We start from the raw sequence: 72,089 nt of genomic DNA, 5'->3' as shown, positions 1-72,089 counted from the left end.
CTTCCTCCTCCGAGGCTCTGTTAGTGTTAGCATCAGCCTCTTCATAACGCTCTTCCTCCTCCTCTGATTCTTCATATTCTGGCTCTTCATCCTCAATCCTATTGTGAGCAGACCTCTCATCTTCCTCCCCTTCAGTTTCATACTCAGACTCCTCCCTTTCCCTTTCAGAGAAATTAACAGGCCGCCGAGATGATTTAACATCTGACATGGATGACTTGCGAGGGACATCCCTGTAACCCTGTGACTGGTAATCACAAATATAAATAAAAACGTAATAATAACAAATTGCAACAATAAGTTTTTCCTACGAATAAGAGTAAAGTACCTTCTTGGCATTCAAAATGCGTTTTTCTGCCCGAGCTTCTACTTCCAAGTCTTCCTCAAAGCGGTGACGAGAACGACGAGAATCATTATAATCCATTTCATCATCCTGAAAAAATATAGTTGAAAATCAAAATATGTTATTCAGTTTAAGTATGATTTGTGGATATGTAAAAGGAACAGTTACACATGCTAACATATTGAAGATTAGTCATTAGTGCAAGTCAAAAGAAAAAAAAAAGAGCAGCCAATCATACTAATAAGTAGAACTGTCAATTGTCAGGTTGGTTTCAAATCGTTCAATCTGGGTAGGGTGATTTTAGGTTTTAAAATTTTCATGTCATTTTGGGTTCGAGCCCTTTCGGGTACAGGTCATTCAGGTATGCCAGTTTATTTTTTCATGTTGGATCATTTCAATGTACTTGCTTGGTCATTTCTGGTTCATGTTCTTGTCTTTTTCATGGTTGAATCAGGTTGTGTTGGTATCTAGGTTCGGGTCAAATTGACAAGTCTACTAATAAGCCATAAAGGAACATAATTATCAATATATAAGGCATTCCAAATGTTTAGCAGGAAATGAAATTCTAGACCTCATCAAGAGCACCCTCCAGATACCCAGTTGAAAGTTGACGCTTTCTTTCTACAGGCGTATACTTCCGGTTCACCTTTTCTCTCTTACGATTCAGAAGTACATTAGCTCGGATTGTTTGATTCTCAGCCTGAAAAATCACCCCAAAAAATTAAAATAAAATAAAATTCACGTCACCAAGAAACTGTCAGAACATAGATAAGCAATTAGTCACCTTCTCTTTTTCCTCCTTTTCCCTTTCAGGATCAACATCGGTAATGCAGTTCTTAACCTTATAGACCTTTTTATGATGTGAATCAACAAGAGCTGTCAACAGCCGATGAGAATTTGACGACAATGATGAGGGCATAAATCTCATCTTACTTAAAATCCTTCCTTGGGATTGAAGAATTCCCTGTAATTACCACAATTAAAGCAGTTTCCAAGTCCAGAACTTATTCATGCATTGTTACAAAAAACATTAATAATAGAAACAGCAACAACCTCAAAAATGAGAATATTACATTGATTTCATGATAAACCCAGTCTTAGAAGTAAAACTCAAAACCAAATAACAACACCGTAGATTGCATGGAATGAGCAGATAATAGCCCAAAATCAAGGTTCTGAGGCCAAAATCTATTACTACCCTACCAAATCAATTCCAAATCAAACTTCCATATCCCCTTTCCCCAGTGAAGTATTGACAAAAAATCAGATGCATATATCATGCTCAAACAATGTAACTAAAAAAATATGCATTTCAACCTCAATACAGAAGCTCCTATTGAGCTATTAGCAATATATATAATAGAAGTCTATATAAACATAACAGGACATTGTCAAAAACAAAGATACCAGGAGCCATAGATTTCACGTTTAAGACAATGTACAGATATAAATAACCGTGGAATTCCAATATGCCACATTCTTTTACTTCTTCATTTTTAAATCATTCCTTACGATCAGTGAACCTTTGATCCCAAAATCTAGGAGGCTTTTCAAATAATTTAGTATAATAGGTCAGCAGCTTTAATGAGAAGCCAAGTCAATTTAAAAATTATGATATTACGGATCACTAGATGCAAAGAAATGACATTCAGATTACTCTCGATCAGCCATGAGGAACTTCCATTTTTCTTCTTTAATTTCATCCAAGTTTATGACAGAAAAACAGGCGATATAAACAGCAGCAAATGAAGTGACTAAAAATAATATATGACTTTGAAGCTTTAGTTGATCCAGTCCACATCTAGAAAGAATTGGCCAGGAAAAAAGGAGCTAAAAGCTGAAGATATTCTATACTTTAGTAAACCATGTCACAGAGGAGGTAGTAGTCACCTTTCCGTGTCTGAGAAAGAGATGTGATTGATCATGTTGTGCCTCTTGTACAGATATGTCAAGAACTTCATTGCCAATTAACAATTGTAAACTGCCATCTGACCACCTCACAAAGCGTGCATTGCTTTCATACTACTACAATAAGAGGAAATATAAGAAGCCCTGCTTGCTTAAGAAAATAACAGATTGATAAACACACCATAAAATTAATTTTCACAATGAAATATAAACAGAAACATAGTTAAGAATAAAGAATATAACTATAGTGGTGGCTAACGATCACCCTAATGACAAGGTCTTCAATTAAATTTGTAACCATCCCAAACTTACAGCACATACATGCAATAAATAGATCTGCATCCTTTTCTAGCATGCTAAAATCAAATCATTGAAAAGAAGGTGCAGGTGGAGGAAGTTCACTCACTGATGTTGAACCATCTTTCTTTCTGACAGTCCTCCAACGTACAATATTGTTCTCCAATCGTATACGTTTTTCGAGCCAGACTCATCTGTCACAAATGTATCTTCTTCAACATACGTCTTGGGATCAAATGGTTTTCGGTCAATGCCCATTATATTAGAAACTTTGATCATGTTCATCTGCAAAGAATGACTGCAGTAAAAGTCTGGCGGCCTCAAGCGCTTAAAGTAACAAATGACTCTCAGAACCTCAACACACTTCAACTCCTACTTCCATTTTAAATAAAAATAGCATAACTATAAGCCTAATGAATAGTCAATAGTGAAACAGTTTTTAAAATATCACTAACTACATAATGGCATCCTTTACATGAGTCTAAGTTAGATTCTTTTCAAGAGACGGGAAAATGCATCAGAGGAAGAGTAACCTTGGTTGGATGAGCAGGAGCTGGGCGAAATGGAACCTCTAGTTCCAACGGGGGACCAACTGGCTTCTCTTTTTGTTTCACCTCGACATCCTCATCATCTGACTCATAACGAGCATCTTCATCATGCACCATATCTTCAAGTCTTGAACTCTTCCCATAGCTCCCTTCCTCCTCCATTGGTGATCTCTAGTGGACAAAGAATTTACATCATCCTTCTAACATGACTACAGGCAGCCGGAAAGTTCTCAAAAGGAAACAAAAAAGAAGCATATTGCTTTTGACATTTGATACTCACAACTTCCTCTTGTCCATTTCATTTCGAACTGCATATTCTGCTTCTTCTTCTTCTTCAGAAGCACCAAATACATCACGAATTTCTGCAGCTGAATGTGAAAGGTGAGCTGGGTCCTTCTCTTCCCCTGGTGATTTGCTGTCATTAAGCCAAGTTTGGCACAACATTAAGAACAAGAATGCATCCAAGGAATCATTACTATATAAGGCTGAGCACCAATTTTTTTCTCTTTCAGTTTGGGCAAAAAGAAACATATTGTTTTCATTTTAGAAAAGTTGTAACACAATGCAAAAGCAACAAGAATTGAACACAAGACAAATAAAATATAGGAGAGCAGCAATAAAGGGAAAATATGAGAAAGGAGACTGATTTGGGATAGAGCAAGTTACCTCAGACTTCTAGCTTGATCAACCTCTCATCTTCATTATCAGGATAACGGTTTTCCTCAGACCTCTCTGACCCACTCTCAATCACTTCCCTTCTCCGGCTAGTCTACCCTCTGCCCATAATCTTCTTTTTCATCACTATCTGTATCTTTTGCTTCACTCTCTTCCCTTTGATCACAATATCTACTTCTTGGGAACTCTGTACTCTTTCACCTTCACTTTCTCCAGGATCAGGTTCTAAATCATGTAGGTCACCATCACTCTCCAGTTCTGCCTCACCGTGTCCCTCCTCATCAACTTTCAGCTCTCCTTCGCCCTCGGGCTCCATTGCAACCTCAGCTTCATCCTATATACAAAATCATATCAACAGAATGCTTCAAACAATTCTTCTTCTAATCACAACTAGAAATCATTGAGAACTCCATAATAGCAGAAAATATCAACCCAAACTTACCAAATGCCCTAAGGTTATTTAGGTCATTCTAGATTGAGAGAATTTAGAAACCCACAACTAGTAGCGGTAAGCACAAATTTTATCCCTTTCTGACCTTTGATATATATAGGTGTATTTGTATATTTAATTCCGAGTAACTCGCAATAACAACAAACATCTAGGAAAACTAGTATCAACTATAGTGAAACTCGCATTTCTTTAGCATCAAAATCCCCCATCGAAGTTAATTGTATTAACCGTACTTGGCCCATATTAAGATGATATCAGAATCACATCATAAACAACCATTAAAATAATCAGGTCAAGCTTCGGACCCAAGAGTCGGAAGAAGAATAAGATCAACTGCCATACACAAATTTCTAACATTAATCGGCAATTTAAATGAACACGAATCGACCACACAACAATCATCAACTTGTTCAATCCTGAGCTTGGAATATACAAACAAAATCAATCTAAAAGAGGTTGCATTAAAAATTAGGCTAAAATTCATCTCTAGATCAAAAAGTCATAGAAACAAATTAACAATTGAAAAGGAAAACAAATAACCATAAAAGATACGATAGCACAAATAAACCTAACGAAAAAGAAAATAAAAAGACCAAAAAAGAAATTACAGAAGCGTAATTGGGATGAGGATTTGATTCATGCTCGGAATCGATCTCTTCGTCCTCCTCGACTGATCGCCGAAGAGGTTTTGCATCATCTCGTGCCGCTTCTCCTCCCCCATCGCTCTTCGTTTCTCCTCTCTCTCTGTCTCTCCCGTCGATTGGATGAATTCCTTAGCTCTTCACGCTCGAGAAAGAACTAAAGAGTACTATTTTTATCTTTGATTTGATTTTATTTTTGCGTAAAAGTTATTTTTGTAGTAAATTACATCTGCGGCCTTTTTTTTGCCCCTTGATTTCGGCTTCCGTTTACGCCCAGCATCTTTGCCACGTCATTCATTTGCTTAGGTAGCCATCCGATCAGGCCCATTTGGTAAGTAAAAATCTTGGCCTTAAAAGGTCGATTTTTGTTTTCTTTCTCAAAATTATAATAATTAAGCTTCTTTATATTTTAATGTTAAAATATTTTAAAATTAAAAACTAATATATTTGAGTGTAAAAGGAATCGAATATGATTCCTTCCGTTATTGTATTGTAGTTGTAGTATGATTCTATTTTTTTATTAGTACAAGGGATTATAATATAATATTTATTTATAATTTATTTTAATTATTAATGATGTATATATATACGTAGTAATTGTTTAAATCTAAAATGTAATGAATGATAATATTTTTAATCACTTCAATGAATTCCGTATGATATTTATAAAAATCTAATATGATTTAAATAAAATTATTTTATAGATATTTGAATTTGTTAAATATATGAAATTAATAATTCAATAAACAAAAAATAAAAGACAATCCAAATAATATATTTAATCAGAATATTCAAATCCATAGTTTAATAAATCTAATTTTAAGACACGTTCTATTAAAATATGAACTAATAAAAAAATATCTATGAATTCTCAAAAAGAGGAAGAGAAAAAAAATATTAAATAAATTTAAAAAATAAATGACTGTCCCTTTTCCCATATGTATGGAGTAAGGGGGAGGTAAGATAGTAGGCTACTCCCAACACCAGGTTGAGAGCAGCTTCCGTAAGAGACCTCCGAATTAAATAAATTTATATTTGATAATTTATATGATATTAATCTTTTATTTATACTCTTCAAATAATATATATTAATTATGTTTAACTTTTTATAACAACTGGTATTCAAATATTGATCGATTAATCTAGATAGGGTGCTACAGAGTAAGGACGACCCTCTCAACCTAATTTATCTCATTCACAATCGTCAGAATTCAATCATGTAACCGGCTCCTCCAAATCAAAGTAACGAATGGACGTTCAACAGATTTGATCCCCTGGTCTATGGGTTTAGAGTGTCGCATGGACTAATTAGTAGAAGTGTGGTTCCGTGACACTAGTCTTGAAGTTGAAGAAAGTTAAGTCACTTCAAACTATATAATCATCGACTAAGAAATTTATCGAAAGATTTGATCATGAGTTGAATAATTTAATTTAAATTAAAATTATTTTACTTATACTCATTTAATTTGTTATTCATTAAACTCAATAAAATTTATTCGATGTACTTATTAAAAATATTATTAATCGACTTGTACTCGTTAACTTATCAAAATGTTACCCTTATTTCTTTCCCTCTCTCTATTTATAGTCTATAATGCTATGAAGAGCTTAATATAATTAACAAACATAAAATAAATTATCAAATATTGTATAAAATAATTTCAAAGTCTAAAAACTCTAAAGTAAAAATCTACAATACATCAAAAATAACATATCACAATCAATGTGACAATCCATAGTACATTAAAACTAACATATTACAATCACGAGTTATACTGTAGGGTCACTCGCTTAGGTCAAACTCTCTCTATTTTATAGCCCTATCTTGTGTCCTTTTTCATGTCTTTAACAGACAGTTTTAGGGTTGGTTTTAGCCGTTGAATTTCTTTACTTCTTTATCATTTAGTTTTTAATAAGTCTATCTTTATGAAATGTATTTCTCTATTTTTATATCATTTTTATCTATCTTTGGTACATTTTTTATTATTTTCTATCGATCCTTTGGTTGTTTTTTGGTTTAATTTTCTCAGGTTGAATTTGACATCATCTCGAGTGATCAAGATGACGATTATTTATTATGTCGCTGATTTGTCCTTCTTTAAACCCTCGAATTGAATTTGAATATGTAGTTTGTGTTCGAGATAGTAATTTCAGGCTCGATTATGAATGTGATTGGCGGTTGTCTTCAATAGTTCCATCTCCTTGTTGTGGTTCGTTTGTCGATACAGTCAAATATGTTCTTTACGATGACTTGTTCAATTTTTTGGATGAGTTTTTAACATTTTCCATGTACGGTCCTTGTATTATCCAAGTGGCTAGTTTATGTGTAATTGTTATATAAAAACATCTAATTTTAATAATGTATCATCTTGAAAAAATAATTTTAACAATGTATAATCAATCTTAAAAATAAGACAAGTAATATCTTGAAGAATTAAGTGACTTTCTCAAATTATCGACTCGAGTTAAGTCTTATAAACTCAAATCGTTAAGGTGTCGACTCTAAACTCAAATTTAAATTAAATTAATTAAAATATTTATTAAATTTTAATAAATTGAACTCAAATTACTCAACTCAGTTAACACCATACCCCTAATGTGATAATCCAGACCAATAAATCATGCAACTATTCCACTTAAAATTTTAAAAGTTAGAAATCAATCATTAACGTTATCGATTGGTTACAAAATGGTCACTCACCGTTAACCGCCGTTAACAGGCGTGACAAAAAACATAGCTAGCACATTAATTACTTACATGGACTCGGTTGACTAGATTGATCGCCACACTGGAGATCCGAATATCTCCGACAGTTATCTCATATTCTCCTTTAAACAAAAACCTAATCCCTAAAATTAAAATTTAGGTTTTTTTCATATATTTTCTTCCTCTATTTGGTTGTATCTCTTCTAATTTTTTTTCTGGAAAGTAGTATTCACAAGATCAAATGATATCCTAGTTGCATCTTCGTTCATTTATTAACTACATCAATAATAGAGAAAATTAAGAAGACGAGATGATAATAAGAAGAGTTTGAAGAAAGACCCAACTGAGAAAGATGAAGAAGATCAGACATCGAAAGAATGTTATTTGATGTGAAAGGGAAGGAGTGTATTCGAAGCATGTGTGTTTTGGTTCATCATGGAAAGAAAAGAACATAACCAGTAAAGAAAGATGTTGCTCAATCAAAGTCCATGGTAGAGCGTTATTTAATGTGGGTAAACCCAAAGAAGGGAAAATTACTGATCTTTGAGACTTTGTGGCAACACCATCGACTACCAAAACTTTCAAGAAACTGATCAAATCCATGGGAAAAAAAGACAAACCATAATTAATAAGATAATAGAGAATAAAGGCTAAGATTAATACATGTAAATCGAATTTTTTTTAAGTTGGGTGAGAAATTGAACAAAGCAGCAAGCAAAAAAAAGCTTCATGAAATGAAACAAATAAAGAGATGATTGTATCAAACAAAAAGAAAAACTCAAATCTAAAACTTACAAGTATAACAAATCCCATGAAGGAAATCTAGTATTTAAGCTCACATACTAGAATCCCCTTCTTGTTAACCTTAGTTGGGCATCCACAGTTGCAAAGCATAACATCCATGGAGTTTTTCATCTTCACGGGATTGGGTTTAGGGATTTCTTACATTTTTTGAACAAAAAATTTAAATATGAATGAAAAAGCCTTATTTTTAATTTTAGGGATTGTGTTTTTATTTAAAGAAGAAGTGGGGGTAACTGTTGGATATATTTGGGTCTCTAGCGTGGCGGTCAACCTAGTCAACTAATTCTATGTAAGCAGTTAACACACCAGTTATGTTTTTCGTCACGCTTGTTAATGGCGGTTAACGATGGGTGACCATTTTCTAACAAATCAATAACGTTAGTGACCAATTTGTAACTTTTGAAACTTTAGTGGGGAAAACAAAAATTTACTCAAACATTAGTGACCAATGGTGGAGTTTACTCTATTCTTTAAAACAATTTAGGATAAATATTTATTTATAATTTTTAATCTATTAATAATAGAAAATTTCTACAATGTTCGACGAGCAACGCTAAGGACAATTAATTTAATTTATAAAAGTTTAAAATTCTAAAGGATTCATTGTATAATTATAAATTAGTTAAAAAATTTAAGATAAATTATTTAAAATAAAATATTAAATAATTTTTTCTCATAATTTTTTTTTTGCAATAGTTTAAAGGTAAATTAATATTTTATTTACCTTTAAGTTATAAAATATTTAATTTTTATTTAATCCAATTGTTGTTAAAAATTATAGAAAATAATGTAATTATTATGAAATAATATAAACGAAGCAATAAGATAGAACGAGAAGAACAAAATATATAGGAACAATGGGAGAAAACAGTATTATTATCTCAATCTGAGTTGTGTATAATGTTTTCTATGAACTCCATATTTATAAGCATAAGGAGTAGATATCATATAAAACTCTAACTTTAATTGATATTAAAGTTCTAATGATAAAGTATATCAAAAATATATCTTAAGATAGAGTTAGACATCCACGTAAATAAATATTCAAAACACTCTCCCTTGGATGTATTTGAAGATAATGTGCCTCGTTAAAAAAAATTATTAAAATAAAAACCCTATGGGAAAAAAATCTTAATGAAGGAAAAGAGTACACATATCTTTAATATATATAACATGTTGCCTCATTAAAAACCTTACCAGGAAAACCCAATGAGACAAAACCTTGGTTAAGGGGGAAAAGTACAACGTGTAATTACTCCCCTCATGATAATATCACATTTTCAATTAATCTAATTTAAGTACTCAATCTACAAGTCGAGAAAAAACTTGATTTCAAGATTCTTTAAACAATCAAGATATTTTTAAAACTCTTCAAAAATTCTATTTAGAAGCTCTTCAAGAGTTTCAATTCAAAGTATACAATAATTATCATAACTTGATCTTGATGTCTTAATAAAGACATATGAGCAAATAGACTCTCATTGATTCGGATATACCATACACAATTAAATCGATTCATTCTATCAAAATATTTATGCAAATATATTTGTACAAATTTACTAGGAATTTTTAAATGCTTCTAGCATTTTTATCTTTCAAGGATAAATATCATTATATATTGATTCACAAACTATTAGATGTGCTATAAAATTTTCATAAATACCAGAGTAATAAAATAATTGCATCCACCACAAATTTAAAGTCATATTGTATATTTTACGACTACTCGTTTATACCTTACTTGCATTACACCTTTAGGTGTTTGAATTTATTGTCCATGTTTCGGAAGTTGATTTAACTTCACTTGAATAGCGTCTTTCCATGTATCTCAAATTATTTTCACATCTATACTTCTGGATAGATTTCAATTCAAGATCCTCATTTTATTTCTTTACTTATATAAAAATAGTATTTGTAAAATCGTTATCGACAACTTTTCTATTTTGGTTCCATCATTTTCTCATAATGATATAACTTATCGAGATCTCTTCATTATTTCCACTTTCAGTTTTTAGGTACATGAAACTCTTCTAGAGTTATATTATTAGTTATGTCTTGGGTTTCTTCAGGAATACTCGCCTCTGCTATATGATCATCTTATTCTAGTTTTCATTTACTAGAATTTTAATCGTCGGAACTATCATGCTTCGGTCATGGTTTACATTCTTTTGCTCTAACATGTTATCCTTCTAGGTTTTCAATTCAAATTTAGAACATTTTTAGTTGGTATATGAGACTTGATTACTCTCATTAGGTCAGTAAATATTTATGGCAGTTAACTTGTAATGAATTATCTTATGAACTTGTAATGATAATTCATTTATATTTTCATCCATCCGATTCTTCTTTCCCCTGATAAAAAATAATTAAATCCAAAACATTCAATAAATTGAGACTTATACTCAACAATATTCTTAATCTACTTCAAATGTCAATTATGTGTATTTTGTGGGGATCAATATATAATACACAAACCAAAAATTTTATAATGGCTTTTGACCATAAGCCAATCATAAGGAGAATTATAACTTATTGGCTTAATGCGTAGTAGTTCTATATGTGAATTACTATATAGATACTAGAAGTTTTGTTCTCATAGTTTAGCTATTAAAAGGAGGCAATGAAAAATTTTGCTAAACTGTTTGTTCATAAATTATGGGCTTTGTAACATTTATTTCAACTGATATACAATATAATCTTTGAAAGCCAGAAATATAAACTCACTAAGTTTAGCAAGACGAATAGTCTTAATTGCATAATCTGAAACTTTTCATTTTTTTCTCACAAACTACAAGTTGTGAGTTCGTAATATTGTGATTTGTCTCGCAGATACATCTACTGAAATCATATCAAAGTTTTCTAGTTTGTTGATAAATGGGCTCATAAGTCAATCAGATATGCAAGACATTCGATCTTAACTTTAACTAGTGATGTTCTGAACTCCTTTTGAAAACAAATAACACAATAAGTTCAGGTTCTTTTAAATTATTTAAATCTTAATAATCTTCCCATCATTATTGATTGGGATGGTCTATCCAATCATAACAAATAATTAATATTTTCAAACTTGTAAACTTCTAGTCTACCATAACATATGATTCAATTTCATTCAAAATTTATGAACTTCTAGTTTACTAATATACAGTACAACCAAAAAATGCTAGACAATTTTAAGATACAAGTTTCCTCAAAACTTGAAAATACACTATTGGTCATAAAATTGTTTATTCTAGTAGGAATATATTTAACTCTTCTAGAGTTTTCAATAAATTTTGTACTACAAATATTAATAACAATTTACTATGAGAAACATGATAAATAAAAATAAACCATGATAAGTGTACCTCGAGGTTGTTAATAATGCCATCATCATGATTGTTTTCGTATAGACTATCATAAACATCAAAACAACATTCTTTTTTATGATAAAATCAAAACTACAAATAAAAATATCGAATTATAAGTAATTATTATAATAAAATAACATAATAGTCAACCTTTGTGTTTTTAACATTCATTATCAATCTCTAAAACTATCATAAAAGATAACAATAATGTCCAACCATTATCATTCAATGACAAAGTCGTCCGCTTAAGAAGATTGATATATTTTTCTTTTAAACTCCCTTTTTTCCTTAACTACAATAAAATGTTATTGGGACGATACAGCTCAATGTCATGGGAATCGCTAGAAAAGAATTATTATTGTCATTCATCACATCAATTATTAGCACTAAATTTAATGATAACATCAAATAGAACCTACACAAAGAGAAACAGACGATGATGAATTGAATTGAACAAGAAACACATTTTTTATAATCCATCCGACGTAAAAAAAATTCAAACATGATTAAACCAGTTCACCATATCCCTCCTCAAAGCTATAGCACAAGTCTTCTGTCTTTGCATTTAAGATATTCAAAACATATGCGATCATAAGCATTTATGACATAAATAAATACCAATTTATATTCCATCATTTTGTTCTCCTGTAATTTCAAAGGAATACTTACCGGCAAAATATCTTAAAATTTGGGGCATTCGATATATATATATCTTTATTTTTATTTTTCAGTTATGTAATCACACCCAAAATATGGTCAAAATCATTAGGGAAACCAACTCATATGAGAAGACTAATATATAAGATTTCAAACAAAATATAACATGTAATCAAATTAAACTGAATATATATATAATATGAATTTATCGTGGTGTCCCATTAACAAACTTGCACATTACTAACAGTTTACAAAATAAATAAATTCATATATCATTATCTAATCTAACATTAGCAAATGAAGTCAGGGAAAGGCAAAATTTATTGTCATCCATTTAATGCGCATAAGAGAGAGAGAACCACCTGCTTCTCATTAACTTAGATTGAGGCTCGTTATGCCTATACCTTGCCAGAATTCAACAAAGATAACAGTAAAACCCAAATGAAATTTAATTGAAAATCGAAAACAGAAAAAAAAATCCAAAGAAAAATAAGAAGAAAATGTCTTGATGGCAGTAACGCAAGTGTTTTCAGTAACAGTGTTAGTGGGTAGCCCAAGGAAGGGATCTTAATTACTATATGCTCAATTCAAATAATCTGTTTTCAGTAACACTGTTAATCGCATATGTCGAGACGTTTATTGCCCGGCGACGAAAAAACAAATAGTACACTTAAGTGTAGTTGTCTCGAAAAAGTAAGTGTTTTTCTTTTTTGAATCAGATAAAACACTATTTTGAAGAGTCGACACCAATTATTTATTTAGGTGTGATTGGTCACCAAATATTATGTTATTTTAATAAAATTCCTAAGAATAATATTAAAATAACACAACAGGGGTATGCTTACCAGAGAATGAGTTCGGGAGCCGGTTACGTGCGGGGAAGGATTAACACCCCCACAACGTCCAAAATTGATACCATTGTTTATTAATTAATGTCTTTGTAATCAATTGACAAATTTGTATTTAATTTTAATTTAAATCATATATTTAATTTTAATTTAAATCATATAAATAAAAATATTACTTAATATATTATTTATTATAAATATAAATAATCCTATATTTATTTAAAATATTAATATATTTAGGGAATAAATTATAAAATATCTAAATTAATGATCCTAATTCTACATATTATGAAATACAAGGATTAATAGTGTAATTTAACCATAAATATTAATACAAGATTAAAATATCAGTTCTTTAAATATAAGGGACTAAACATGTTATTTACTCAAAAATATATGAACATAATGATATGGGCTAAAATATAATAAAATAAAACTTAAAACCCAAATTAAGATACGTATAAACATGCTTTTAATGACTAAATCGGAAAATTACAAAGTTGCAGGGACCCCGGGCATAATTTACCCATGCTCGTATTTACGCACAAGTCATTCCCCAAAACGACACCGTTCGGGGAGGCCATCATGCGCTGTCGTCGATAGCCGCCGTCGGCCACTACACACGGTGGTCGAAAATCGCCCGATTACACTAAATTAACCCCCTTTTATCCTAAAGCCAAATCCGACAACCTTTACCCCTAAAAAGCCCTCAATCAAAGTAGATCTAAGATTTATACCTTCAAAGTTCGACTTCTTCAGCGACGCTTGGGCTCTCCTATGACGGTACGGCTTTCCTCACTCTCTCTTTTTATACTTTACTGGTTTTGATTGTTGGGTAATTGCTTGGTTGTTCCTTTGCTTGCTCTTTTTCCTTTTTTCTTTGCAGGTTTGACCCTATTTATAGGGTTCTTAGAGTCCCTCTTCAGACCGGTTAATGGAGTGCACCTCAGTGATTCATCGGAGCTACGGTGATGACTCACCCTAAGGGCAGTGATCTATGCAGTGGATAGACTGGGTACATTAAATGCACCCAGATCTTTTTGATCCGGTGATGAGGTGGTGACGTCGTGGTAACTGCTGGTTAGAGTGTTTAGAGGCAACGGCAGCGGGGGCATCATCACTATATGGCGGCGGCCGGAATAGCCCTAGGGTTGTAATGAAAACCCTAGGGTTCCTGCTGGTCATGTTTAGAGCCAATGGATCTCTCCATATCCAACGGTTGAGATCTGTTGCGGTGCTGGAACATGGGTGAAACCCTAACCAAACTTGGATTTGCTTCTCGTGCCTGTTAGGCTACTTGAGTCGGATTTGGGTCGGAACCGGGTCTGGATCTGCTGGGATTGGTTGTAACATGGGCTTCGGGTTGTAATTTGTTTTGTATTTGGGTCTTTGGGTTATAATTGGGCCTGTAAAATTATAATTATTAATTATAATAATATAATACAATATAATTATAACGAAACCAAATTCGGACGAAAACGACTATCGACAGCTGCCCCTCTTTGCTTATTTTTTTTGTTAACAAGAATAGAGCAAAGACAAAAAGACTAGAAGTTTTCGTCCAATTGGCTTCATATTTTGATAAAAATTTGTTCCACTACTCTTTCGTAGAGATCGAACTTTTGATCTGATCTTGCTTCACTACTCTTTTGTGAAGGCTGGATTTGTTTGAGAAGAATCTGTTTAACTACTCTTTCATGAAGATCATATTCAAGATTGATTTTCTTCCACTACTCTTCCGTGGAGATCGAACTTTTGGTATGTTCCTGCTTCATTACTCTTTTGTGAAGGCTGGATTTACTTGGAAAGAATCTGCTTCACTACTTCCATGAAGATAAAATTCGAGGTTGATTTGCTTCCACTACTCTTCCATGGAGACCAAATCTTCGACGTTGGAATATCTTAAACCTTCAGCTTTCTTTGAGAAATCTGTAACATGATATTATATTTGCTATCATGCATTTATGAATGTCATGATCCTACTTATGCCTAAAATGTGTGAAATGACAAAATTTTAGGGTATTTTCTTTTTCGAATAAGGACCCTCTTTATTATCCATTCTTGACTCAGTTTCATTATAGGTACAACAAACATAACCATTTTATCCTTTTTAGTCAAACCCGAACCTATTTTCATTTTTCTTGAATTCCACCAGTAACAAACCACTTAATTAGTGACAAAATTTTGGATTGTCTTCAAATGTTTAAAACTTTCCATGTACTTCAATGCTTCTTGTATCATATCATGATGTGTTAAAATCATTGTATGCCTCAAAATATCTACATTCTTCAAAAACTTTTTGTACAATAATACATCCTAATTTCATGTACTTAAAGTTAAACTACATGTTTTAAATTTTCAAAGCAATATGCTTGCAAAAAGAATAACAAGAAAATGTCCCTTTTTATTCATATAAAGAGTTTTTTAGTTAAATACATGGCAAACCTTTACTGAAAATTTGACAAAGTAGGCATCTTCAAACATCAATAACACAAATGCTTTTGAACTGACATGCTGCAAAGTAATTCAAGTGTAGCTTTTGTCAAAAGGATCTCGAGGTTGTGATAAAGGTGTGAAATTCCATCTTATACCACCAAATTTCTAGTACTAAAACAAGATCTTAATCCTTCTTTTCTTTCATGCAAAATACCTTTTAACCGCTTCAAAATTTACTGGGTAAGGTAATTCAGGTCCATCCATTTTAGCAAGGACTAAAGCTCTCCAGAAAAAAACCTTTTTTACAACATAAGGTCCTTCCCAATTTAGTATCCACTTTCCCCGAAATCCTTTTGAAAAGGTAAAATCCTTCTGAGTACGAGATCTACTTCATAAAATTCTCAGAGGTGAACTTTCTTATCATATGTTTGTATCATCCTCTTTTGGTACATCTAACCATGACAAATAGCTTTCATTCTCTTTTATTCAATCAAATTCAACTGGTCATATCTGGTTTGTACCCAATCTGCCTCATTTAGTTTTATTTCTGATAAAACTCGTAATGAATGAATTTCGACCTCAATAGGTAGGACTGCTTCCATCCCATAAGCTAACGAAAACGGAGTTGCCCCAGTCGATGTTCGTACTGAAGTTCGATAAGCTAATAGAGCAAATGGTAGTTTCTCATGCCAATCCTTATAAGTTTCAGTCATCTTCTCTATAAGCCTCTTGATATTCTTATTAGATTCCTCAACCACTCCATTCATCTTTGGACATAAGTGGTGGAATTATGATACTTTATCTGGAACTGTTCACAGACTGATTTCATCATTTTGTTTTTTAAATTCAAAGCATTGTCAGTAATAATCATTTCTGGCAAACCATATCGACAAATGATTTCTTTTTTAAGAATTTACAAACTGTGGAATGAGTGATGTTTGTATAAGAAGATGCTTCTACCCATTTGGTAAAATAATCTATTGTTACCAAAATGAAGCGATGGCCATTTGAAGTTTTGGCAAAATTTTCCCAATAACATCTATGCCCCACATAGAGAATGGCCAAGGAACTGTCATTACATGCAATGGATGAGGAGGAATGTGCTTCCTCTCTCAATAAATTTGACACTTGTGACATTTTCGGGCATAATTGATACATTCAGTTTCCATAGTTGACCAATAGTATCCAAATCTCATAATTTGTCTAGCCATTGTATGCCCATTAGTATGAGTACCACATACTCCTTCATGTACTTCTTTGAGAATTGTTTTAGCTTCTTTGGTGTTTACACATCTCAGTAGGACTTGATCCAGGCTTTTTTGTACAAGATTTCACCATCGAGTACATATCCTGATGCCATTCTTCTGATAGCTCTTTTATCATTCTCAGTTGCTTGTTCAGGATAACTCTGATATCTGATGTATTGAAAAATATCATAGTACCAGGGTTTCTCCTCTTCTCCTTCTTCAATATTAAAATAATGAGCTGGATATTCATAGGACTGCATTTCAAGGGGTATCATGCTTGAATACTCATCTACCATAAATGCGGCTGCCAAAGTTGCCAAGGCATCTGCCATTTGGTTTTCTTCTCTGGGGAGATAATTGAAAATGACTTCTTTAAATTCTTTGATGAGCTCCATAACCAATTTATGATATTCTATAAGCTTGAAATCTTTTGTCTCCCATTCTCCTCTAATTTGGTAAATTACTAGAGTTAAATCCCCATATACCTTGAGCATTTTTACTTTACGTTCAATGGAAACTCTAAGACCCAAAATGCATACCTCATACTCAGCCATATTGTTTGTGCAATCAAAATTAAGTCGGCTGGTAAAAGGATAATGTTCTCCATTTGGTGATACCAAGATTGCCCCAATTCTATACCCCAAAGCATTCGAAGCGCCATCAAAAGTCAACTTCCAATATGCATTGTGGATGTAACTGATTCTTCCACTGAAATTGCCATTAAATCTTCGTCTGGGAAATCAAAATTTATCGGCTCATACTCTTGAGAAGTTCTACTCGCAATAAATTCAACTATTGCACTCCTTTTACTACTTTTTGACTGACATATTGGATGTCGAATTTTGACAACAGAATCTGTCAACAAGCTAACCTTTCAGATAATACGGGTACATCAATTAGATACTTCAAATGATCAAATATAGATATAATCCATGTGGTGTGATATAACATGTACTGCTTAAGGCTTCGAGTGGTCCATGTCAGAGCGTAACACAATTTATTAATTAGAGAGTATCTAGTTTCATATTCAGTGAACTTTTTGCTGAGATAGTAAATAGCTCTCTTTTTTTTCTCAGTTTGATCATGTTGTCCTAATACACACCCCATTAATTTTCCCAGACTGATAAATAAAGAATTAAGGGTTTTTTCTGAGATGGGTTGTAACAAGATTAGGGAACTTGAAAATACTTCTTAAATGTTTCAAAAGCTTCTTGACATTCTTCATTCTATGCCCCAGAATTACTCTTTCTAAGGAGGTGAAAAATAGGATCACATTTCTCTGTTAGTTGCAAAATAAATCGAGCTATATAATTTAGTCTTCCTAAAAATCGTCGAATCTCCTTTTGTGTTTGTGGTGGTGGTAAATTCTGAATAGCTTTAACTTTATCTGGATCTATTTCAATTCCTTTTTGGCTTACAACAAATCCTAAGAGTTTGCCAGATGTCACCCCAAATGTGCACTTATTTGGGTTGAGCTTTAGCTGACATTTCCTTAATCTTTGGAAAAGCTTCCTCAAATTCTTGGCATGTTCATCTTATGACTTGGCTTTGATAATCATATCATCGATATAAACTTCTATTCCTTTATGCTTCATGTCATGAAATAATGTTACCATAGCCCTTTGACATATTGCCCCTGCATTCTTTAGTCCAAATGGCATCACTCTATAATAAAACGTTCCTCATAAGGTGAAAACGTTGTTTTTTCCATATCATCAGGGTACATTCTGATTTGATTATATCCAGAGAAATCATCCATAAATGAGAATAAGGAATTCTTAGCAATATTGTCCACCAATGTGTCTATGTGTGGTAAAGGAAAATTATCCTTCTTACTAGCTCTATTGAGATCTCTGTAGTCAACACACATTCAGACCTTACCATCTTTCTTTGATACAGGGACAAAATTTGCTACCCATTTAGGGTACTCAACCACTTTAAGAAACCCGGCGTCGAATTGCTTTTTAACTTCTTCTTTGATCTTGTGTAGAATTTCAGGTTTTATTCTTCTCAACTTTTGTTGCACAGGCCTACATTATGGTCTTATTGGTAACTTGTGTACTACTAATTTTGTATCTAATCCTGGAATGTCTTCATATGACCAAGCAAATACATCATTGTATTCTTGTAGCAACTCAATCAAACTCTGTCGTCCTTTATTAGATAAAGTAGTGTCAATTTTCACCTATTTCGTGTCTATATCGAACCCTAAATTTAAAGTCTTAATAGATTCTTTATGAGGCAGAATTTGCTTATCCTTTTTCCACAATTTTTAACAGCTCGAAGTCAATTCCCAGTTCAATATCACTAGCATTCATGTTATTGATATTTGAGTTCTTGAAAAGAAAATGAACAGTAGTATATACATATAATCATAAAAATGTGCTTAAAATGATCACCATTAGGAACTAATGCATCTTTTATTGAAAAAGAAAAACACATAGTTTAACCCTTTACACAAAATCAAACTATTTCCCCAGGGTATAAGCAACAGCGAAAGTTTGGTGTATTACTCTGAAAAAGACTTGAAAACTACAGGTAATTCTTCGTAAACCAATTATTTAACTCAAAGTCTGATGATGCAGGGTAAATGACCATAGCCTTCTTTCTACAGATTTACCGTCTGTTATGACATTGATATTTATTTCTTTCAAAGCATTCTCAACAATCAACTTTTTGTTTTGCTGATTCTCTTGAAAAATGTGTCCTCCAGACATAAAGGTATTACTCAGTGGTGGAAAAGTCATTGGTTCCCATATGAGATCTTCTCCGGCTAACTTTACCTTCCTCAATTCTTGATTCTTTCTAATACCCCTTTGTTTCTTCTTACAGTCGGTTGATATCCCAAACCAAATCGATTTTTCTTAGAGATTAACTGGTACTTACAAATAACTTCCTAACCCTTTTCCAGTTTTTTCTCCCTTTCCTAGGGTCAATCTAGTGCAATTCAAAATTTTGGGTTTGGGCATCTTTTTACCTTCGGCCACAAATGTGGCATTAACAAATTCCAACGATCTGAAGGAGCACTCAATAGCTTCTTCCTCCAATTCAACATATGGAGCAGTGGTAGAGATTAAAGCAATGATTTCTTCTTCAGCATTAAGACATATCAACCTGCCATCTATTACAAACTTTAACTTCTGGTGTAGTGTGGATGGAACTGCCCCTACTTGGTGAAACCAAGGCCTCCCTAGTAAGTAATTATAAGTGGTTATAATATACATTACAAGGAATTCAACTTCATATGTAACTGGACCAATGGTCAAAGGAATGTCGATTTTTCCCAATACCTCTCTGTTGGTTCCATCAAAAGCTCGAAAATACTTTGACTATTTCTCATGAGTTACTATCAACTGGTAGTTTCTTCAAAGTCACTAATGGCGTTACGTTCAGTGTTGAGCCATTATCAACTAACACTCGGGATATAATATGTCCTTTGTACTTAACCGTGATATACAAGGCTTTAGGGCTACCACTCATCTCAGAAGGGATTTCATCTTCAGAAAAAGAAAGGAAATTGTCAACCTGTATGTTTGCAATAAACCTATCTAATTTGTTTACAGGCAATTTCTTTGGCACAAAAGGTTGATTTAACACTTTTAGTAAGGTATTCTGATGTGCTTCAGAGCTTAAAAAAGTGCTAAGACTGATATACGAGCTGGTAATTTATGCAGCTATTCAATAATATGTATTCATTGTGTTTAAGAAACTTCAAAAATTTCTACAGCTTCATTTTCAGTTACAGGTTCATTGCTGACAATTTCATCTTATTTCAATCGTAATTCAACCTTCTTCCCTTTATCAATAGCAGCTTGCTTTTCAGGCTCTTAGAATAACACCTTCCATTTCTGGTAAAATGTCCAACCTCATCTACATCTTCATTTCCTCCCATTATTTCCTTCATTTTGCAATCATAATTCCATGGCACTTGCTTATCATCTTTATACAAGAACGAGGATGGAGCAGTGGTAACCACCTTTATAGCTACTTTATCTGATACACAAGTCCTTGGTGTAATAATTAGAGGATAATTAGAGTTGTAGACCTCTTTAGATGATCCCTCAGAGGCACAAATATCCATTTCCTCTTCTTCTGGTATTTCCTTGAAAAATTCCATTTCTTTTTCATTCATCATCTTTTGTACTAAAGCCCGAAAATCTGGACATTGTTGTATAACGTCCTTCACAACAATGATAATGGCATATATTTCCATAGTTTAATCGTTCTGCTGACAGATTAGATTTCAATAGACCAACTTTGGTCATTTGAGTCCACACCCAAAACATAGGTGATTTCACCTCACTGACTTGCCTTATGACCTGTTTTCCTTTTTCCTCTACAACGGCATTAATTCCTGCTCCTGCGTGGTTTGGCAATGGATTTTGAGCCAAATTTGGTTGCTCTTTATCACCAAAATTTATGATATCTTTATTCTAAGGCTTTGAACGATTCTTTTGAATGCGATGCAATTTTCAATAGAATGTCCACGAGCCCCTGTATGATATTCGCATAGCAAATTATTATCGTACCACTTAGGATATGGAGGTTGTACAGGTGATACATGATAGGGTGACACTAGATGTTTGTCATATAATATATGGTACAACTCTTTGTACATCATAGGAATTGGGTCAAACTGGAGTTTTTCTCTTTCATGTCTTGGTTTTCTTGCACCTTGCTTGGTAGAGTTTTGTGTAGAGGATCCAATATCTTGAGGTCGAGACACCGTGATATTTTTTTATTCATATTTCCTTACGTAATATACCTCACTCTCTTTCTTTTTCATTAATGGCTTCTTGCTAGATTCACCACTTTCAAGTTTCCCATTTTTAACTGCCATTTCAATCATTTCACCTGTTGTGACTATGTTAGCAAAGCTCTTAAAAGAATTCCCTATGAGGTGAGTAAAGAAAAGAGCTTTTAAAGTGTTTACAAAGAGTACATTTGTTTCTTATTCTTCCATGGGTGGATGTACCTATACAACTATGTCCCTCCATCTCTGGGCATAATGCCTGAAACTTTCATTGAATTTCTTTTCCATGTTCTGTAAGCTTTCTTGAAAACAATGAATCAGTAATTGATCATTTCCTATATAACCCGTCATTTTTCTGTAAAACATTGTGATATGGGTAGAATGACGTTTCATGCCATCAAATTTTTCAAAATCTGAAATCTTGAACTTAGGTGGTAATACCAAATCAGGTACTAAACTCAACTCATTTGCTTCAATTCCATATATTCTAGAGCCCTCTTTCATGACCCTAACTTATCCATTAGTTATTCCAATTGTTTGTTTGATTCTTTCTTTTCTTCTTGATCAAAATTGGAATATTTTCAACTTTTTGTTGGCATATTTAAGCACCATGAAAGTTTATGTTTACTCTTCCTGACTGAGTAATTTCTCCTGATTGGGCCTTAACATGAGATGTTGCAAGGTCTAGGGGTATAAAGGTTCATCAATTACTTTAGCTTTTTGACGATCTGTTCTTGGTGTAAAGCCTGGAGGGTACAAAAACTCTTCAGTGATAATATCAACAACTGGGGTATTTACCTGGTCCATACTTCTCCTTTGTAACATACTTGCAAATCTTTCCATCATATCATTATGGGATTTCAGCATTTTCTCATACATTTCTTCCTGGGCCTTTTTAAAATTTTCTTGCATATCAAGCTGAGTCTTTTAAATTTGAGCGATTTTATCGTTCATTACCCTTTTTCTGGTATTGTATGGATGCTTAGAGGTGTCCAGTATTCTTCGAAAAAGAAAAAAAACCCTTTAATAAAAATGGATGTTTTATTAATGAATATACCAAATGTAACTTCATAAAAACAAAAATGATTATGCAAAAAATATGCAAGATGCAATGTGTTGATATTGAAATGATTTCTTTAGAACAACTTTTATATTAAAACAACGTTTTATTATAAAGCTTTTAAACATAGTATAGATATAACATCACAGATACATCTGAGCAATTTCGCCTAAATGTTGTATATGCTCAAGTAACTCAAAGACCTTATGAGCTTCTTCGGTTTCTGGCTCTAATCCTTCACTTAAAGTGGTGGCACCATATGCCAAATTAACCAAGTATTGCGCCACTCCCTGAGCTTGCTCCAAATATTTTGCGATAAGATCATCTCTTTGTTTGACTTTCCATTGGGCATGTTCCCAACAATAACGCCATTGCAAAATTCCTTCATAAGGGATAATAGGGAGTTGATTTTCCTTCCTCTTAAGATCTTGGACCTTGGTCTCCAGTTCATTTACTAGCTTTCTTAGGCTTCTAAATTCCGAGTTGTTTTCTTGACTTTGCAATGTCGTTTCCAACCTTAAGATCTTGCTTCTGAGTCTCTGATTCTGAGTTTGATTTTCCAGTAATCATTGCTCTAAGGCTTCCTTTTCTTTGGAAAGTATATTGGCATGATGTTTACTTCGTTTAAGCTCATCTTTGCTTTCTTTAGCCTTTCTTTTCAAACCTGTAGATTCTTGTTTGCTTGAACCTTCTACAATCTGAGTCTTTACCATCTGCTGATAAGATGACTAGAGATCATTAAAATCTAATCTGAGCTACTTTTCAACTTTGCTAACTTGATCTGCTCGTCCTTTATGGATTCCTATTTCAATTCCTTTATGGTATACTTCCTCTTCTAATTTTTGAAGAGTTCTCCATTGCTTTCTTTAAATCCCAAAGTCATGTTTTGCCAACTCTAATGGAGATGGTATAACTTTTAAATGTTCTTTAAAAGGTGGAACATTCTCAAGGTTAATCATTGGGAGGTTGTCGTTGACTCGACTGATTCTCCATTGTTCGTATTCTTGTGAAGGCCTTTAATAGAAAATAAACAAATTTACTCGATGAATGACTTTCCAGGCATCAGCGATTCTTCTGACTTTATCCTTGTACTGATAACTTCTAAATGCAAACTCTAATTCAGACAATCCAAATATTGCATGAATAAACTATCTCGATCCATATTATCTAAAAACCATCAAAGTTGCATATCCTACGAAACCACAAATGCCAGGCAAAGAAACCCAATTGTATTCTCTACATTTATACAATGTATTTGAAGAAGTATTCCAGGAGGCTCGCTAGAATATGTCACTGTCTTTGAGATTTTTGAAGATATTCATCCATTTTTCTTCATCGTAACTTTCGGGCTATTATCGAGAAAGAAAATCATGCAGGGGTGAACAATCTTCTAGATATACTCGACAAGGTTCTCTTTCTTCGTGCTTAAGATGATTAATCATCCATACCAACAATAAAGGTGCACATCCTATAAAACTTCCCTCTCCTTCACGTCTTCAGGAATTTAAGGAACGAAATGTTTCAGCTAAAATTGCTGGTACTAGATCTATATTCTTATCCAATCTTTCAAACATGTCTACAGCTGATATATCCACATGTCCCAGAATCTTTGGAAAAAATAATTAGTCCATAAATGCCTAAAACCAACATATTAATCTTCTTTCTTTTGTCTGGATGGCGGTAGATCATTTCTCTCAAAGCAGTCCAAGTGATACATTCACTAACGCCCTTTTTTATATTTCTTCTGGCCCACTCTTCACTTATTCCGGTCATTAAGAGTATTTTATACTTAAAATGAGTAGTATTAGGTGGCTTGATATATATCATGTCTTCATGGGATCTCGAAACACGAATAAGAGCTTGATATTCTTCCATAGTAGGTGTTAAATCTACTTTGCCAAAGGTGAAGCAACTGTAGAAAGAATTCCAAAATTGTGATAAAACTTTGAATAAATGTCAGTCAATAGGGATGTCTAAGAGATAAGCAATGTCACCATATAACTGATAGAATAGTTGTTTGTCAGTTATTTCCCACTTCCCCAGATTTCTTTCAACTCATTCAGATTGTTTTGGCGGACATTGATATGGGTATAACAGAAAAGGTCTGACACGTATCCTAGTGATAAGCTATTTCCCTTGATAAGTTGAGACTACTCAGACCATCTTAGAACAATTGCATTGTATTCTACTTCATGTTGGACTATTTGTTCCATATTTCCAGTTTTCTATATGAAATCAATCATGAATCAATACCATGGTATGAAAAATGCAAAATGAAAAACATAAAATTATTCAAGAATATTCAGTCAGAAAATCCTATCCTCATGCAAGCTAGTTCACATGCTTGGAAAAAAAACCTAACCGCGTGATTTCTAGTTCACATGCCTTTATTTGAAAAAAATAAAAAAACTCAACAAGCTTTTCCTTGTGTGCTAATATTACGAGACTTAATCGGGTTGGGCTTTGACTAGATTTGAGTCCTAGGTTTATTATATGTTGAGTTCAAGCTCTAAGGTAAAAAGGGGCAATAAATTGTCCTTTGTTAATGCCCCCTTGGGCTGCCAAGCCCTTAATCCTAGTCCATTACAGACTTTCGGATCGAGTTCAATTCGAAGGAACACACTTCCTTATATCCATACGGAGGTGAAAACCATACGAGGAACATAAGGTGTGAGCTCAAGGAATAGTCCCCTATCCCATACGGAGGTGAAAACCACACGAGGGAGTAGTTTCTCATTCAAGCTAAATAGGATAAGAGCGAGGTTTTAGCTCATGTCATGAAATGTAGTGCTCAGTGGGTGAGGAAAAGTATAAAAGGAAAAACAATGTACAACCTCTTATTCTATTCTAAAGACTTTAATTAAATATATAAACATAAAAAAACAAGTTAGTATAATTATTAAAATAATTAAAAGATTAAAACAAAATTAACACAAATTTATAATTTTATTGTAAATACAATTAATTAATAAAATGGTGGCTTGACTTTCTTTAAAAATGTCCCCAGTGGAGTCGCCAAGCTGTCGAGATGTTTATTGTCCAGCGACGAAAAAAACAACTGGTACACCTAAGTGTAACTGTCTAGAAAAAGTAGGTGTTTTTCTTCCTTGAATCATATAAAACACAATTTTGAAGAGTCGTCACCAATCATTTATTTAGGTGTGATTGGTCACCAAATATTATGTTATTTTAATAAAATTCCTAAGAATAATATTAAAATAACACAACAGGGGTCTGCTTACCAGAGAATGAGTTCGGGAGTCGGTTACGTGCGGGGAAGGATTAGCACCCCCACAACGCCCAAAATTGGTACCATTGTTTATTAATTAATGTCTTTGTAATAAATTGACAAATTTGTATTTAATTTTAATTTAAATAATATAAATACAAATATCACTTATTATATTATTTATTATAAATATAAATAATCCTATATTTATTTAAAATATTAATATATTTAGGGAATAAATTATAAAATATCTAAATTAATGATCATAATTCTACATATTATGAAATATAAGGATTAATAGTGTAATTTAACCATAAATATTAATACAAGATTAAAATATAAGTTCTTTAAATATAAGGGACTAAACATGTTATTTACTCAAAAATATATAAACATAATGATATGGGCTAAAATATAATAAAATAAAACTTAAAACCCAAATTAAGATATGTATAAACATGTTTTTAATGACTAAATTAGAAAATTACAAAGTTACAGGGACCCCGGGCATAATTTACCCATGCTCGTATTTACACACAAGTCTCTCTCCAAAACGACACCGTTCATAGAGGGTATAAATAGACCCTAAACTGGCCTAAAGCCTCATTTTCCCTCTTTGCTTCTCTCTCTTAGAGAGAAAAGCTCTCGCATCTCTCTAGATTTCCCTCGTCGGAGAGAAATCGATCACCGGCTGGCCACCATGCACCGTCGTCGATAGCCGTCGTCGGCCACCACCCACGGTGGCAAAAAATTACCCTAATACACCAAATTAACCCCATTTTATCCTAAAGCCAAATCTGATAACCTTTACCCCTAAAAAGCCCTAAATCGAAGTAGATATAAGATTTATACCTTCGAAGTTCGACTTCTCCGGCGACGCTTGGGCTCTCCGACGACAGTAAGGCTTTCCTCACTCTCTCTTTTTATACTTTACTGGTTTTGGTTCTTGGGTATTTGCTTGGTTGTTCATTTGCTTGCTCTTTTTCCTTTTTCTTTGTAGGTTTGACCCTATTTATAGGGTTCTTCGAATCCCTCTTTGGATCGGTTAATAGAGTGCACCCCGGTGAGTCACCGGAGCTACGGTGGTGACCCACCCTAGGGATAGTGATCTGTGTGGTGGATAGACTGGGTGCATTAAATGCACCCAGATCTCTTTGATCCGGTGATGAGGTGGTGGTGCCGTGGTAACTGCTGGTTGGAGTGTTTGGAGGCGGTGGGGGGCATCATCACTCTATGGCGACGGCCGGAATAGCCCTAGAGTTGTAATGAAAACCCTAGAGTTTCTGTGGTCACGTTTAGGGTCATTGGATCTCTCTAGATCTAACAGTTGAGATCTGTTGCGGTGCTCGAACATGTGTGAAACCCTAACCAAGCTTGGATTTGCTTCTCGGGCCTGTTGGGCTGCTCGGGTCGGATTTGCGTCGGAACCGGGTCCGGATCTGCTGGGATTGGTTGTAACATGGGCTTCGGTTGTAATTTGTTTTGTATTTGGGCCTTCGAGTTGTAATTGGGCCTGTAAATTATAATTATTAATTATAATAATATAATATAATATAATTATAACGAAACCAAATTCAGACGAAAACGACTGTCGACAACATAATATTTTTTCCCAATATCATAATATACGATTGATATTTAAAAATAATAAAAATATATAGAATATACTGATACATACAAAATTTACTTTTCTGGGATTGTAGTATATTGATATGACCGGAAATTCGATCTTCATCATCTAAGATCTTGAATAAAGAGTCGTGGATAATAAATCAATTCTTCAATCTAAATAGATTATTGCTTTTGAGCAAGTCGCACTGATAACATGTTATGAAATAATCTAAACGAAGCAATAAGATAGAACAAGAAACAAAATATATAGGAACAAGGGGAGAGAACAATATTATTATCTCAATCTGAATTGTGTATAATGTTTTCTCTAAACTCCATATTTATAAGTACAAGGAATAGATATCATATAGAATTCTAACTCTAATTGATAAATAATAAAATATATCAAAACCACATCTTATAGATAGAGATAAAAGATAGAGATATACATCGATATAAATAAATATTGATAACAATAATTAATATTTTATTTTAAATAATTTATCTTTAAATTTTTAATTAATTTATAATTTTATGTTGAGTCTTTCAAAAATTTAAACTTTTATAAATTAAATTAATAATGCTCATCAATACTCATTGTTAGTGATGCTCAACGATACTCGTCGAAAGTAACAAACTTATCATTAATAATATAGATGTATTTTATATATATAATTATTCAAATTTAAATTTTTTTACCATTAAAATTATTTGACGAATTCATTGCCCGCTATTGTTAAATGACTGATGACGAGATTCTCGGAATCCAGACAAAAAATTCAGTGTCTCGACCGATCTGCCTAAATTATTTAAGGATTTTAGTGGAATGTTAACAAAATCTCAATGATATTAAAAATCATAAATAAATGAATTAGCTGTAATAATATAAATACATATTTTGCTTCGTAAGGATTTTTAACAAAAAGAAATATAAAATTATTCATATTTGAAAATCATAAAAATCACTTTGACAAAAAGCAGGGCGGACCCAGGACAAAAATTCAGGGGTTGCACAAAAAAATTCTTATAAATTTTTTTAAGGGTTGTGCAATATTAAAGGTGACACTTGTATTAATTAAAAAAAATTAGAAAAAATTAACACTAAGTAGACAATTTTGTTGTATAAATTTTTTTTCTATAAGAATTTATCTGAAATATAGGGATTCTACCTAAAAATCACAAAATATATATATAAAAATACTAAAATAATATCATTTGATTAATGTTCCTCACAATTTGAGGGGTTACCCGGGCTACCCCTGACAACCCCCTGGGTCCGCCCCTGACAAAAAGGCACCCCAAGCCTCTTTACTTTAAAATAAAATAATAGGTTCTATTACTATTTTTCTATCAACGTGGTCCTCCATCTAAGTAAAAAAATTTAATGTAGTTTTTTGACAAATATTTTCTATTTTTGATCATTATAGTGTTGACGTGGCGGTCCATGATATTGATGTGACATTCCACTGTAGCGGATGATGTAACATATAGACTAAATTGATTTTTTAACTTTGTTCGAAGGTCAAATTGATTTTTTTAAAGTTCAAGAACTTATTTAATTTGTTTTAAATATAAAAAAATATTTTAAATTATGAATATAAAATTATTCAAATATTTAAAAAATTAAATATCAAAATATCAAAAATAAAAATTAAATTATTAAAAAATAAATATTCATATTAAAAATACTAAACTTATTATAAAAATTTTAAAAAATTGAATATATATTATAGGTTATAAAATGGTAACTTATAAATTATCAAAAAATTTAAAAATATTTTTAAAAAGATATATTATACATAACATATACATGTAACATGAATACATATTATCAACACTTATATAAAGTATTATTACTGAATTAATCGAGAATTATAAAATTTAAATTAGTCGAGACTTACAATTTTTTTATTATTCGAAACTTATTATGTTTTCTAATTATTTTTTTAAGTCTCCACTAATTTAGAAGATAATTATATAATAAGTTTCAAAATAAAATATAATTAGAATACGTAGTAAATTTTGATTAATCCAAAATTTATAAATCTTAATTAATTCAGTAAAAATATTTTGTATAAGTGTTGATGATATGCATATACATTACATGCATATATTATGTATAATATATCTTTTTAAAAATATTTTTAATTTTTTTATAATTTATTTTTTTGATAGAAAGCCGCTAGTTTTATTAAAAATAAAAATATCCAGAATTACAATGAAGATTTAAGTGTATAAACGTAAACGTAAACTAAATTATAATTAGAACATTTTCCTATAACCATTAATACAAAAACTAGCCACCTAAATCACACATGGACCATAAAAGGAAAATGTTAAAAAACCTAACCAATGCTCGAATAAATAATGATACGAACAAATCTGATTGCATCGGTAAACGAATCACAAAAGGGGATAAAACTACTGAAAGATCACTGGCAAATTGAAAATCAGATTCAAGCGACGCGAGAAAACTATCCACGAACGCAAAATGTGTATCCAAATCAATCTAAGGCCCAAAGCAGGGAATATCATCAAGATAACAAATAAGCGCCATTTTAAGCAGTTGTGGAAGTGTCAAATGCAACCCTGTGAAAAAAGATAAATGAAAAAAAGGAAAAAATCGTAAGCTACCAAAAGGCAGAGAAAACGTGCCAAAAAGACAGAGATAAACGTGCCATGAAGGCAGAGAACATGTCACAAAGACATAATTATTCTTATTAAAAAAACTAAAAGAAAAAAGATAACTGACGGGAGGCAACCAGCATCAAAACTGGTGCCATTGGCGGTTAAACAAAATTAAAGAAGAAAAAAAAGTTGGATTGATCAATAAAATTAACACAAGTTATAAAAAAAAGGAGAGAGGAGGAGGAAGAAAGAGGCTAGAATTTTTTTTTGATAATTTATAAGTTATCATTTTATAACCTAGGCTATATATTAATTTTTTTATAATAATTTTAGTATTTTTATATGAATATTTACCTTTTTTAATAATTCAATTTTTATTTTCATTATTTTTATATTTAATATTTTGAATATTTAATAATTTTAAATATTTTTATTTAAAAAAAATAAACCCTTAATTTTTTAAAAATCAATTTAACTCTTTTGTCATGTCATTTGTAATAAACTACCACATCAGTACCGTAGATCGTCATATCATTACTATAACAGTTAATGAAGGAAAACGTTCGTCAAATAATCATATTGAATTTGATTTTAAAGTTGAAGGTTATATTAAAAGAAAAATAATATGAGGATCTTATTAAATTTTTTTAAAATACAGAGGCATGAGATACTCCACGTGTACGATTATCCTTGCTCGATCACCAATTTCATCTCTACCTTCACTCATCCTTTTACTGCCCATGATCCCAAAATAACACGCCTCGCCATTTATCCTTCTTCAAGGTCAAACTATGATTTCAGTCCCTATACTCTGTTTTAGATTAAGGTTGAATTTTATACTATATTTTGATATAATTTGATTTAGCCACTTTTAAAATGTTATTAGCAGTCCAAATTATTAACCCTATGTTCTATTTTACAGTTTTATTACTTATTCCGTTCAAAATTAGTTTGACATTTATTATTTAGATTAAGTTATTTAGTTAGATTTTTTAAAAATATCCTTATATATTTATTTGACATATTTTTTGGAAAAAAATCTAATTAATTAATTTAAATAATTATTTTTAACTAACTGATAATATTATAAAATTAAAGGAATGAATTATGTAAAAAATTAGATTATAGGGATGAAATTTTAAATTTTAACATAGTAAAGAGATGAAAAACCTTATTTTCGCCTTTGTTCAACCTCTCTTTCAGCTTCGACTCCAAACCTCAGATTCGTTCCGCCATAGCTAACCTTCGGTTCCGAACGCCAATTTTGATCCTCCGGTAGTTGAAAATTTTACATTATCTCTATCACTTTAACTATTTTGATATTTTTTTAAAAAAAAGGATAAACCAAAAAGAATTTTCTCTTTTTTTTATAAAAAAACAGTTCTCTGTTTAAAAGTTTATTTCGCATTCAAACCCTAACTCCATAGTTTTGGTGTTCTTCAAGGATCGGTTGTTTGAACTCCATTTTAAAGGCTTATCTGCTTAACTGTAAGTTCATTTCTCATGTTTCTCTCCCTAGAAACCCTAATACTTTAATAACACTGAGAGGCTGAATATTCGCAAAGGTATTCTAGAGTTGTGCAGTTGTGTTACTTATATTGTCTTTTTTGTTTTCCGATGACATTTACTTGTTTACCCTTCGATCTTTTGTGGTCTTGGTTAGAAATGCGAGCTACCTGACATGTTTTTATAGTTTTAGAGGCTCTTTAGTTGCTAAGGGAATGGAGGTTGCAGGGCACTTTTTACGGAGGAAGTAAAAATTTTAATTCGAGGAGAAGTTAAAGTAGTTATTCTCTTCTTTCTTTTCAAAAGGTTATATAAGTTTTCCTATGAAGATATGATAATTTCTTTTTTTGCTCTTATCTTTAATTTAGTTTCTTACATTTCTCATTAGTAGTGGATTTGTGTTTTTACTTAGCATGTAGAATTTGCTTAGGCTACTTTTTAAGCTTCTCTCTTCATTCTATGATATTTGTTGTTCAGTGAGCTTGAAATGACAGCATTTGATTCTTGTTTTTCTTAATGGAGGTATCATTCTCTTTTTCTTTTGACTACTGTTGTTCCTATTTATATTTTTTTCTACCAGACTTCCAGCTTCTTAGTGATTTAGTGAAGGGAATGTCTAAGGGACAACAACCTAATTTAAGGCTAAGGAACTGCAGGGAAGGGGTGCAACCTGATATGTTATAAAAAGCATAACAATTTCGGTTAGGCACGAACTAAAATGTTAACTTTTTCTTAACATTTTTCAGTTGCCAACCGAAAATGTTATGCCCTGCCGCTCCTTAGGCTTAAACTAGGTTGCCGTACAGCAGAACTTCCCTTTAATGAATCTAACTTTAATTTAGTCAAAAAAATTGAGCCTTGTACTGTTTCATATTGATTAATGAGGATGCTACCTGAATTGATAAGAAAGAAAGGAAAAATAATGCCATTAATAATAATAAAAAAAAGACTTTATATATTATGTTGTGATACATCAACTTCCCTTATGATGAATTCATGGTGAACTTGTAAGTCAATGGATTTATTTCAGCACACTGAGCACTATTGTAAAGGTGCGTAATGTGTCCAAGAACAATTTATATCTGCAATATATTTTTTTATTCTGCTTTCTTAGTTGGTTTGAGATATAGTATAATAAGCAATGCAAATCCATTGACTTTTGGTGATATAGAAGTTTCATACAAGAAAATCCAATTTATTGCATATCTGTAGCACATCATGGTTATTAACTACTACATGAGGGAAGGAGATGTACATCTAGAATTTCTGTTTATGGTGATGGGAAAAAAAGAATGTGAATTAACTTTTTTTTTTTCTTGAAACTAAAAATAATTCAAACATGACACTTTTGGTGCATGCCAAACTGATTAACATTTGATATAACAATGACTTTGACACATGATGTCTTTGAAGTACAAAGCATGATTTTGTTGCCCAAGAATCAAATAGGTATAGTTTGATAAAAGTAAGCCCCTAAGCTTCTCTTCAAGATTAAAACATACTTGAATTTTAAAATAATTTTTAAAATTTTTAAGATCGTAAGGATCACGATTTTCCGTATCAATATCATGTTGTCTGCAATTTGATACGTTTGTTGGATGGCCTTTTTTTTTGACATTTTTATACTTGTTTCGTGCACCTTCCCTTCAAAATGAAAAAAAAGGTGGAACAATTTTCATTCTGGGATAGTTGCACTTTTGATTCCACGAAGAGATGATATATTGGTTTTATGCATGCAGGATAAGGTTGAGTTTTGAAACAGGGCAACTGGGGTGTATTTTTGATGTGTACGAGAGGTTTGTTTCTATCACAGTTGGAATAAAGAAGGATTCATAACGGTGTCTGCCCTGCAATGGTACTGCAGGCATGTGAAAAGTTTAACTAGATTCTTGTTTCTGTAGGTAGTACTTTTCTTGTCATGAAATTTTATCTTCTGAATATTTTTGGCTTGGTTTATCTATGCCTGGCAACGGATTCGGTGACAGTATTCATAATTTCCTTGGCCAAGAGAGCTTGTCCCTGGGCCAGCATCACTCAGAGCTGGTTGACAGTACCTGGCATGGTTTAAGTAACAATCACTTTGTTGGAAGCCAGATACACCCTGTTTCAAATGTGAAGAATTTCAGTGTAAATCAATTTGGTAAGGCATTTTGTTTGTTTTGTTTCTACTTCTGTTACAACAATTATAGTAATGCAAGTTTAGTTCATTGTTGTGACATGCTTCTAAACCATTTTTGGCATGATTATATTTTCTTTTGGGATTAGCTGAGTTTGACAGAGGGCATAGTGGTCAGAATTCAAGCCTGCAGCATGGGCTGAACTTCGCACAATCTGGTATGAGACCTGAAATTGCCAGAAATCAATCGCAAGATCAATCATCAATTGCAAATGGCTATATGCAAGGACATCGGGCTTTCGGGGCAAGGCTGAATGAAATGAACCTTTTGGGAGTGGCAGTATCTAGAGGCTTGTCAGTTCTTGATTCACCTATGAAATATGGCCCCGATCTTCATGAAAAGAATTCGTTTAGGTTGGAATATACTGAATCTCCCATTAATTATAACTTTCATGGAGGGCAACATCAAGTTAATGGACAACATCCTGGCATGATCCAGCCTTTACCAGAGCAGCAATCTGGGATGACGGACATGCAACTGTTACAGCAACAGTCCATTCTAAAGAACATACAGGAATTCCAGAGACAACAACTTCCAAATCCACAATTTCCGCTACCTGAAGTAAGGCAGTTGAGCTCTGTGAATCAGGTTTCCTCTTTTGTGAAACAGGGATCAGATAATTTCCCCCCAGCTCCTATCAATGGTGTTCCTGTCCTTGATGCTTCAAATTATTCGTGGCAGCCTGAGATCATGACACAAATGCAAATTGGCTGCAACATGATGCCTTTTCTGCCATGCCAGAATGCTCTGGTGGATTTATGTCTTCCCCTGAGCAAGGGCAGGCGCGTTTGGTGGGTTTGGTTCCACCTCAGGATAATCAATCATTTAATGGGGTCTTTAACAGTGGTGCATGGGGAAATCCATATCAACATTTATATGTCCAAATAGATAAGCCTTTATCACAGCTGATGCCAGCTAGCAGTAATTCATTTCCAGGTAGTCAGTTTGCTATGTTTCCAGACCAATTTGGGTTGCAAGATGGAGCTTTGGTTTCCAGACAGGGTGATCAGTTTAAAAATGTATTTGGTGATGCAGCTCTTCAAGGTTCAAATATTGTATTCAATTCAGAAAACTTGCAGCAAATGACTATCCAGCTAAAAGATATAGGAATGGTCTCTCATGGGAGGCAAGAACATCTTCGTCAATCAGAAACATCCCTGGAAAAGTCAGAAATTCAGGCTCTGCACTCTCAGAATGTGGCTTCGCTAGATCCAACCGAAGAAAAGATTTTGTTTGGTTCAGATGACAGTGCATGGGATATCTTTGGAAAGAACACCAACATGGGTGCAGTTTTGGATGGTACAGATTCTTTTGTGGAATTTCCTTCTCTGCAAAGTGGAAGTTGGAGTGCACTCATGCAGTCTGCTGTAGCAGAAACATCTAGTAACGACATAGGGGTACAGGAAGAGTGGAGTGGTTTGGCTGTGCATAGTAGTGAACCTCCTAGTGGAAACATGCCACCTTCAATTGCCAATGATGGCAGAAAACGTCAATTGCCTGGAATTGATAACAACTTGCAGAATGCCGTCACACTGAATTCTAAATTGTTAGGTCACAGTGCTCTACAAAAGCCTGTAGCTGAAAGTGCTCACTCCCCTGATGTGCAAGCAACTGCAAAGAGTGTTTCAGGCCACCAAACCATGTCCATATTTAATGCTAGTGTTCAACCTTATACTAAGGCAAATGGTGGGAACTTCATTGAGTCTGCATCACGTAGTGGTGGGGCCATATCAAAAAGTCAGGATATCAAAAGTTCATCACAACCTTCTCATAGGGATCACAAGGGTGTCATGTCTGAGAAGAGAGGCCATGGGTCTGGCCTTGATCTTTCTGTTCAAGAAAATATTGAACCCTGGAATGTGATTACTGGCTTGGGAAGCCCACAAGTGAACATAGAAGGTTCTGATCTGGGTAATGTTGCTGCATTAACAGACACGAGAATGATAAGGGTTAACAAGGAAAGCTGTCAGCAACTTCCAAATGGTCATAGCCTTAATCTCTGGAAAAATATTGATTCTAAAGTAAACTTTGGACTAACCAGGGGGTCATCACAGTATCAGCAAAATCTGGATAAGAGCCCTCAATCTTTTGATTCATCCAGAAATAACTGCTTGGACAAAGGACTGTATAAAGCAAATATGGAGGAGAACATCACTGTCAAGGACACTTCAAATGACAGTTTTCACTCCAACATATCTCACCATACATCCATGGTGGCATTATGGACAATGGCTGGCTAGATGCAAACAATCCACGGGCAGTAGAACAGAAGTCATCTGTTCCTGTTAATTCGCATAATTTTTCCATTCGGGATCTGGATGGTGAAGTTCAACCTTCTTATGGAACTAAAAATCTTTCACATATGCAGGCTATAGCCCAACGTGTTTCTCAAGGAATGAAAGATTCTAACCAAGGATATTTTCTGCAGTCAAATTATACTGTTCATGCTGCTGGGAGTCTTCAGAAACTAAGAAGGTTATTTTCTGTTTTTTGGCCATATATGTGAAAAGTGTGAAATTTCCAACTATTTCTCTGGAAGATACTTTAATTTTAGAATACAAGTGGAAAATTACTTTAATTTTAGAATATAAGTCTCTTGATGACTAAACATTCTCTGCCCTCTGTATATTAGGGTTGTTTTCCTGGCATTCAAGTAGATGAGGTGCCCTGAAAAGCTCAAATTCTGGTTCTGCACCCGACAGATCTTTTGGAAATTTTGTGCCAAACAAGACAACTTCAATCAGGTAGTTGAATATTTGCAGTGCTCAACTTTTAGCTTGACTTTAATTTATTTCTTTTCTCAATTTTAATCGTCGATGAAACTTGGCTGTAGCAAACATTCATTTCAGTTGTTAAAACAATTAGAGTGAAAACTTGATCATATTGATATTTGAAATCTGATTTTCATTTGGTAATGGTGACTCTTCTGCTTCCCTAATCATTAGTGGTGTTCTGTTTCCTTTTTTACCTTTTTTTGGTCTTCTGAATACCTCAATTTGGTAGTCAAAACATGCTGGAGCGTCTTCAAAAGGTTGACCAACAAAGGGAACCTGGTACTGCGACACACTTAAGCTCTTCTGAACACAATCAATCATCTGAAATGCCAGATGCAGAATCTTCTGATGGATCAGTAGGCCAATTTCAACATTATAGGCATTCTGCTGCTCAAAGTTTTGGTTTACAGCTAGGTCCCCCATCTCAAAGGTTTACCATTCCAGACCGTCCAGTTCTATCTCAAAGTTCTCCACAAGGAGTTAATTCTATAAAGTCAGTTCACACGTCTCCTGAGGTAGGTAGGAAGGGTCATGCCTTGTTGGGTGCAACAGCTTCTGTTCAGTTCTCAACTCATGGAGCATCACGGGGAGATATCAGGAATAATATTCCAAGTGTCTCTGGTCATACCAACCATAAAACCTCACAAAACAACTCGGGAAATGTTTCTGCGGGTTTTACCTCTGGTTATCCTTATTTAGAAAGTCATCTGCAGCGCCAACTTGCTACGGATGTGGGTAATCAGGTATTACCAAATAAACATGTTAATGCATATTTTAGTGGGTTGGCATCTCAATCGAAGTGGATTAATGACTCTTTTGAGAGAGCCCAAATTAGTCCATTGGGAAGGATATCACCTTGTACACCTGAAACTGCTATAGATAATGACCTTGCTTCTTCAGACACTTCTTGGCCAAGATGTGGCAGCCAAAACCATGAAAGGGATCCAGACCAGCAGTTTCCGGTGTTGGAGGCTATGCCAGCTTTCCAACCCTCTGCTATGGCCGAATCATCATGGCAAGGTGATTTGTACAAAATGCCTAATGTATGGCCCAGTGTATCAGCTGCACATCTATTAGGAACTCAGTCTTCTCATGCCTCACAGAATTTGTTGAAGAGCCATCAACAGTCCAATGGTAACTCAGAAACAGCTCTTCCTGGAGCAAAGAAACTAGATGAAAAAATTGCAGGAGGAAGTTGGCTAACCATGTTCCCTGCAGGATCTGCTAAACCACAGAATTCTGTTGTAGGAGAACAGCCAGCCAAAGGTCTGCAGTTATTGCCAGAGACTGATGCCAGCCAAAATCCTGCAAGCGTGCAGAGAGACATTGAAGCTCTTGGCCGTTCTTTAAGACCAAATAATATTGTTCATCAGGAGTATTCATTGTTGCATCAGATGCAGGCCATGAAAAATATAGACGCTGATCCAAGTAATAGGAGTGCGAAAAGATTTAAAGGTCCAACTCCAGGGTCTAGTTTGGATGCTCAACAGGTATTTCAAGGTGCAGATGAGTCGCCTTATGGATCCAGTAATATGATGAGAGATGCCCAAGTGAATTGTCCTATAGTACCTTCTAGGGATTCTAAGATGCTAAGCTTGTCATCAAATGCTGTAGATTACCATGAGACACAGTTATCTGCTATTGAGCAGATGCCATTTACTCACAATGGTTCCCTGCATGTCAGCAATGCTAATAATTTAGCTGGTAGTCTGAGGGGTGAACACTCTCAGATCAGACCCCAGATGACTCCATCCTGGTTTGATCAGCGTGGGGCATTTAAAAATGGTATTTACAACGCTCAGAAAATTGCCATGATGAAGGCTACGGACAAAGCATTCATCTTTAGTAGGCCTCCTGATGGTTTACATGTTCTTGATTCTAATGAGCAAGTTAATGCTGCTGATGCTAGTCAGCTGGGTGATGCACAGCAAAACTCAAACCTCTTGCCAATAGCAAGCAAACATATCTCCCGTCACTTGCTTCATCCTGATCTTCCAAACCAGAACCTGATTGTCGTGAGTGCAAAGAAGCGTAAAAGTATGACATTTGAGCTTGTACCATGGCATAGAGAAGTGACACAAGGTTGTAGAAGACCTCAGAACATCAGGTGATTAGATAAATATTCATTTTGCTGAATTTTTATCATATATATAATGTCTCTGTTTGTATTACATCGAATGACCTAAAACACTGAAATATTTGCCAAAAGCAATTTGCTAAATTAAGAAATTAGATGCTTTCTTCTCTGACCATCTTTATGCATTTTCCTCTTTATTGGAATTATATTGAAGTTTTCTGTTATCACAGTGCGGCTGAGGTGGAATGGGCACATTCAGCAAATCGATTGATTGAGAAGGTGTGTTCAGTGTCAACTGTCATACTATTATTTTATATTAGTCCTTATTCGAACTATGGCAGTTCTTAAAGATATTTGTCTTGATCACAGGTTGAATACGAACCTGAAATGATTGAAGATGGGTCACCGGTGCTTAGATCAAGAAGAAGGCTTATCTTGACAACAAAGCTTATGCAGCAACTACATTGTGCTCCTCCAAGGGTAGTTCTTTCTGCAGATGCTAGCCAAAATTACGAGACTGTGGTCTATTTTGTTGCCAGATTAGGCTTAGGAGAAGCATGCAGTACATCATATATACCCGAAAGTGATGCAGCTGTTACTTCTGAGAATGGAAGCACGTAAGAACATGCTACTTATGTTTGTAATCCCTGAATCCTGTGTTTTACTGGCTTCCATCTGGAGTCGCTGTTAGTCTACTTTTATACTAATGGTTCTTGTTTCTGTTAAATTGTTTTTAGCCTCTCTGAAATGCTTAAGGAGAGAATGCAGTCCATCTTAAAGGCTGCAGAAGAGTTTGTTGTCAGAACGAAGAAACTGGAAAATGATTTACACAGGTAACTCAGTTCAAGTTCTTACCAATATGTTTTACGCATAATATCTTGGTTTAGGTTTTTTAATAAAATTAAAAGGTTTATATATATATTGGAAATGTTTTGCTCGCAAGTAGACTATGCATCTATTTTTTTTCTTTACTGTTTAGTTGTATACTTTATTTAAAAAGTACCTTTGGTTGCCCAATGTTGACCCTATAAAAGGTTTCACCCTAAGCAGCTCCTCTTGTGCTGGTTGTCTTGTCTTCTAATGTTTCCTATTTTTGTTATTAGTCTGGAGAAGAGAGCCTCAATATTGGACTTAAGATTGGAATGCCATTATCTGGAGAAGGTTTTGCTTATCAATCATTTCGGCAAGTTCTATGGGCGGGGGCAAGCTGACAGGGTTGAGACTTCATCGTCCTCTGAAGCAATTTCTAGTCCTCCCAAATTCTTCCTCCAGAGATATGTTTCTGCTCTACCAATGCCTAGGAATCTTCCTGATAAGGTACAGTGTCTCTCACTTTGACGATTAGTTATTTGGTTTTTCCCGGCTCAAGAGTTGACTAGATACTGGTTAAATCATAGGTGAAATATTTGAAGATTTCTTAGCTGTAAATACTATGTAATTGTTGTAAATATAGATGGGCAGCTCTAGATTTCTTTTCCTTGTTTATGTTCTTTATAGTGTATATATATATATAGGATATATGTAATAGAATTCATGTGTGGCAATACAAGTCAAAAACCTTTTGGCATTCCCTTTTTATTTTGGCCCAGTTGTCGCAAAATCACCTATATGCTCTTTTCTGAGTCCATTTTCTTTATTGAACCACACAGATCAAAATGTAGGAGAAGAATGTCTCTCTTAGTTCGATTCCTCGTTGGCCATTTATGTCTTATAGACCTAGCAACTTGTGTTCTTGTTGCATTGCATATTTATCATATTATAATTGTGTCAAAGCGATTGTATGTCTATATAAATTTTGGTAAGTTTATACTTTTTTATTTATAGTTTGGAACATTTTTGTATTTGTGCTGTGTTCGTGTTAATTCAGTGTTTTAGATATTTCTTTTTCTGGTCTTTTCGCATCTTATCATCGTTTTTTTGTGTCCATAAGTTGAATCTTTTGATCTAGTACTAGTTAAAGATTTTATTGATCACTTTTGATTTTGGGGCGACGTTTGAATAGTTAAATTAAGGCAAAGGTGAACTCGGAGTTTAGTTAGTTCAATGAATAATCATTTTTACAACAGTTACTTTTTGTTCAATTTTAACATTTGCTTATCTGTATCATGTTGATTACGATTAGGATACTTTAATATTTATTTGAAGTTACTATCGATTCACGATTCATGAATTCAACTTCTCATCTTGTATTTTCCTTTTGTTTATTGTTTTTAGCTATTACTTTTCATTTCATATCATGCTTATGTCATAACCGTGCTGTGTCTAATGTCAAATTTACTGTTTATTTATTTATTTATAATTATTATATGTGTATGCACTACGAGAGGAATTTGCGAGAGTGACACATGCTTCCGCTCATAAGAACAAAAAAATAGAACATGCCACTTTTACAAATTTGCAGCTCATCCCGCCATAATGTAAAAAAAAATTAATATTCGGTAGAGGTGGCAAGTTGATCATTCAGATCGGATCTGGTTTGGGTGTATGATAGATTGGGTTGGGTATCGGGTCGAGCCAATTTTTGGGTGGATTAGTTTTCGGGTAGGGTGATCATCAGATTGGTTGTTTTTCGGCTTGGATCAATATTGGATTGGTTGACTTTTAGGTCAACCTTTAGATTATGTCAATTCAGGTTATTTTGTTATGAGTCTAATCAAGTATATATAGAATTAGTGATATATTTTTGTAAAAAATGTCTTTTGTCAATCTTATCATTTAGGTTTAATTCGGTTGTAAGTCTAATAAAGTATATATAAATTTTCAGTTTGAATTACTTTCGGTTTGGATTAATTTTGGTTTGGGTTATTTTCAGATCGAGTTTCTTTTGGTTTGAGTTACTTTCAGTTTGGGTTAAATTCGGTTCGGATTATTTTCGATTCGAGTAAAATTGGATATGGATTTATACTGGGTTAACTAAATTTTGGATTGGGTATGGGTCGGGTAAATCAATTCGGGTAATCGGGTTTGGGTAGTTTGCCGTTCAATTTTGATTATTTAAATTTTTAAATTTAATAAACATCAATTGAATTCGAAATTAGAGGCTAGAAATATGCCTAAAGATCTATTGAAGATCATTTCACAATAAAACTCGAAAATGTTGAGTTTTACGTAATGAAATATACAATTGGAGGCGATCTCTTATTACTATTATTATTATTATTATTTGCCAAAAGAGGTTATACCTTATTAATACTAATTAAAAATAAATAAAGAACTGGATAAAATTCATCAACTATTTATTTATTTACTTATTTATTTGTTCGATATTTTTTTCAGTCATTGAAAACCAAATTTAAATCTATCTGAAGTTTTTTTTTTATATTAAACCTAAGAGGTTTGGGAATATATTTGCCATGTCGTGCTTGACGCGTTGATATTTCATTGGCGAGAGTCGCACCAACACAGAAGAAAAACCGTTAAAAGAGGGAGAAGAGAAAGCTGAGAGATAAGAGAGATCATTAACGGAGATGTCACACAATAACAATTCAACGTCGGCCAACGACCCCAGACAACGTTCGGCGGCAAAGCCTTAAGCGGGTCAGCCGGTTTCGCCGCAAGATCTCCCTGTCGATTATTCCGGTTTTATCGCCGTAGTCTTCGGAGTCGCAGGCGTTATGTTCAGGGTCCATCTTCTATTCCTCTATTTGTCTCCTGTTCTTGAAGTTGAATTATCTCTTTTAATTGACTCTAAGCTTTTAGATCTGAATTTCATCTCCTTTATTTGTTTATTTTTGCAGTACAAACTGAGCTCGTGGCTAGCGATCATATTCTGCGCCCAATCACTGGCGAACATGAAGAACGTCGTGAACGATCTCAAGCAGATCTCTATGGCTATGATGTTAGATCTCCTTTTCCTCGTTCGTTAATTTATTTTTTAATATTTACAGTCCAGTTTCATCCGAAATATTAACTTCAGAAATTTTAGTGATTTATGTTTTTTAGGTTTAGATTTAGGTTCTCTAATTAGGATTAGGATCTCTAATTAGGAAAATTCTATTGGTTCGGGCAATAATTGGATATTTGGATTGTAAGAGTAATTTTTTTGGAGGCTTTAATGTAATAACGCATGGGAGTTTGGGTAGTTGTCTGCTCAGAAAAAGCTAGTTATGGACAATCCCTCCGAAAATGACCACTGGATCTACAATGAAAACAGACGTTGGTCTTCTTATAACACTCTCCTACGTGTCATTTACCACAAAAGTCACAAGGAGGCACTTGAAGCGGACCCGAAGAACCACCTTTACTAATAGTTGAAGGTGAAGATGTTGTAGGCCTGAAACGTTTATTGCTCTTCTGAGAGACCGAAGTAAGAGTCCTCTTCTCGGACTGTGCAGATGATACAGTAGGGCCAAAAGATTTCTTAGATCGCTCCTGATCGACACGCTCTCTACCAGGAGCTAAAGCCTCCACCTCCTCAGCATCTTTCGCTCTGCCCACCAGCACATCAAAAATCTCATCTTGGTGGGTCACAACCTGTCTACGCAGCTCATATCTGAGTCCGAGGATAAATTTACGGCATCTATCTCTCACGGTAGGTACCAGACTGAATCCATAATTCAGCGATTTCAAGAACTCGATCTCATACTCAGAAATCGTCATATCTCCCTGAACCAGGTCCTGAAATTGTTGTCGTCTCTGAGCTAAATAACGCTCTCCCAAAAAACGACTCCTAAAGCACTCCTTAAAGAAATCCCAGGTCAAACGATCGGTCGGAACACTACTAACCACTGACTCCCACCAGGTGTAGACATTACCATCTAACATCGCAACCGCATCCAGATATCTCTTAGTTGGGTCCAAGCCCAACTGATTCATACGTCTTTCCGTATCTTGGAGCCAATCTTCCGCTTCAGTAAGAGCTCTACCAATCTGTCCTCCAAAAATCCTGACCCCATTGGCAATCAGAGTCTGAGAAATAGGAACATCGGATATAACTCCAGCAGCTCTGATCGCTCCCTAAATCAACTGCAGAAACTATCTACCAAAATTCTCATCTAATACAACTCCGGTAAACTCGGGCTCATTATCGATCGCTCCTCTAATCGGAGTAGTCATGCCAATACCAGAGGCAAAAGGTAGATCCGTCGGAGTCATAGGAGTAGGATAATCTGTCGGAGACGGGGGATCTACAAGTATCTCATCTATCAGATCTACAAATCTAGCCATTCGACCTTGCCTACGGCTAGTTCAACGACCACGTCTAGCATTCATCTTGGTGAATTTCGAGTTTACTACATAAAATAAAACCTAGGGTTAGATTGACACTTGGAGTCTTGAACACAATTAAAATTGTAAAAACTTTGTGACATGACCTTAGTGACTTATTTTGTAAAACATTTCAAAACCATATTTTCAGTTTGAACTCATACACAGTCCTAGGTTTAAAACCTAAAGCTCTGATATCAATTAAATGTAACCCCTAAACCCAACTTATATGTTTCGACTAAGTCTAGCAGATTACATTCATGTTTCTTAAAGACATTTTTTTCTAAAAACGTTATTCGATAACTTAAATCATATTACAAATTGACATATATAAAAGTATAAAGAAATAACAATAATACTCAACTTGTAATATAAAACTAAAAAGTAACAAATTAATTTTAAAACATATCGTAAAATCTAAATCACAATAAACCAAATATCAATATCAAAAGCAATAGTCGTTATAAAATCAAATACTTCGAAATAAAGGTCCATGTTTCAATAATAAAGTCAACTTGCAATATAAAAACATTACAGTCAGATGGACTATACAAAATGTGTCGATCCTCCAAGTGTTTGATCCTGGGTATCTAACCAAAAGTATCTGAAAGGGGAAAAACATTTGAAAAGTGAGCTAGGCTCAATGTATCCTAACAGTACGATAAAATCATGGTAGGTACACTAATCAAGTAATAGTTCAGTAAAATCTCATAAATCATAATTTAGTTTAGTTTTTTTAAACTCGTGGTTTAAAAAACCATTTTATAAAGAGCCAACCTAAGGGAACATCTTAGGGTTTAAAAGCCTACCCAAGAAAGTTTTCGGGGCGATGGGGCCTACCTAAGAAAAATCTCAGGGCCGCAAGGCCTACCCGAGAATGATCTCATGGCCGCAGAGCCTACCTAAGAGTCACATTAGGTCCATAAGAATTTACCAACTTGATCAGAGCTGTACTTAATAAATCAGTATCTTAAAAATACAATTATACAGTGACATAATTTCCATAAATCCTTAATCATTGTAATCATATACCAGTGAAAACCAATAATCAGATAGGAGTCATAATCCATTAGCCATCACCATTAAGTAGGTGCATCAATAAAACAGTAACCATAGATTTCAGTGTACCACATGTTAAAACAATAAAACAATTAAGTAATATATAGGGAACACACCTCTATAATAGGTCAAACAGTAGATCTATTGAGTACTGGCATCGCCACGCTTTGCAATAGTTTTCGAACCTAATTCATAATAATACTACATTACTAGTGGTAACATAATTAATTTATGAAATCGTAAGATTTACGGGTCGCACTAGTGAATACTGGCACACGCGGTCTAACGAATTTAGAGGAGCTGGGTCGAGCGATCAGGAGAGTCTCTTGTATCTTCAAACAATAATAATTTATCAGTTCCAAATCTTACTTTAATCATTCAAAGCTAAAACTCTTAAATACATATGCATGTTCGGGTTTGATTGATAATTTGGAGGCTTTCGAGTTCAAATTTGAAAAAACGGACTTCGAAATCGAACTCATGACGTCGAAAAACATAAAATATGACTTTTCGAAAAAATTGACTTTTTGGTGAAAGTCAAAGTCAACGGGTTGACTGACAATTTCGAGGCTTTCGGGTTATTACACTGAATGTATAACCGATGAATTTGGTTTTAGTTATTTATACCTTTAGATTTGCTAGATGCACATATGTTTACAGCATTCAACGAACATTGTTTGAAGCCTAAAATTTCCATCAAGTCTGATGTGATAGTGCAACACTTTCTAATGAGAAAAGCAGCTAGTTTTGGTTGATCTGTACTGGTTTTGGTGTTGATAATGGTTCCTCTCAAAATCTCTTTTGTGACTTTTTCTAATTGATTTGGATGATCTCTCTTTGAACTATTATAAGCAGGGTGGACATATGAATTTATGTTAAAGAAGTGTGAACTCAGAAAGTTATATTAGAAATTTAGCAGAATTAGATAATAAATAGAAAATACAAAGAAAAAATCTAAATTAAGTTATACGGGGATTCAAAATTTCTAGGGGTTCGACCTCACCTCCAATTTCTCTCGGTCCATCCCTGATTACAAGTATATAGTAGGTTCTTAGAGATATTCTTGACTTAATTTGATCCAAGTATTAAGCAGATGTTTCTATGGTAAACACCAGTTTGCCCTCAGATTCTTTCCTTTGTCTTGATACCTTATTTCAACTAACTAGCTTGAGAAATGTTGGACTTGGTGATATCTCAAATATTCAGCATCTTTTTATAATGTTTGTAGAGATAGATTTTGTTTCTCAATTCTGGGCAGTGATTTTACTTCTGTCCCTGTTTTATGTGTTACTCATTCAATTGTGTTGAAATCAGGTTTGCTATCATGGGATTAGTTACAAACTATTTCGGACCAGCTCGACCAGGAACACAGAGTTAAAGCTAACTCGAATCACGTAGTTAGGTTTGCTAATGTCTTTTTGCTCGATCATGATCCTGAGATAAATGGTGGCCTTATTCAAGTTCAATTTTATTGGATATAATTATTCTACATTACCAGTTGACTTTTATTTACAATTCTGATAATTTCATAGTACATTGCCTCGACTCATTATTTTTATTGAGGTTTTCGGTATAATATCCAAGAATCTTGCAAGCAAGATGGAGAAAATGTCTAACCATCTCCCTTGGGTACTGTTGCTTGGAAGTTTTAATTTCATCTTCCAATAAAAATAAAAGTCCTAAACCCATCCTTATGACACGTCTCAATTATGTGTGTTTAAAATTATTTAATTTGATATTTAAGTTGATTCGTGGATTCGAATAAAAATAATCAGATATATTTTAAAAATACTTGAACCTCTGAGTTGAGTGGCGTTCTTATTAAAAACAAATCCTCAAAATTCATTTATTAAAAAAATATCTCTCAAACAACATTAATTAGAAAAATACCCTCAAATTTACACATAGGACTATTTCGCATCTTACAAAAAGCTTGTAATGACCTTATATCCTATAAGGTGTGAGACTACAATGCGGAAACACATTTTAGAAAATATAATTTCATATTAAGTTAAACGACCTCGCGTTGCACAAAACGCGAGGTCCACGAGAAATTGAACTGTTCGTATAAATTTATTGTGTTCTACAAAAAATTATTGTGGGTAGTATTTATCAAACCTCACGTTATACAGAACGCGAGGTATATACATTTCTAGCCCGATATTCAAAATTGGGTACCCGCATCTTCGGATACCCGAAATACAGGGTACTCGATTCTTCGGATAATATATTTTTCAGCCCGTGACCCGACCCGTTAAGTTTGAATACTCGGTAGTCGGGTACCCATAAAATTCGGTTACCCACATTTTCATGTCACGGGTACCCAATTTATATATATTTTATTTTAATTTAAAAAAGCACATAGGAAATACCTAAAAAAGTAAAGTTCATAATATACAATCCATACAAAAAAATTAGTGATTTGAAGTTAGTTTTAAGGATAAATAAGTTCATATATATATATATATATATATATATTAAAATTGATCATGATTTTTTTTCGAATCTTATATTGACAAATTAATAAAAATATTTTGAAAAATTCAAAACTTAAAAGTACATAATACCAACTTAAGAAAAATTTAGGGATTTAAATTTAATTTCAAGATAAAAATATTAAGGAACATAAAATAAAAATATAATGTAAACTATATATATATCGGATCGGGTTGGGTACCCGATTATTAAAAAAATTCAGCTCAACGCCGACCTAACTACCTTGGAAAAATCACGGGTTGGTAATTTTTTTAGAGATTTACTCAATTTTTTAAGGTATGTTTGAGGGGTAATTTCAGGTAAATCTAATTTTTTTTATAATTTATAAGATTGAAGACATAATATTAAAATTTATCTTTTAGTTGAGGCCAATATCGACATATACGAAATATTGTAAGCATGTTAAAAAATCGCATTGAAAAAGGTTCCAAAGCTTGTTTTGTGCATGAAGAAAAAGCTAAAATGGTTTGATAGACATATTCCAGTGGTTTTTTCGGGTAACTAATAATTTTTTTGTACTTTATAAGATTAGAGTTGTAGTATTGTAACTTATTTTTCAATTGAGGGTAATATCGAAACATACAAGACATTGTTAGCAGGGTAAAAATCGCGTTCAAAATGGTTACAAAACTTGGTTTATTGCATGAAGAAGAAGCTAGAATGGCTTGATATGCATGTTCGGGAAGTTAATCTAAAAATTTACGTAATTTATAAAGTTATAGACATAGTATTGGTACTTATGTTTTAATTGAGACTAATATCGGCACATACGAGACATTCTAAGCAGTGTAAAAATTACGTTGAAAATGGTTCGAAACCAAAAGAAATTGAAAAACTAACGAATATATTTCGTTAATTACAAAAGTAGTACAATGAAAATCATAATTAATTGATATGAGGATGTGATCGATTAGGACATTTGTTCTTCATCTGTTCGGGATTCCTACAAATAGTGCATAGCTTCGCTTGTCCAGTTCTTTCTTGATGTTCGACCAAATTCTCGTCATAGTAAATCCGTGTTGATAGTGGGGACTCTTTTTTTCGCGTTATAGTAAAAAATCTGGCCCTATTGTAAGTTCATCATCAACTTCATCCGGGTCCCTTTCATTAGGAAACTCGTATTGATACCTGTAAGTATACTAGATCAATAAATTGCATGTAGGAAACTCATATTTAAATGTTTGGAGTACTTCGTAGTCGTAGGTTCTTTCTCGTAGATTAACTATGTACGCGTTATGCTATATGCCTTCCAATGGCCTTGAATATTTCGAAAAACATAATTTATTTTGTTCGCAAGATACACATTTCACATTCATCGCATTTGAATGTTGCATAATGATTTCCAATTTTGTGTGGAGGTTTGGGTGGACTGTGTGACTACCTGTCATCCAATCAACTGCTTACTTTCCCAAGGTTGCAAACAGGATTGCCAACCGATAATATGTCGCTTTGACAACGTAAGTGATAGACGAATATCACGCTCCCTTCAATGATGAATTGATCGCTACATCCAAGTTCGTTGTCATGTGACCATATCGTCTACCCTCATCAAATGATCGAATCCATTTCTCCCTTAGGATTTTAGCAAGGTAGTTATAACCTTGTTCATTCTTGTCTCTCAATTCTTGAAACAACTCTTCAACCTAGCGTACGGAATACGAGTGACATATCCATTAAATATGCTATAGTTAATTAGAAATAGTAAATGAAAAGATATCTTAAACCCAAAAGAGCGAAAGACTTACTTATTCGAAGCACCATCACGCATTCATCTTCAGTCGTGAACTTTTAAAAATAATTCGTAGCAACGTGGCATAAATAATATCGATGATAAATATTGGGAGGTTGCCAAGACAGTCCCATAAGTGGAATTGCGTATTTGATCCCTGCACCTCTATCAGAAATAAGACATATCCCATCAACTTTATCACACAAAACATATGATAGAACATGTCTGCGTAAGTTCTTAAAGACGAATTCCCAAGAGTCAATGTCTTCCTTTTGGACTATTGCGAAGGCGATGATAATAGTTTTCCTATTGTCGTCTTATGCAACCACCAAAAACAGTATTTGTGTGTATATGTCGTACAACCAAGTGTCGTCGATATGAACCATCGACTTGCAGTGTCGGAATGCATTAACGCACTACGGATATATTCAAAATAACCTGTAGAATTAGCACATATGACACTATCATTTTCATACGCCGACACAGTTTCCAGTTTCACAACCATTCACTGTACGTGTTTCTGCATCAATTTTAGTAAAAAAATATAACAAAACTTAGGAAGGTGCATTAACAAAAAAAATGACGTTGTCAATAATTACTCAGTTTATTTTATAATTCATAAACATAAAATTATATATGAATTTTGATTCAATATATAATATAAAATAAAATCTTTGATTTAGTATAATTATAACATAAAATTTTAATTTTATATTTATGTATATTGTAATTCAACTCCCCTTAAACAATCTAAAGCTTAGTTTAAAAATCAAAATCAAGATGGTTCATTTTACTAATCCAACTCTTTTTAAAAGAGTAATTATTAAATTATTAATTCAAACATAGAATTAGAGAAAGTCAATTCATTCCCCTTTAATAGTCTCGTATATTTTATACACTTTTGAAACGGTCGTTTGATCTTAATTCTCGATTCACGCTCATAAAATTTTAATTATTGCATTAGTCATACATGGAAATAATTAAATATGATAGAAAATTTGCCTTAAATATCTTTTGAAACATACGTATATTTTTACATATTGTACTCAAATAATTATACTCATCTAATATAAAAATAAATGAATTCATTTATTTTTCAAAATACTTAAATTTGAATAAAAAATTAAAGTTTGGTGTGTGCAATTTAGACTTGGCAAACTTGACCTGAACTAGATTACCCGAACCGATTGACCCGACCTAATACCTAATATTAACCCGAACATGATAATCAAATTTGATCCGATAACCGACCCGATCCAAAATTTAGCGAAACTAAAATCAATTAGAAACGGAATTAACCCAAACCGAAACCGAAATTAACCCGAACCAAAAGCAACCCGGACCGAAATTAACCTGAACCGAAAGAAATCTGAATCGAATTTTAACCCGATCCGAAAGCACCCCGAACCGAATTTAACCCGACCCAAAAGCAACCCGAATAGATTAAAATTGGTAAAAGTTATTAAACGATAAAAGTTATTTTCAATAATAAATTATTTAAATAAAATTGATAATTTATTAAAAATATTAGATTTATAATAAAATAATAGAAAGTTTAAGAGGAATATAAAAATAAGAATTTAATTGTAAAATTGAAAACAGTAATAAATAAAGTTTACTTATCTTGTATAAAAATATTATATTTATAATAAAAATTTATAGAAAACAACTAAAACAAAGGAAATAATATTAGATTTATAATAAAAATAATATAAAGTTTACTTATGTTACGACTAAAACTTAACAAATAAAGTTATGTATTATTTTTTAAAAAATAATAAAAATATTAAATTCATAATTGGAAATAAAACTTTTAATAAAATATTATTGTTTTTAAATAATTCTCATTATAAACTTTTCATACGAGATTAATATAAAATTTTGATAACAAATTCTAACACATATTATATAATCGTATTTGTGTCAAATTATCGATTTATCATCTCTAAATGATGGTTCAATCCAAAATATTGAACAATTGAGAATTGAAATTAAACATAAATGATAAAATTAACAAATAAGAAAACATTTTTTTACAAGTATATATTAATTATTCTATATATACTTGATTTTGATTAGACTCATAACCAATTCAATCCGAATTGACCTGATTTAAAGGTTGACCTAAATCGAAAATCAACCAATTCAATATTGACCCGACCCGAAATCTAACCGATATGGTATTAACCTGACCCAAAGATCAATCGATCCGGTATTGACCTGACCCAATATTGACCCGATACAAAAATCAACCGATCCAATAATCACCTGACACGAAAATTGACCCGACTTGATCCAATTCACCGTACACCCGAACTAGATCCGATATGATCTGAACAAAATTAAAGCGAATTTAATCTAGACCCGAAATTTCTTGACTCAAAATGACCCGACTTAAACCCTATCTGAATAACCCGCAATTAAGTAAAATTAATTATTAATATTTCATACATTAGACCAAAACTCATATATAATTTTATATTTATAACATTTATAAAATACCAATTTTAGATCCAACTAATAATTTGTCCATCTATTTTTGGAAAGTTTGCCCATCTCTTTTAATTTGTTAGAATTTGATGCTTACACTTCATGAAAATTGGGAAGTTCCACCAATTGTTGGTAAATACATAATCCTAAATGGTTGGATTTTGTCAATTTACTTATATAAATTACTCATCTAGTTTCTTTCTTGTTCACCGGTACGACACCATGAGCCCCTTGGTCATTAAGCTCTGCAGGACTGTCTGTCTGTCTGTCACCTGTTGATGATACAGATTTACCATCAGTATAAGAACTAGTTTTCTCTTTGACATCATTGTTTGTACCACGCCGATAAGAAGATGACGAAGAAAAGCGTTAACGAAATTAACGTGCCATATTAGATAAAATTAACGGAAGGTAGCGATAAGAATTTTACTAAAAATAAACTAAAATTTTGATGAATGTATTATAAGTTTTAAATGTTAAGTGATCAAAATTCAAATTCCTTAAAAGTTTGAAAGCTATTTATTGTATTTTACTCTTTATTTATTTAAGAATTTAATTATTGTGAATCAAGTCTAATATAACGGTAAAATTATCACTTTAATCATATTTAACATTAAATTTATAATTCGATCTCGAATAACATTTTCTCACTCTCTTTATAAAAAAAGATTATAGTCGATACCATTACCTATCCTCCCTCAATTATAAAAAAAATGATTATTGCATCATTCATATGCTGGTAAATTAATTTAAATATTGGATCAATATTTTGTTCATTGAAGTAGGGGTATTCATTATTCGGTTTTAACCGAATTAATCAACCGAATTGAATTAGTTCGATTAATTCGGCGGACCACCGAATTAGTTCGGTCGGAAAATAGTTAATACTTTTTTCAATATTAGGTTAACGGTTAATTCGGTTCAAAATCGGTTAATTAACCGAATTAGCCAAAGTTATTAAATATTGTATATATTATAAACATATTTTATGTTCAAATCCATTAAAATTTAATACCCTTTATATTTTTAATCACACAAAATTCATTAAATTATCAATACCTAATTAATTTTTAACTCAAATAAAAAATATACATCTATTATATTTAAATTAATCTAATTATAAAAAATTATTAAAAAATTCGGTTAATAGACCAAAATTTGTTCGGTTCGGCTAATATTTTTAAAAAAATTTGGTTCGGTTAAGGGTTAAAAAAGTTCGATTAATAATAATTCGATTTGATCAGTGACCGAATTAACCGTTTGAACACCCCTATGGTAAAAGATTCATAGTGTTATTTATTGTTTATATTTTGATATATAAATTAGTAATAAATAAGTTTTAATTGATAATTTTTAGTTTTTTATATGACTTAAATTAAGCAAGGGAAGGATTATATAATATTTATTTTGAATATATATTATTTTTTACCTGAGTATTTGCTCTCTCTCTTTCTTTTCTAATTTTAAGTTTATAATTATATTGTTTCTTATTTGAAGTTTAGAATTATGGTAATTCTTATTTAATGTTATGATAAAATATTTCATAAATATTTTTTATATGTTAATGCTTATGTAACTAAATGTAACATTCTATTCAAAAACTAAATGTAACACCAATAGCTATGTGTAGTTTTTTTTATATAACATTTAGAAAAGAGTTTGCGAAAGGTTTGAAGATCTCGTATCAACGTGGAAGATAACTCCAATGGTGGCTCTAAGAAAATAGTAGCAGCAATAAGGGCTCCTCGGCTCAAAGCATGCAACCTATCCGCAACCATATTATGCTCACGACATATATGTGATACCTTTGTGATCCACTAAAGTTCGAGTAGTTCATGGATTTTAGTGACCAAAGCACTCCCCACAAGTGCTTTCGATGAAAAATTCCAGATCTTCATAACCTCGAGATTATCGGTTTCCAGTTCAATATATCGGATTCCTAGTCTCCAAGCATGCAACAAGAGATCATGAACACCCTACAGCTCAGCGGTAAGAATCGAACAACGTCCTAGACTATGCTTCCATAACATTTGGAATGAAGAGTCAAGAACTCATTAAGCTTCTCAGTTTTGATAACCCTTAGCCACATATTTCTAGCCATACTGCAATGACACATAATATGATCAGCATCCTCCATAACAGCCCCACAAATCTGACATCCCAGTAGGCTAGAAAGGTGCTGACGAGATTCCTATTATGCTTCCATCTCCACCCGGATTCTTTGTGGATCATGGAATAATAACCAAAGAAAAACACGGATTCTTTGTGGGACTCCTAGCTTCCAAATCAAATTCCATAGAGAATGTTCATTACTATTGTCAAGGCATGTGATATCATTATAAGCTGACCTTATCGTGAAATTCCTATTATGCTTCCATCTCCACCCGGGGTGTATCAGGACCCAAGTAATCTTGAGGTGGTTGGATAGCAACAATTCTTTGGAGTACATGTTCAGGGAGTAATAAAGAAAGTTTACCCCAATTCTACAAACCTGAAGGGAGAACCATATCAAAAACTGAGGTGGGCCTCGGTGAACCTGCTCCTTTATAGGAGAATACAAGACGATTTTCAGTATCAAGCCAATGATCATACCAAAAGTTCGTATCTCTCCTATCCCGTATGTTCCAAGTTATGTTATCATACAACTCACTCCAAATGTATCTTAGTCCTTTCCACAAACGAGAGCCATTAGTATGACTTAATGAGATAGGAACAAGACTGTTCCATTTATACTTCCCACGAATAGTACGAACCCAAAGTTTCTCTGGATTGGGTATCAATTGAAAACCCACCTTCATCAAGAAGGCATTGTTTTGATTATGTAGGTTCCGAATACCTACACCTCCAAAATTTATTGGTTGCTGCATAGATTCCCATTTAACCAGGGGAATACCAGTACCACCATTGTTCGAGCCCCAAACAAACCTTCTAATAATATTTTCCATTTCAACACACAAACCTTTCGGTAGCTAAGTTGATTGCATCACATAGACTAGGATAGCCTAAAGAGTAGCCTTAGCAAATGTTATACGACTTGCTAAAGTAAGCCACTTCGCCGCCCAACCTGAAAGACGTTGATTCAATCTATCAATGAGATAAGAGTATGTGGCTTTGGTGACTTTATTATGGAGTAACGGGACCCCCCAAATACTTTCCAAGATCATTGACCTCCTCAAACCTGGACCTTTGAGAAACAGCCTGACGAATGCTTACTGGACAATTACTTGAAAAGAAAATTTGAGTTTTATCAGAGCTAATACGATGTCCTGTTTCATCACAAAACCTATCCAAAACACCCTTGATCATCGAAACTTGATCCATTGACGCTTTAACAAACAACACTAAATCGTCTGCGAAGAAGAGATAGGATAACCCAAGGCCCTCCATTGAGAGATAAATCTCCTTTCAGTATTCTGAAATAACTTTCGCCTTTATAGCTTGAGACAGTCTCTCCATACATAAGACAAATAAATAAGGCGATAACAATCACCCTGTTGAATACCTCTTGTAGGCTTAAAGGAATCCGTAAGATCCCCATTCCATAGAATCTGTGTCGACACGGATCTAACACATCACATGATACGAGAAATAAGTAACACCGGTATGCCAATTGTATGAAGAGTGCTTTCGATATAGTTCCATTCTAGGCGATCATAAGCCTTCTCCAAATCCACGTTGATTGCCATACATCCTATTCTACCCGTCTTCTTTGTCATTGAATGAATAACCTCATAGGCAAGAATAATGTTATCTGAATCTGGTGGCCTGGAACAAAACTAGCTTGATTTTCTACAACCCATTTAGGAAGAAACAACTTCAAACGACATACAATTAATTTAGTAATAGTGTTATAAAGAATATTACACAGACTAATAGGTCTGAACTGAGTAATGGAGACGAGATTATTAATATTCGAGATCAACACCAATAGAGTCTAATTCACCCAATCGGCTAGATAGTAATCATTAAAAAAACGATTAACAAATTGGAAAACTGACTCACCAACCGTGTTCCAATTTTTCTGAAAAAACTTTGTATGGATGCCATCCACGCCCGGGGCTTTCAAGGGAGCCATACTAAAGATAAAACTTCTAACCTCTTCCAATGAAATATCACGCAGCAAAGGCCGAAGAGTACCATCCCCATAACGAAAGAAATTACACCTCCCAATTTCAGTATTAGATACCATTCGCTCGCTCATAAAAAGATTGTGGAAAAAAGTAACTGCATGAGCTTTGAGATGTGCATGATGACTACATCAAGAACCATCAGGCAATTTCAACATACTAATCGTGTTGCACTTCCGGGGATTAATAGTAGACGCGTGGAAAAATGAGGTATTTCTGTCCCCATTCGCGATCTAAGTATTTCGAGCTTTTTGGTTCCACAAGCTCTCTTATTGAGCGAGAACTACATTCAACTCCTTTTTAAGCTTCATATATTTCTAATAAAAAAGGTCATTTGATATATCCACCGCTTTTTCAATTTCATGGATTCTAGCAAGCAACAGATTATTACGCCTCATAATATTCCCAAACAACTCCTTATTCCACTTGCTAATTTTAGCTTGGAAACCAAGTATATTCTCGTAAATGTCTCTATCATTTCTCCAAGAATTCATCAGTAAATTTGGGAAATATGGGTGCTCACTCCAAGCATCAATATATCGAAAAGATCGATTATTAGAAGTCTCCTGTTGGTCCCCAAAATTAAAACGAATAGGTCGATGATCCGAACCTAATTTTTGGAGATGAAAGACTTTTGAATGTTCAAAACATTCATACTACTCAACATTGTAAATACACCTATATGGCCGTTGAGAGAGGGTTCCACGTTTTCAAGTGAACTTTGGACTCGAAAACCCCATATCGATCAGCCTTGTATCAAACATAAAATCATCGAAAACTCCATGGCGACGTTGAGAGCCACCTTGACGTTCATCGTAATTACCAATGACATTAAAATCCCCACCAAGCATCCACGACAACCCTGAACCTGGATCCAATTCTCTCAGATGCCTCTTCTAATCCCAATTGCAGGGCTAACATAGACAAAAGTAATAAAGCAATGCTGACCTCCAGCCATCATAGAACACGCTGCATGAATATACTGTTGAGAAATAACAAGGATAGTAATCTGAAAAGAATTCCTCCAAAGTATCCAAATTCCGCCAGAAAAACCCGAAGCTTTAATACGGTAGGAGAACTCAAAACCCGATTACCTGATAAACTGATCAGTAGCTATACCACTAATTCTTGGTTTAAAAATAACAACAACATCTTGTCTTTTAGACTTCATCAATAACTTAAAATATGTATTCAAATCAGGGTCCTAAGCTCCCTAAATATTCCAAAAAATAATCTTAACCATAAGAAAAAAGGATAGAAAATGACACGACGGATTAGACCTACAAATCTGCTTTCTCTGAATGTTCAAACATAGTGTTCGCACGCCATTGAACCATGTCACCGTTAGCATCCGTAGAACCTTGGATTTCTGTGGATGCATTCTCCAAAGTAATACTTGTTCGGTTAAGTTCAGAATTCATAGCTGAAATCCACTTAGCTAACACTGGTTTGCTCGGCATCTTCTCATCTTTTTCCTTGTCTTCAACCCCTTACAAGATAAACCTTTAACTGCAGCAAGACCTTTATTTTACACTTTTGGACTGGCCCCTCGAGTAGTTCTTTGAAAAATGTCTAAGTTACATTTCTGTGGAGCTAAGTTCTCATAATTTTCTGTCACCTGTATAGCCACATGTTTGTCTTTATTCCAAGATGAAGCAACACTTGTAATCTTACCTATTTAAGCCACAACAATATTGTTGTCCGTTCGTTGTGAACCCGCTACATCACTTCTTTTTGGTTTATTAAACTCTTTAGAAACTCGTCTTGCTCCCCTTTGCCTGCTAGATTCAGTACTACCACTTGCCTTAGCGTTCAAATGACTAGAAGAAGACATCGCTTCCTTATTATTAGTCCTCATCATAGATGGCTTTTGTATCGAGTTACTTCCTGGATTATCATCAACTTGAATTGCCTGCAAGGCCTCAAAGCGAGATCCCGAATTATGAGCAGTGTTTTGCCTCCCTGTATCTGAGCTTGCAATCGTTTTGACCCCAATGTTCTTTTTTCTCCTATTCATCACTTGTATCCAAGGACCATACAGATCATCGGATTTCCCAATATCCTGTGCTTTATGTGCTTCACCATTATCAACATTAACTACTTTACCACAGTGTTCCTGTACATGCCCTTACTTCCCACAAGAATAATAAATAGTTGGTAATCCTTCATATTCGATTAACTGACGATGACCGTCTATCACTATTTCAGAGATCAGTGGCTTGTCCAAATCAACAACAACCGCGAGTCGTGCAAAGCGACTTTCTCTTCCCATTTTCTGTATTATAGTCTATCCTTACCACCTCACCAATAGCTCATGCAATATGTCCAAAAAGACTATGTGTATAATAGCGATAGGGTAAACCTGGTAGCCTCACCCACATCATAATCTTTATTGGATAATCCATGGCGGTAGAGAACTGTCTACTCCACGGTTGAACGGTAAGTTAGCTTCCATATATCATCCAAGAACCACCTGTCAATACATGAGAAAGATCTTTCTCACAAGCAAAACGAACAAGATAATACTCATTGTCAAGATCAATGTGGCTAATATCCCCTGAAAGATTCCATAGTGATTTGATCCTACTCAGCAAGGCCTTATACCCAATCGTTTTCCCCAGTAATCGAATAACCACAGAATTAACCAGTTTGGCATCAATAGCATCGTGGACTCTATCTGAGAAGTTAATCGTATGCAGAGTGCCATCAACGCCCAAAACTACATCCTCAGGGTGAACATCCACATCGAAATCATTAATCGAAATGGGTTGGTTACCAACCAGTTTTGGACCCCTTACCATATCACAAAAAAAGGATGACCGTTGTTGAATGCTCCAATTCCTTACCCCAAGTTCTCCGATCTAACATCCACAGGATCACCCATGGGGGAATCAACACCATTACCGCCAGGATGATCTGAAGGATGTTGAAGTGGTGGGTCTGCCAATCCGATTTCGCCATCAGGCGACAGACCACCATGGCCGCTGAATTGATCCATGACAGCAGGAAAGACAAGATTCTCGGAAGGGTTGGGCGCCATTTGAAATTCTTACAAAATTCTGGTTTTGTAATTTTTTTTAGTTATGTGTAGTTATTAATAAATCATCAACCTAAAAGTTTTCTAGTTCATCTTTGTGTAATAAAATTATTGTTTGGTGTTACATTTTAGAAGCATATTAAAAACATTAATCCTACTTATGTTCTTAACACTCTCAACCATTTGATAATGAACGTTCAAATATCCAAGTAGCTCCTAGTTTTCGAGAACTTGAGACCTCTAAGAATAACAATTATCCCTTTAATCACTGAGATAACTTAGTTCATGATTTATTTTAATATATTTAAATGTTTTATTTATTATTTGTTTAATATATTACATTGTCGCGTTACTATGTTTATTAAAGGAAATTTTTGTGTGGGGTCTTCATAGTGTATAATGTTTTTATTTTAAAACATCTAATTAAATTATTATGATGATTCCATTCAAAGTTTTTATTTTATTTCTAAATTGTGTATTTAAAAAAAGGATGGTCAGTACATTGACTTTCAATCAAGGATTCATATCTAATTAGTGGAAAAAATTTAGAAAATAAAAATAAAAATTTATTTAAATAATAATATAATTTTAAATAACATATAAAGGATTGATGCCAGGATGGATCACGTGATTGTTGGATTGTGGTCGCACCCCTAGAATTTTTACTCTTATATTTTAAAGTTTTTTTTTATATTTTTATTGATTATTTAAAAATAAATTCCTAAAATTTTATAATGGTATGATCCTAAAATTTTTAATATAAATTTTTAAATTCACCTATATAACATAAAATTTTGGGTACTTCCTTATCGACAGATATTGACATATATGTTTGTCGGCAAGCCGATTTAAGATACGTACCATTAAAATTTGTTCATGCAATCATTTTTGTATTCATCAACGACCCTTCTTTTCGTTTCTATAAATACCCATCGTCCCCATATGTAGTACCGAACTTGTAGAAACAAGAACGATGATGGCTTTCAGTAGCAAGGCTCTTTGCTTCAACAAACAAATGATTTCGAGTTCCATTAGGCATCCCTCTGTCGACAAAAAAACAGCCACTGCTCCGGTTGTTTCCCTTCCGGAGATTCCCCGAACACAACCAGCTTTGACCATGAACAATCCTCTAGTTAAAACCCTTGATAAGCAAGAGATTCTTGAAAATATTCCAGGGAAATTTGGAAAGTTTGGGGGGAAGTATGTGCCCGAGACACTCATCTCTTGTTTAACTAAACTTGAAGCTGAGTTCAACCTGGTTTTGCATGATTCTGAGTTTCAGGTTAATTCATGTTTGATATTGATCGAATCCCAGTAACTAAGATTTACTGTATGTTTTAATGGATCATGCGTATTTGTTGCAGGAGGAGCTGGCAACGGCATTAAAGGACTACGTCGGAAGAGAGACACCTTTATACTTTGCTCATCGGTTAACAAATCACTACAAGAACAGCCAAGGCGAAGGACCGGAGATTTATCTAAAGAGAGAGGATCTCAACTACGGTGGGGCTCACAAAATAAATAACGCCATAGCGCAGGCAATGATCGCCAAGCGATTGGGCCGGAAAACCATAGTGGCGGCCACCGGAGCTGGACAGCATGGAGTAGCAACCGCCGCTGCATGTGCTAAGCTTTCTCTAGACTGTACCATCTTCATTGGAGCCACGGACATGGAAAAACAAGCCTCCAACATCCTATTAATGAAGCTTCTCGGTGCTAAGGTAGAGCCTGTGGATGGAACATTCAAAGATGCGAGCTCGGAAGCCATAAGGGCGTGGGTTGGGGAGCTTGAAACGAGCTATTATCTGACGGGAACGGCAGTAGGGCCTCATCCGTGTCCGAGCATGGTACGCGAATTTCAATCCGTCATTGGAAAAGAGACGAGAAGGCAGGCCATGGAGAAATGGGGTGGAAAACCAGATTTACTTGTGGCTTGCATCGGGAGTGGATCCAATGCTTTGGGTTTATTTCATGAGTTCATAGAGGACGAAGATGTGAGGTTGATCGGGGTGGAGGCTGCTGGGTTTGGGCTTGATAGTGGTAAACATGCTGCAACTTTAGCTAGGGGACATGTGGGTGTGTATCATGGTGCAATGAGTTATCTTTTACAGGATAATGAAGGACAAATTCCGAGTCCCCATTCCATTGGTGTAGGGTGCGTATACTAACAATTTTATATGTTCACTACTTAATATAAAAAATTATGTCCTCATCGTGATTTTAAATCACGGTCGCGGTCGTGTTTTTAGTCATTTTATGTTTACCGCGATTGCGGCCATAACTAGTGCTATTGGGCGCTATTACGGGTGTAGTGGGTAACTCGGACGGCGGGACTAGCGCTATTTCTCGGGTGCTATCACTTTTTCGAATCGCAATTTAAAACCCTGGTCCTCATCTCATTACTTCTATTTTTTATTTATGTTCAACGTATTCTAACTGAAGTAAATGGCATGCAGGCTAGAGTATCCAGGGGTTGGACCGGAGGTGAGCTTTTTAAAAGAAACAGGTCGAGCCGAGTTTCATACTGCCACAAACAAAGAAGCTGTGGATGGTAAGCTACCAAAAGTTTTTCTTTTTCCTCTTATTCTTTAAAATTTAAAGATAATAAACATGAGATGAATGCTTTTACTTGCAGCATATCGACGGCTATGCCGATTGGAAGGCATAATACCGGCGTTAGAGGCCTCACATGCATTGGCTTTCCTTGACAAACTATGTCCTACTCTGCCCCATGGGACCAAAGTTGTCGTCAATATCAGCGGTCGTGGAGATAAAGACGCTGCCATTGTCTCCCAATACTAACCACATTATTCAATGGTTTCACAATATACGTGGAGAGCGACAATGAAGGGCCAACACATAAAAAATATATATAGTAATATAAGATTTAAAACTACTACTACTTTTTCAACCACTGCATAATGTACGGTTGATTGTGTGAATGAATTATGTTGAATTTATAATTAAACCAATTACAATTGGCAGATCTAGAAATTAACAAAAAATTTCTTATTTTTTTATTTTCATTAACAAATTAAACTAAATTTAATATTTTTAAAAAAATAATAGGTATGTAATGACTCCCTATATAGCCACATACATCCACCCCGATTCCAATATATCCTTAAAATGAAAAAAACGTGAATGAAAAAAACGTGAATGCGTGTGAAGGCTGTTTAAACCATCGAATTAGTAAAAGATCAAATGAGACTATTATATTATGGGTTTATATCAAATCAATTTAAAAATTGATTTAATAATAATGAATCATGTAACCGTAATAAATAAAGTGATAATTGTTATTTTTAGAAATTTAAATTTTCGAGTTCAAATATCAATGATTATAAGATATTAGAATCTTCATTTATTAAATTATCCAAAGCCTTAAATAATATCATTCATAATCAATCTAGATTAATCAAAAAATTAATTTAATAAAAAGATTAATAATTTTTCGGAGAAGTTTGAAAACCTTACGTACCATTAATGGCAGATATTATTATGGTCGTGAGCAAGAATGATGATCAGTATGATTGTGGAAACTGGAAGGGACAACGAATATGAGAGCAATATGGGAGGTATTGGGATTCGAAAAATCATGTTGGAGACTACCGAAATTATGAAGAACGGTATAGCAGAAATGACAATAGGTGCTTCCTAAAATAGCAGGAGATGATAGGTGATATTATCCGTACCGACCGCCGAAAACTGACAGGTCCATCGGTTCAGATGAAGACAATAAATGCATGAGATTTGGTTTCATAAGGTTCAAATCTTATGCTAAGGATATATTGTAATTTGCTTAATAATAACTTTTAATTAAAAACAATGGTTATTATCATTTGCTCATAGGTAATTAGTCAAAGTCTAATACACCTTGAGAATCATTGTGAACTGTCTACTCAAACTGTCAAACTCGTTGTGTACTTGTGTTGGCTGAATGTCGTTGTATAGCTGAATTGCATGACTCTGAGTTTTATTATTTTGTTGTCTTATGTTATTCGTTCAATGACTGATGAGTACTGTTATACCATGCTCAGTGGTTTTCTTTATATTATTGTTAAATGTATGTTGTCATTGGTTTACATTATAATTAATAGACTATAAAGTTAAAATATCGATTAAGTATTAGTTCGATTGATACTTTTACGCTTTTAATATCAAAGAGGTTGTGAACTTAAAAACGTTTACGTGTAATTACTCTGATTTGAGAATTTGACTTATGGACAATTAGAGGTGGCAAACGGGTCGGATTGGATTTGGGTTGGGTTGGATCGTTTTGGATCAGATTATTTTGGATTTAAATTATATTCGATTTAGGTTTGAATTAGGTTATATAAGATCTGATTCAAATTTAGTTCGGATATATGATAGATTAGGTCAAGTTGGGTATCAAGACAGGTCAATATCGAGTTTGGTTAAATTTTGGGTTAGATAAATATTAAATCAATTGTTTTTCAGCTTGGGTGAATATTAAATCTATTGATTTTCAGGTTAGATCATATCAAATCGGTCCGTTTTTTGATCATGTCAATACCAAATCAGTTGATTTTTTTGTCATGTAAATCTTGGATATTTGGGTCAAATCGGGTTAAGTTGGGGAATGAGTCCAATCGAGCATATATAGAATTATTAATATATTCTTGTAACAATGTGTTTTTTGTTTGTTTGTTAATCTTATCATATGGGATCAATTTCTTTCGACTTCGATCATCATTTAGTGGTGATAATTTAACGTGAACCTAACTTATAAGATGTGTTAGAGTTTGTGACCTTTTTCGTATTATTTCGGTTTGAAGAAATTACGGTGTGACCTATTCTATGAAAAAAAAAATTATAAATTTTATTATCAATTAAACTTTTTAACCAGATGTTTAATTATAAATATAATATTTTCATTGAATATGAGCAACAATAATAAATTAATTATATTTGAATGAATATTAGATTAAATGATTTTATAAAGGATATTATACTATTGATAATATTTTAATTTTAAATTATTAATAAAAATAATGTTTTATATTATAGAAATTAAAATATTTTTATATTGAATTTAAGTAATTACATGGACGAATTAAAATGATTTGTGAATTACTTTAATAGTTTTTTAAAAATATTTAACCATTTCAAAGTGAAATATTAAATTAATAGATCATGATTTGATTTAAATGGTGAATGAGTGTTGGCACAAGATGTTGAGATTCAAGAATTTGAGTTTATAAGGTCAAGTTTGAATCCTATCACTGTCACTATTGGTGGACAATATGTAAATTCCTAACTAATTGGGTCTTAGGTGTGCCCTAACCCTGAACTAGGAGAGCCACCCATGACATAAACTTTTTTGTACCAAAAAAATGATTTGATTTAAATGGTTTAGAAATTATTTTAATAATTTTAGATTGTTATTTAATAGAGTTTAAAATAAAAAATGTTTAATTAATAATCATTATTTGAATAATTTAAAAATTGATTTTAACACCCTTAACCTATATACGTACCCGAATACGAGTAAAAAATGTCACATATCATTTACAAACATACTATAATTGAAAATCAGTACAAATTTGAATTTTGAAAACTTATCTAATTTAATCATTTCAATATAATAATATAATCACGTAAAATCATATTATAATATTTAAACATCCAAACCAATATGAATTTCAGGCAACAACTAGACAATTCTATATTATTTCCTATCATTAAGTAAACTACCTAATAATTGTTTAATTTAAAATATTTCTTTATTCTAATAAAATATAATTTTTTATCTAAAATAGTAAAACTTAAATTTATATTATATTCATAACAATATATCTCATACATTTCTTATTCGTATACACGTAATCTAAAAATTTTAGAAGAGTAGGATGTCATTACTAATACTTGTAATTATTCTTTGTTGATTGATGCCAACTCCACTCCTTACTTCACTTGCTCTTCTCAACCTACGCGTGAAAAATCATCACACGCTAAGTATACATTTAGTGAGACATTATAAACAAAATAAGGTGGTATCTAATATAAAACAACTTAATAATATTATATCAATTTAAAAAATTAAACTTGAATTCAAATAAAATCATTAAACATTCAAACCGACTTATTCAAGCCGTTTTTTCCTCATCAGAAACCTGAAAATCATCATCTAATGATTTTGTCAAAAAAATGATAATTAATATCAAACATAATAATCATGCCATATTCTTTTTCATTCAGATATATTTATGAACATTTCATATTCTATTTTCATCTTTCACTTTTGTATTCATTTTCATATTTTTTCTTTCAGATACTTGCCATAACTTTCACATTTACTTTCATAGCCCAATGTATATGTAAGAAAATGCAAGGTACGTGAGTCATACATAATATCCGCACTAGGCACTTCAAGGTGCCAATCATAACTTATCATAAGATGCACTCCAAGTGAAAATCATATCATATGCACCAACGTTGCCATATGTAATGTACACGAATGTACCATAACTTAACTTGAACTTTACTCAATTTCCTGACATGCCAAATTACCTACGACTCTCCATGCAACATACAATGGGCTTCATAATCAATTTCTTATCATATTATATTCATATATTAATCAACATTTACATATCATAATCAATTCCAACTTATCATCATAAAATTTATAACTTGGACAGTTCATACCCGAAATCATTCATAATTAAAATACATATATCATGTAAAAAACTTTGGGAAATTCATGCTCTAAAATAAATAAAAATAACATTTCTAAAATCATTAAAGATATATTCCATTACTTAAATTATAGATAGTTATTTTATATTATAATCGAAATTTCATTCGAATATCTTTTAAGAAGATATCATATAAAAACATATTGAATAATTTCATACCCAAAAATAATCATAAATCTCTCTATAAGAATTATGAAAATAAATTTATATTTATAATTAAATCATACTTAAAATTTCATATTTTAAAACAATAATATGATGTTGACTTATCACAAGTCTTGCTCCTGAATAATTAAATAAATAAAATGCACTCTATCTGACACTTAAAAATATTAGCCTCACTAAGCTTTAAGTTTAATCCTTTGCTTTCCATTTGCTTCGATCCCGAAATTTATCACAATTTCATACTCTAGCAGTTTACACTACCTTCAAAGAAATATTATTCTGTATTAATCTACACACTTAAAAATTATTCCACTTGTACCAATGAAAACTAGACTCATATAGGGGGTGCTTAACGAGTTGAGTAGCTCGACTCGACTCGGTCAAAACTCGATAAACGCTCGACTCGAGTATGCTGGACTCGAACTCTACTCGATACCTTAACGAGCTGAGCCAAGCAAAGTCTAATTCGACTTAATAAGTTCGCGAGAACTCGCTAATTTTTAAAAATATTTTTTAGTAATTACTTCAAAATTGTTTCATTCAAAAAATAAATCAAATAATATTATTAATTTATTAATAATAATAAAATAAGTTAACTAATCTATTATTTTTAATAAATAACAAAATATTATTAATTAATATATTATTTTAATAAAAAAAACCAACCCTAATATCCTCGTATAGTATAGAAAATTTATTTTTAGTTAAAAAATCAGTTAATTTTTTTAGTGAGCTTAACAGCAACGAGTCGAGCTTAATGAGCAACGAGTCGAGTTGAGCAGCAATTTTTTTTAATGAGCACGAGTCGAACATCAAATTTTTTAATGAGACGAGTCGAGCACTGCCCAATTCGCGATCGACTTGCTCGATAAGAACCCCTAGACTAGAATATGAATCTAACCATATAAGGCTCTTCTTCTAGTTCAATTTATAGTGAATTTCCAAAGCTGACTTACAAAAGTTGTTTTTTAGCAGAATTTGTTGCCCTGTTTTCTGACATATCCTTGATTAAAATTTATATACTTTTGTATACTTCTCACAATCAGTAGCCGTTTGTTTTAAACAAAACTAGATTGATATAAGAATCAACGGTATAAAAATCATCTTCTAATCATTTCTATAGAGTTTATGGTGATTTTCCAAACTTACTATGCAGCTCACAAATCTAGGCAGATTTCACTAATTTCCATCCATAGCTTATTTATTAATTCTATTAGCTTACCAAATGAACATATATTCATTAATCACAAAATTCCATAACATTTAGGAGCCATTTCTCATCATAGCAACTTCATCACTGGCTCATCGTAAGCTAATGTTTGCACATAGCATAAATACGAATTAAATATGCACTCACATGGTGTCTTAGCTTGTAAACCTTCTTTAGTAATGCACATTCATCCTTAAGATTCTCCTTAGCTTTAATATTGCTTAATCTTTATTTCAATCCTAATCTAAATGGACACCATTTACAAAGCATATTCATTTAAAACCACATGTTAGAATCTTACTACCATAGGCACAATAGAAAAATAAATTCTTAAAAATTTTCCGGTACTCATTCGATACTAATTTCTTGTTACAACATAAATGTTGATTTCAAAGCATCAAATTGACCATTAAAGTCCCTTTTTTATCCATATTCATCACTAAGGCACACAACATTTTCAAACTTCACATTTTGACCACTAATTATGAATTCTTTTTGAATTCATCTCAGCTTTTCCATTTAACTCATAATGGTCCTTCACCATTATGATCACTTCAAATTAATTACTAAAATTTACATCATATAATTCCAGAAAAATACCTTACCATTTACACCATTTTCACTTAAGTCATTAATTTTTTCCATATTTGTAATTTAGTCCTAAAACTTCACCAACTTTCCAAAATGATTCAAATTTCACATTCAAACATCAAATTCAACATTCTAACTTTCAATATCAGCATAGTACATCATATTTTTAACATTTTCATATTAATCCTTTAACTATTAATAATTTTTGAATAAGTCCCTATACTTTTACAAAATCATAAAATGGTCCCAAAAACTTTCTAAAGCGTGTAGAATCATCCTACATCATTTCCAACACTTGTATCATTTTCCATAATTTTTCTCACCTCAAAACACTATGGCCGAAATTTATAGGGTAGGGTTTTCATGGTTTTGTTTCAAACATGGATTCAACCTCTAAACAACATTTCAAAACTTCTCCAATTAAACCCCTAATATAATTTAACCAACTCACAAATTCTTCAAAACCCTAGGTTTAGGCTGAACATGATTAAGCTCGATTTCAATTGTTTTAATCATCACACAAAATTTATAGGGTAGGGTTTTCATGGTTTGTTTCAAACATGGATTCAACCTCTAACAACATTTCAAAACTTCTCCAATTAAACCCCTAATATAATTTAACCAACTCACAAATTCTTCAAAACCCTAGGTTTAGGCTGAACATGATTAAGCTCGATTTCAATTGTTTTAATCATCACACATGCTTTAGAAATAATCTATAACATCAAAAACATAATAATCTTCCATCAAATCTTCAAAATCAAACATGTTCTTCATAAACCCTCTATCTCCAATCTCATCATATAGCATGATTTCCATGTAATTTTTATACCAAATGATGAGAATTTCAAGAGGATTAATTCTCTCTTTAATAACTAAATCCAAATATCAATCGAATAAGCTTAAAAATAGAATCAACATTTCTACTTACCTAATTATGGGGGTGCACGACTTGAGAAAGAAGAGGGGCTGGAAATTCTTGATTTCTCTTCATAATTAACATATAAACTTGTCTTAATTTAATATAAATGAATTTAAAATTCATTTAACTAGAAATTACCATTTAACCTTACTAAAATATGACAATTTCCACTTTGTCATTGCCATAACATCATCCATGACACCATCTTATCTATATCATCTTAAAAGTCAATTATGAACAAATAAAAATCCACTTTCCACCTTTTCCCTTGCAAAATTTTGAAAACTGCAATTTGGTCATTAAATTTTTTAATTTCAGCTAAGTATGGAAAATTGACTTAAATTCCACTGATTCACTCTAAATTTCACTGTTCTAAAATTTGGAAAATAATATTTATAACCTTCATCTATCATCCTTAAAATTTTCGTGAAATTCTGATTCAATCCGAGTATCCAATTCTATATCAAACTTTATTGCCTTATAGCTTTTAATACAAATTCTATATCGAAATTATGAAAAAACTTCATTCTTGGGGGATGAACTATTCATTTATGGAATAAATTCTTTTTGGGAAAAGTATCACTTTGGTCCCTAACCTTCCAAACTTTATACTTTGGCCACTAAACTTTCAAAATTTACGTTTTGGACACTAACCAAATTTTGGGATATTACATTAATTTAATAATTTTAAATTATTAAATAATAAAACCTAAATTAGTTATTAAATTAATGAAATTGGAAAATTAAAATAATAAATAAATAAAATTATACATAACTTCTTAGACACTAAAATTATTATTATTTTTTGAAAGGAAACACGAGCCTCATTAAAATATTTCGTGTATACAAATCCTCTCGGTTGGACAATGGCTTTGTGATGTTCTTCTAAATCCATGAGATGGTTAAGGTTTAGGACAAGACTAAGAGTATCTTCAGCATATTTGACAACATCACTTTCCTTCAAAGACTGTCTGGCTCGCCACCATGTCTCCGCAACCATTTGTTCTTAAGAGCTCTATTTTTTACTCTTAAATAAAAAATACCAAGACCACCGTACTCTTTTGGTTTGCAAATATTTTTTCAGTTGATCCAATGGATAGGACGGCTTGATGACGGCCCCTAAATAAACTTTACAATACACTTATTCGAAGTAGAAGCTACAAAGCCCGACGTCTGAACCAAAGATACAAGGTAGATCGTTAAATTAGATAGAATAGATTTTACAAGGGTGATTTGGCCGCCAAAAGAAAGAAATTTTCCTTTTCACCCATCCAGTTGGGCCACAAATTTGCCAATGATCGGTTTCTAAAGTGCAGCAGAATTTTGAGAATAGCAGGGACCAAGATAATTCGAGGGGAACGACCGCAGCCACAATAGATCGAATCTGCCCAAGATTTAATAAGATTTCATCAACATTGATCCATCTGTTGTGTTGATAGCCTGCCATATTTCGTCATTTGAGTCTTGAGAAGGGAGCCTCTAAGGAGCCGGATGAAAGGGAATTCAACTTGCAAAACTTACCCGTAAACTTTTTAACCTGAAACGTAGGAATTTGATTGTAATTAGCACCAAAATGTCTTTCAAAACGTGAGAACTTACCCACTCGAATGGAGGAGATGCAATTGAATATATTCCTCGTAAAGATGGATAGATGGCTTTTTTTATTTTATTTTATTTTATTTTTATCCCCACCTTAAACCCCTTCAGGCGTGGTATTTGCAATCATTCCCTCTACTCCCTTCTATACCTTTCCCACAGGGAAAATTTTAAGGATTGAAATTATGAGATAATTAGTGATTTATCCCCATGAGACCGCAGATCAGACTTCAATCCAGAGATTCTATTTTCTATTTCAAAAATCGGTTCAGATTCTTTGGCTTGGAATGCACTGACCCGAAGCTTCAAAGACACTTTAATCGCTCTCAAGACAACTCCGATGCTTATCCCACTAAATTCGAAGAGAATGGTTTCACTAATTCAACATACTCTGACCAGTCTGCTTAGTGAGAGAACCTTTGAAAGGCCGTGCCCCCCTCGAAGCTTCAACTCCTTTAGATACATTGGGCTATGGTCAGATAAATTTCTGGACAAAGAACTTTGATTAATATGTGGGAAGCTCACCAATATTTCAGGCCGTAATAGGAATATGCCCAGCCTATATGTTGTAACACTTGCACGACCACAAAACAAAGTATATGTTGAAAATTGGCACACCAAATTGCATCAATAGTCAACATTATAGGTGGCAATTTAGTAGCATTAATGGGGCGGCAAAATTGGTCAAATTTAGCCACCAAATTATTGAAAATTTTGGATGGTAAAACTATTCAATTAGTCATTGTAATTTAGGGTATTTACAAATTAGTCCTTAAAGCTTCAACTATAAATACCCTAGCTCATTTAGCTTCAAAATCATCCCAAAGCATTATAGCTTTCTTCCAATACTAGAGAATTTAGAGAGTTTCTTGAGAGTTATTTTCTCCTTTTTATCAAGAGAGAATTATCATTGTTTTCTCCTTGGTAGATCGAGAGAAGTTGTAACTCCTATTTTCTCATAGTGAAATTCTTCTACCGTTGCCCGTGATTTTTACCCTACATTATTTAGGGGTTTTCCACGTAAAATTTGTGTCTCTTTTATCTTCATTTTTATTTTCTCAAATTATCAGTTGCGATTTTGCTCTATCCGATAGCCGTCTTCCGCAACAATTGGTATCAGAGCTAGATTAGAGTGTGTAATATCTGCTTATTGTCTTTTGGTTGCCACCAAAAGGTGGATCCTCCAACATAAGAAAGTAAGAAGGTATTACCCATTTTTTGAAGGTTCCAGAGAACTATTCACGATAGTGAAATAGTGGGAGCTATCCGTAAAAGAAGTTATGACAACGAAATTTGATATTGAAAAATTCAATGAGATAAATTTCTCATTGTGAAAATTGAAGATGAAGGTCATCCTAAGGAAAGACGGGTGTCTAGTATCTATCAGTGAAAGGCCGGTAGATTTCACAGATGACAACAAATGGATCGAAATGGACGGGAATGCTATGGCAAACTTTCATCTAGTATTAGCAGATAAAGTATTGTCAAGCATCGAGGAGAAGAAGACAGCTAAGGAGATATGAAATCATCTCACCAAATTGTACGAGACCACATCGTTGCACAATAAAATTTTCCTTAAGAGGAAATTGTACACTCTCCGTATGCCAGAATCTACTTCAGTGACAGATTACTTAAATACGCTGAACACTTTATTTTCTCAAATTATCAGTTACATTTTACTCTATCCGATAGCCGTCTTCCGCAACAGTATAAACGCTCAAAAGATCACATTTCGAACAGAATTTCAATGCCCCTTGTGCCCCACCAATTAATTTCTGACACGTGGATTAGCTTATTATTTCAGTGGTAACAGATTTTTACCGTTAACGTTGTTGGTATTTTTTGTCAAGAAAAACCCCTTTTACCAATAAGATCTACAGCGTAGGAAAAACCCCTTGATCAATGGAAACAATATTGAATCTACAATCGCCATCGTTTCTTGAATCATCATCTAATGTCAATGGATGGGGTGCAGTCTCTGATGGATAACGAAACTCTTTCTCCCAAAATCTAGGTCTG

General features: G+C 33.2%; 3 protein-coding genes and 2 pseudogenes across 3 annotated transcripts; 4 read left to right on the top strand and 1 right to left on the bottom strand.

Moving 5' to 3' along the window:
- Window positions 1-5,026, bottom strand: part of LOC120122051 — a 6,677-nt pseudogene extending 1,651 nt beyond the window's left edge.
- Window positions 5,027-31,537: 26,511 nt separating this feature from the next.
- Window positions 31,538-36,110, top strand: LOC120122268. The gene is made up of 5 exons (XM_039141439.1): window positions 31,538-31,675; window positions 33,433-33,489; window positions 33,595-33,833; window positions 33,959-34,661; window positions 34,715-36,110. Exons 3-5 carry the CDS (start codon window positions 33,653-33,655, stop codon window positions 36,108-36,110), a joined length of 2,280 nt encoding a protein of 759 aa, XP_038997370.1. The 5' UTR covers window positions 31,538-31,675; window positions 33,433-33,489; window positions 33,595-33,652.
- Window positions 36,111-36,125: 15 nt separating this feature from the next.
- LOC120122015 lies at window positions 36,126-40,288 on the top strand. The gene is made up of 7 exons (XM_039141279.1): window positions 36,126-36,345; window positions 36,503-36,614; window positions 36,874-38,751; window positions 38,952-39,000; window positions 39,091-39,338; window positions 39,459-39,554; window positions 39,825-40,288. Exons 3-7 carry the CDS (start codon window positions 36,881-36,883, stop codon window positions 40,057-40,059), a joined length of 2,499 nt encoding a protein of 832 aa, XP_038997210.1. The 5' UTR covers window positions 36,126-36,345; window positions 36,503-36,614; window positions 36,874-36,880; the 3' UTR covers window positions 40,060-40,288.
- Window positions 40,289-42,043: 1,755 nt separating this feature from the next.
- LOC120122016 lies at window positions 42,044-46,480 on the top strand (annotated as a pseudogene).
- Window positions 46,481-59,805: 13,325 nt separating this feature from the next.
- On the top strand, window positions 59,806-61,690 carry LOC120122093 (tryptophan synthase beta chain 1-like). The gene is made up of 4 exons (XM_039141335.1): window positions 59,806-60,146; window positions 60,229-61,019; window positions 61,321-61,415; window positions 61,500-61,690. Exons 1-4 carry the CDS (start codon window positions 59,838-59,840, stop codon window positions 61,664-61,666), a joined length of 1,362 nt encoding a protein of 453 aa, XP_038997266.1. The 5' UTR covers window positions 59,806-59,837; the 3' UTR covers window positions 61,667-61,690.
- Window positions 61,691-72,089: the final 10,399 nt, after the last annotated feature.

The sequence above is a fragment of the Hibiscus syriacus genome, unplaced genomic scaffold (genome assembly GCF_006381635.1).
Source record: "Hibiscus syriacus cultivar Baekdansim isolate YM2019G1 unplaced genomic scaffold, ASM638163v2 tig00110384_pilon, whole genome shotgun sequence".
In the NCBI taxonomy this organism is placed as follows: Eukaryota; Viridiplantae; Streptophyta; class Magnoliopsida; order Malvales; family Malvaceae; genus Hibiscus; species Hibiscus syriacus.
Note: the sequence above shows the minus strand (reverse complement) of the source record. Positions and strands in the feature narration are given on the sequence as shown.

Bases quoted from the DNA above. Each gene is read 5' to 3' on its own strand.
- LOC120122093 (XM_039141335.1), top strand. From the start codon at position 59,838: ATGATGGCTTTCAGTAGCAAGGCTCTTTGCTTCAACAAACAAATGATT. The intron at 61,020-61,320 runs GTGCGTATACTA...AATGGCATGCAG, and splicing joins CCCCATTCCATTGGTGTAGG to GCTAGAGTATCCAGGGGTTG. The intron at 61,416-61,499 runs GTAAGCTACCAA...TTTTACTTGCAG, and splicing joins AAACAAAGAAGCTGTGGATG to CATATCGACGGCTATGCCGA.
- LOC120122268 (XM_039141439.1), top strand. From the start codon at position 33,653: ATGCCTGGCAACGGATTCGGTGACAGTATTCATAATTTCCTTGGCCAA. The intron at 33,834-33,958 runs GTAAGGCATTTT...TTTTGGGATTAG, and splicing joins TTTCAGTGTAAATCAATTTG to CTGAGTTTGACAGAGGGCAT. The intron at 34,662-34,714 runs GTGGGTTTGGTT...GGTCTTTAACAG, and splicing joins AGCAAGGGCAGGCGCGTTTG to TGGTGCATGGGGAAATCCAT.
- LOC120122015 (XM_039141279.1), top strand. From the start codon at position 36,881: ATGCTGGAGCGTCTTCAAAAGGTTGACCAACAAAGGGAACCTGGTACT. The intron at 39,001-39,090 runs GTGTGTTCAGTG...TCTTGATCACAG, and splicing joins CAAATCGATTGATTGAGAAG to GTTGAATACGAACCTGAAAT. The intron at 39,339-39,458 runs GTAAGAACATGC...AATTGTTTTTAG, and splicing joins ACTTCTGAGAATGGAAGCAC to CCTCTCTGAAATGCTTAAGG.